Here is a 60,948-nt window from a genome sequence, read left to right as displayed (position 1 = left end):
GATCTGCTGCATCCTGGACCCACATAGGTCACCTCTTGGCCTGCCCAGTGCCAATGGCTGCCTTGAGGACCACACAGCTCATGCACAGAAACTGTGCTCACTGTGTCCCCAGGCGTCCTGCTCTGGGCTCTGGCCAAGTCCTGTTTCCCCTGATCGCACGGTCTCCAAACTGCCTGTGGTAGAAGAGGGATCCCAACTCAGGACTGACTTCTCCACTCTTCTAGGCCCCCTTTGAATTCGAGGACCCTTGGTCCATCCCAGGAAGCCGGTCTGTGCTTCCGTGGATCCATGTGGCTCTGGCCTTCTCAGCGCAGACGGGACCCAGTGTTGGCCCCGTGTGCGGAACTACAAGCCACACAACGCCCACCCCTGCCCCCCAGCTGCTGGAGCTGCAGGCCATACCAGGGGCCCACGCCCTGGGCGGATGCACAGGGCAGCCATTGTCTGCGCAGTGCCTGGCACCCTCTCGTTTGCATAGCCATGTGAAGAATGTGAGGAAGCAGGCTGGGGACGAGTCCCTGCAGAAGCACCCCCCCCCCCCCCCCCGCCCCGCCCCGCTGCTGCGGGGGAAGAAGCCTATGGGGGAGGCTGGGGCGTCAGCAGCCAGACCCTGCTTTCCCCCAGTGCGGTCCAGGAAAGGCAGGTGGGCCGCTGGGGACAGAGGGGGCAGCCTGGGGCTGGCAGGAGTCAGAGCAGGATTGTGACATTCCCCTTGCACCCACGCCCGCTGGAGCCCAGGGGGCCAAACTGAACGTGAGGGGATTGCTAATGAGCTAGAGGAGAGTTAAATATTCCCCCGCTCCAGAGGGCTGAGCTGGGATGGGAGAGAGAAGAGGGAGGCCACTAGGAGGGGCAGCCTGAACCCCAGGAATGTGCAGAGGCCACAGCTCCTGGCTCCCCATCAGGCTGTTCTGGAGCGGGGTGGGGGGTGGGGTGGGGGTGGAGGGGGGGCAGGGCCCGCTGCCTCCAGCCCCAGCAGGAGCTGCTAAGCCAGCCAGCAAAAGGATTAGTGGGGTTGAACATTCTGCCTTCCCTCAGGCTGATGCCAGATGGTCAGCACTATCTCCCACCTCCCTGGCCGGGACCCTTGCTGGCTGGCCACCAGGTCTGACCCAGCCTTGATGGGGTCCCTCTTCTGCCCCACTCAGATCTCAAACAGACCCCATAAGTGCATATTCCCTGGCCTGGCCTCCCCTGCTTTTGATACCTATGGTCCCCCAAAACCTGGGATCCCACCTCCCTAACATCCAGCCCTGTCTTTCCACCTCTGGCCTCAGAGTCCTCTCCAAAAAGTTCTCCCTGATGTCTAACTCTAGTCTTACCTGCTGCAAAGTAGAATTCCATTTCTGTCCTACAGTCAGAGGACTGAAAACCCCAAGGGTCAGGTCAGCCATGCAATAGCAAAATCCATCATCTTGGGGCTGGTGCTTGGGCAGGAACTAGAACTTGCATGGTTCCTAAAGGGGGTTCCCAAGCAGGAAGGCCCTGAGGGCAAGCAGGGTCACCCCTCCCAGCCCCTCCGCTCTCTATCCCTGGGAGGTGGGGCAAGGGCACCCACCTGGGCCATGGCCCCGCCCCCCGCCCTCAGGGGGCTGGCAGGAGCTCAGCTGGGGACCCTGTCCTGGCTTCGGCAGCTGCTGTGGGCGGGCCCCTGGCCTTTCCAGCCCCTGGGCCTCCCCCTGCATTCTAGAGCCCAGAGCCGCTGCCTTTGGCTCCGCTGCTCCTGCTGGACTAACACCTCTCCTTCTCAGCCTCTGGCCACTCGCTGCTCCCCCACCCTCCACCCAGCAGCTCCTTTCACCTGGCCATGACCTCAGCCCCCTCAGGGACCCTGGCCCAGCCCTGAGCCCTGGAACCTCCAGCCCCCTCCCCTGGGCCATGGCCAACTCAGGCCTCCAGCTCCTGGGCTACTTCCTGGCCCTGGGTGGCTGGGTGGGCATCATTGCCAGCACAGCCCTCCCGCAGTGGAAGCAGTCCTCCTACGCGGGTGACGCCATCATCACGGCCGTGGGCCTCTACGAAGGGCTCTGGATGTCCTGCGCCTCCCAGAGCACCGGGCAGGTGCAGTGCAAGCTCTATGACTCCCTGCTCGCCCTGGAAGGTAGGCCTCCCTCCAGCTGGGTTGGGAAGGTGGGATGCTGGGGAAGGGGAGGTCCAGAGCAAGCTCGCCCACAGGCTGCCGCCTGCTCCATTCTCCACCCCCTGCCCCCATGTGCTTTTGAAAACCCGGGCCAGCCTGGTGCTCCGTGGAGGGCAGGTACTCCAGGCTCCAGCCACCATGGGCCCAGATCCCAGCTCTGCCACTGTCACCTTCAAGGAGTCGCCAAGCCTCTCTGTGTTCTAATGTCCTCATCTGTAGAGGGGAGCACTAAGATGTCACAGGACTGTGGAGGGTTAGACGAGATAAATGAGTGCCCGAGTGCCTGGCACTCAGGCTCCCCTCTACCTCCCCCCATGCTCTGTCTGCAGACACACTGTGACACACACCTTCATACCAGGCCTGCCATCTGAACAAGCATGCTCCATTTGGGTGTGCCAACACACACGCACACACACGCGCGCCTATGCCCACAGGTTCTTGGGTACAAAGGTCCCTCTCCTTCTGGGGTGTGCATTTGAACTTGACAAGCTGGCTTGCAAACAGGCCCCACTGCAGCTCTAGCTCCGGCTCTGGGCTGACCCACCCACCCTCTGCCCAGGGCGGCGCAGGCCTGAGCCGGGCAGTTATCACAAGACACCCATCCAGGCGGGTCACCTGGTCTCCTTCAGGGACCTAGCTCCCCCGAGTGGCCCACGGCCCAGGACTGAACTGCGCACGGGTGTCCAGCTGCCGTGGGTGACTCAGAGGGCAGAGGGGAAGGTGACCAGGAGCCAGAATGGCTGATGGGGGAAATGTCCCTTTCCAAGAGCCAGCTTGGGGCTGAGATGGGCCTTAGACGCCCTCACTCCCTCCTGCTGAATCTGCAAGGCCCCGTTGCTTGGGAGGCCAGGCCCCAAAGGGAATCTCACCGCCAGGGAGCAGCAGAGGAGAGAAGTCCTCCAAGTACCCTGGCACGGCACACAACACCTGAAGGAACCTGCAGTGGGAGTGAGCGACGGGGAGGCAGGGGTGGGGGGTGTAGAGGGGAAGCTCAGCCGCACAGCCTGTCCGCAGGGGCCCCTCACACCTGCCGCAGGTGCTCCTGGGAGGCGCTTCTGGCCCCTGCCCCAGCCCCTTCCCTGCCAGGCTGCTCCTACCCGCCCACTTCTCCCGGTGCCTGCTCAGTCCCCCTGCTCTGCCCAGGTCACATCCAGTCAGCGCGGGCCCTGATGGTGGTGGCCGTGCTTCTGGGCTTTGTGGCCATGGTCCTCAGTGTGGTCGGCATGAAGTGCACTCGGGTTGGAGACAGCAACCCCATCGCCAAGGGCCGCATCGCCATCTCTGGGGGTGTCCTCTTCCTTCTGGCAGGTCAGTGTCCCTGGCTCCCTGTCCGCCATCTCAGTCATGGCAGGTGGCCCCGCTCTGGGGGGCCGGCCGGGGGCCAGAGCAGAGCTGAGCGCTCCCTCCTCCATCCTTAGGCCTCTGCACTTTGACAGCCGTCTCGTGGTATGCCACCCTAGTGACCCAGGAATTCTTCAACCCCAGCACACCTGTCAATGCCAGGTGAGTGCCGGGGTGTGGCCTGGACCAGGAAAGGAGCTGGGCCTCTCTGCTGCCTTTGTTTAGCAGGACACATGGGTGGGAAAAATGGGGGCAGGGGGAGCCATGGGTGCTGTCGGTGAGAAGGTCTCTGGAGTGGGGGGCTAGGCAGGGTGTGGCTGAATCCTCTCAGGGGGTGAGAGTCTTGTGGGAAACACCGCAGGAGCTCAGCAACCTGGATCTGCGTTGAAATCCCAGCTCTGTGCATGCTGGTTGTGTGAAGGGCGAGTCCCTGTCCAACAGAGCTGGGTCCCAAGGGCTCGGGGAGATGTTGCAGGGAGGACTCAGCACAAGGCCAGGCCCCGGAGAGCACTCAGTGAACCCCTTGCTGTGACTCCTACCCAAGGCGGCAGGTGTCCTGGGCTGGGAGATGGCGATTGGACAAGTGGTCAGGGCAGATGTGGGGGGCCGTACAGCCAGAGGAAGATTTGCTTCCCCATCCTGGGTGGAAGGCAGCCAACAATCCAGGCTCTGGCACGCAGCACGGTGGGGCGAGGATATGACCAGGAAGGGGCAAAAGGTCTGGAGCAGGGCTTGGGGCCCCAAGGCTAGCAGTGCAGAGTAGGCTCCGGGACATTTAGGAGCTAGAATGGCCAGGACTAGGAAGGCCAAGGGCAGGAGGGCAGAATAGGGGGCTCAGTGAAGAGCCTGGACCCACCAGGCTCCACCCCCACCTCTCAGCCGTGCCAGAGCAGAGACTGGGATGGTCTCAACCCCAGACATCCCAACAGACCTGGGGCCCTGGGCCTGAGGGAGAATGAGAAAAGATACCCAAGCTACTGCAATCAGGAGGGCTGCCTGGAGAAGGCAGAAGTGTGGCAGGGGAAGAAAAGGAGACCACAGGCATGGTGATCACTCCCTGAGGTGGGCAGCTATAGCCACAAAGATCTCTAACCAAGAGGCAGTTCAACTCAGAAACAGACTCCGCGCGGGCACCCCTCCCTACCCCTCCAGCACTCCCCAAGGCACCTGGTATGCAGGCCCCGTGCTGGGTCCTGGGGAAGTGGAAATCTGGTGCTGTCTGCCCTCCAGGCACTCCCAAGGGAGCCAGGCTGAAGCCAGGAGCTGAAGGCCACCCAGGAGGCGTCAGCAGGAGGCACAGCAGGAGGGGTCAGGGAGAGCCCCTGGGAGGAGGGGGCCATTGAAGTGGGCCCTGAAGTCAGAGGAGCATAGGAGGCGCAGAAAGGGGGACTTTCCAGGAGGGGGCACCTCCAGCAAAGGCATGGAGACAGGGAGCCAGGGGCGGGGCGGGGGGGTGGTGGTGCCCAAAGCCGAGTGGGAGTAGGGGCTGCGCCCGCTTGCCGCAGCACAAGGAAGGGAGCCCTGAGTGCCAGGGGAAGGGCCCGGTGTGCCCCGGGAAGACAGCGGGTAGCCTGGGCTGGGCATTCTGTGGGCTGGAGGGGCACCGAGAGCAAGATGGCAGGGATTGCCCTGCTCCTTCCCACGGGATTCGGCAGCCCTCCTGGACCACCACCTCTGGCTGGGGGGCAGTGGGGTAGGGGTAGGGGGGGAGGGAGGGGCCCAAATCTGCACCGAGCAGACCCACACTGGGCCTGGGTCCCCGTGGGTGGTGGTGGTGTGTTGGCTGGAGGTCGGGAGGAGCAATGGGCATGCCCCAGAACTTCTCCGGAGAGACTGAGGAGGCTTGGGAGGCCCCCAGTCTCAGCACCCCCTACCCTACACGACCCCTGCCCCCACGTGGGGATCGTTGCGGTGGGGAAGGCTTGCAGCCACCCCTGATGCCCCTCCCTACCCCTTGCAGGTACGAGTTTGGCTCAGCCCTGTTCGTGGGCTGGGCGTCCGCCGGCCTGGCCATGCTGGGGGGCTCCTTCCTGTGCTGCACGTGCCCAGAGCCTGAGAGGTCCAGCAGCAGCCCGCAGCCTTACCGGCCTGGCCCCTCGGCTGCAGCCCGAGAGTACGTCTGAGCCCCGTCCCCGCCGGCACCTGCAGCACCCCAGGCAGAGCCAGTAGGGGCACAGCCCTGCGAGGACTCTGAGCAGCTTGTCCCCACACAAGCACCCACCCTGCGCTCTGAGACTAGACCCAGACACTCAGAGGGAGGCCGGAGGCAGGCTGAGCCTGCAGGTGCACACGTGTGTCCCGGTCCGGGCATGGACTCATCTGCACATCCCATGGGCACCAGCCCGTTTCCTGTCCAGGCACCGTCGCCTTCCCCCGGCAAATTATTTACTCCCTGCAGGGCAACACAGGTGTCTGCTCTGTGCTGGGCCCTGGGGACACAGCCACAAAGATGGCCGTTGGTGCCCCATGCCCTGGGATGGCCAGAGCCTTTCCCCTCTGCAGGCCGACAGGCTCCTCACAGCAAGCCCAGGCAGGGGCCAGTGTGCAGGGAAGAACATGCCCTCACACACCAGGAAACAGGTTTGGGGGGACCGAGAGGTTTGGCCTCACTGTTCCTGAGTTCAGGTCTCAGGCTTTTCGTGGACACCACCCCGCACAGCTAGGCCAGCCTGCCCCCGCCAGGAACGGGCCCCAAGAAGGGCCACTGTGGGCACCCGGGGCCGACTGCGCTGGTCAGTCCCTGCGTCCGGGCCTGTACCCCGCAGCCCCCGCCCCACCCCACTGCTCACCCCACTAACCAGCTCTCCTCTCTTTTGACTTTCAGACCAGTTGTTAAGTTGTCCGCCTCCGCCAAGGGCCCCCTGGGTGTGTAATGTCCGGGTCCCCAACCTGACTCTGTCCCCCTGCCACACCTAGACCGTGTGTTCGGTATTTTGGGGGAAGAGAAGTGAACATCAGCCCCGAGTGTGGTGTCATTTGATGTGTCCCTGGTATGACTACAGTGGGTCCTGTCTCGGAGAGGTCAGAGCTGGTCCCTGGGGTCTTCAGGCGTCAAGATGGGGAGACAGACCTGCACGGTGAGTCACACCCACATCCAGGGCCAATCGAGGTTCCAGAAACTTCCCTAGCCTGACTCTTACCTCAGAGCTGGGGTGAGGGGACCCTGGAGGAGCTCACTACATGGAGAAGGACCTTAGGACATTCCAGCCACGAAGACTGTCCCGTACAAGGTTGCAAGCCCCCTAATGCTGCCCCTTCTTCCACACCCACCCTTCCTCCTCTCCAGTCTGCCAAGCTCCCCCTTCCTCCCTGCCCTGGATCTAGAGTAGAGAGGGGTGGCCTCAGGCTGTGGCCAGAGCCCCGCCCTAGGCAGAAGACTGCGGTCCAAACTGGAGGGGCTTTCTGTCTTGAAGTACAGATACCACCTTAGTCTAGAAGAAGAAGACATTCTCAGAGAGACGGAAGGAAAATTAACCTAGATCAGCACCTCTCCTCATGCTCGGGCCTCGCCCACCCCATGGGTCTCTGACCCCTGACTGCCCTGTGCCTCTCATCTGGAAGGAACCTACTGTAACTGTCCCCGCCTTCCTCAGGCCCTCCTCAGCCGGCTCTGGCTGGCTGGCTGGCTTCCTCCAACACCTGTCTTGGGACCCCAGCTCTCACCAGCTCACTGAATCCCAAGGAGGCAGCTGGGCCTTCCCCGCCCCCCAGCATGGCTGGAGGGAGGTGCAGTCAGATGAGATGACTGTCCCACAAGCTCCCTGGGAGGTCGGGGATGGGAGGAGGGGAGCGAGCTGTGGAGCAGCTGTGGGATTATGGGCGCGGGGCCCTGGCCTGGCAGCTGCTGCGCAGCCACGGGGCACCTCAGGGGTGGCCTTGTCCTGTGGCCAGGCCAGCCGCTGGCTCCGGGGGTGGGACCGCGCATGGGTTTCCCGGAGCCCTGCCCCTCGAGCTCTGAGTGAGGACAACAGAGGAGTCTCTGTGGGGGCCAGAAGCTGTGATGCAGCGGCTCTTGCCCCTAGGTGAGCTTTCAGATCACCCGGGGAGCTGGGGCCCAGGCTCCACATCCCGACGGAACGGGCCTGGGGCCGACCCCGCCCCAGCTCAGGCCCTTCCTGAAGGACTGCGGTGTGTGGGCACCTCTGTGAAGCCTGCGGCTGGGGGCTGTCCGGCCGCATTTCTTGCCACTCTGCAGGGGTCTGGGAGGGAGGAAGGTAACTTCCTGAAGAGGTGAGCCTCGGAAAGAGCAGGGGAGGCCCATCTTCCTCTGCCATTCCTGAGAGCAGTCCGCTCCATGAGGTTCCCACTTTCTCCCAGTACATAGCCACCTTTTTGCCAAAACAATTTTGAGGTTGACTTCTGTCACATACAGCCAGAAGGGCCCCACCAAATTTGCAACCCGGAAATTGAGAGTCTGGGTGAGGGCTCCTGTCACAGGCACCAGCTGAGCAGGCTGGTGGGGTGGGGAATGTGGGGCCCAGAGCCTGGACTTGTGCCGGTCCCCCAGGACCTCCCTCCTGTCCCCAGCTGGGGATTTGGCCAACCTTGCAATCTGTCCACAAAGCAGTTGGCCAGGACAACGTGTGTTCTCTGGACGTTCAGGGTCCACCAGAGGCTTGGGACTTGGGAACAATTTGGGATAGAATGTGCTGGCTGTCCCCCATGGGTTTCGGGGACAGACTGACTGCAAGAGAGACGAGCTCTGTGCCAGTGGGTGGGTCCGGCACAGTGGGTCCAGATGGCTGCAGGAACAAGCTTCCCTCTGGTCCTTCATGGAGGGATGCCCTTTCTGCCTCTAACCAGGGCCCGGAGAGGGGCAGAGTGAGATCACCGCATACAGCCCCACACACTAACAGCATAGCGGGAGGCTGGCCGTGGGAAGATGTCCAGGAGAAAATTAGAGGAGTTCAAGGCTGGAAGAGTTTGGGAAGCCTGACCCCCCAGGCCTCTCTTGAAACAACCTACATCAAATACCTACATCAAGGTCACCTGGGCTGCCAACGTGAGGTGGGGCCAACTTTCCGGGCCTCCTGACGGTAGCTGCCGTTTACTGTCCCAGCCTCAGGGCTAGAGGACTGGGCAGAGACCCAGGAAAGGGGTCAAAGGGCACAATCCTCAAGCTTTTGCTGATGTTTATTAACAAAGTTCTCCCAAGAATGAAACTGGCCGGCCATAAAACACAGTTTGGGAAGGAAAATACCTGCGTTCTCAGCCAGTGAGGAAAAGCATAGCGTAGAAGTAGCTGTGCATACAGAAGGAGCTCTGCAACAGGAGGTTTTCCTCAGAGGACGTGAGCTTGGGGCTGGGGAGGCAGGGACCGGGGACCCATCCAGTGCCTGCCTCTGGGAATATGGATGCACTGAGTAGTACATGGTGTCCAGGAGTTACGTTTTTGTGTTGTATGTATTGTTAATTCTGTGTGATAATGATGCTGTGGTTTGCTTGGGGTTTTTGTTTTTTTAAAATCCCTATTAGAGGAGCACACTGAAATGATAGAAAGCTGGATTTGCTTTAAAATGCTCTAAGAGGGGTGCCTGGGTGGCTCAGTGGGTTAAGCCTCTGCCTTCGGGGGCACCCAGGTGGCTCAGTTGGTTAAGCGTCTGCCTTCGGCTCGGGTCATGATTCCAGGGTCCTGGGATCGAGCCCCACATCAGGGTCCCTGCTCAAGAGAGAGTCTGCTTCTCTCTCTCCCCCTCTCCCTGCCGCTCTGCTTACTTGTGCTCTCTCTCTAGCTCTCTGTCAAATAAACAAATAAAAAAAAATATTAAAAAAAAAAAGAAAAAGGAAAAAGCCTCTGCCTTCGGCTCAGGTCATGATCTCAGGGTCCTGGGATCAAGCCCCACATCGGGCTCTCTGCTCAGCGGGGAGCCTGCTTCCCCCCTCCCCCCTTGTCTGCCTCTCTGCCTACTTGTGATCTCTCTGTCAGATAAGTAAATACAATCTTTAAAAATAAATAAAATGTTCTAAGAACGAAATGGTCAGGGACAGGGGAAGTTTGGTAAATGCCAGCGATATGTAGGGGTTCCCTCTGTTCTCTGAGTTTGTGTATAGGTTTGCCAATGGAAAAAAAAAAGTTAAAAATGCCTGTAAGTTTTGCTGGTCGTGCCATGTAACCACCCCTCACTGACCACTGAATGGGACAGAGGGGATGAGCAATCTAGAGAGTCCTGCTACCTGGAAACTTGGTAGAAACATAGCCTGTCAGCCTCCCCCACCACACCAGGTAACACAGGCTCGACATTTTAAGGAGCTCTCCGGGTGACTGGTGTACACACGAGTTTGGGAAACGCTGATCTAGGCTCGGGCAGGAAGAGCTGTGTGGTGCATTGTTTTCCTCCATCATTTGAATACCGGACGCAAGGAGGGCAGTTCAATGTATGATTTCATCTAGAGTTCGCAAGATTACAGGAAGCCATGGCTACACGGGATCCGGGCGAAACTGGAAATGAAGAAAGATAATGCCCAAAGTAGTGCTTCCTGACTCTCTCTCCTACTGGGCACAGAAAAATAATATTTGGCTCAATTTATGAGTACATTACAGGCATTTTCTTGACAACGCTCTTGTTCAAAACAACTAAAAATGTCGGGGAGAGGGTGAGGAATTCTTTACAGGCATCAAAGGAAAAGGCTGATACAACGCTCTGAAATCACCAAGTTAACACCCAAGAAGCACTCCCTTTTGTCTACTAAGACCACGTGGTGACCAGAAAACTGAGTGGCCCGTGGCTGCCCAGGTCAAAGCTGAGTTACATATAAGGGGATTGAACAAATAAGTAAAATATTGAAGATAAAGTTTCCACTGCCAGAGGATAGATTTATAAAGATGAAATGGGGAAGATTCAAATAAATCCTGGGATGTTGGATTGGAATTGGACATATGTGAATGAACACCTGGCTTTAAATATATTTAGATGAATATTGAAACAGATCTAGTTGTGTATGTGTATACATAGGTGTGTGATATACACACATCCATACATCTAGGAGTTCTGCCTCTTAGAAAAGCCTAGAAGCAATGATAACCCAGTGGCGAGACCCTACCTTGATTTCTGAATACCCTCTCCATTAACAGGTACCAGGGCTCCATGGAGAAATGGCTGATCTGAAGGCTGGAAAGGGAAATAATAAGCCAGGAGCATCTTGATGTTCCAGAAAATAAGAAAGTGGTCAAGGAATAATGGAGACACAGCTAAAGATTAAAGAGATTCCCACTTACTTTACTGGGACAATTTGATATCAAAATAAATAATGATAGCCATGGATTCTAACTCAATGAATAAAATAAGAATCTGTTAGTATATACTGATACAAATAATTAAATAAATGGGGGAGAAAAAAAGCTCTACAGTAAATGGCAACTAATATAATTTATTAGCTAGTAAGTATAAAATATTTAACTTGACCGTAGTGAAACACCACAGACATATCTTAAGTGACCAGAGTTAACACCACCAGCAATGGGGCAAGTCAAAATTGTGTGTCCCTTGACATAATACACTGAAAGGAACACAGCATCATTTCTGTGACATTCCTGCTAAACGTGTACAAACTGAACGACTTATGATGAGACAAAAAAGTCCAAATGGAGGTTATTCTAAAAGTAACTGCCTGCACTCTTCAAAACTGTCCATGTTATGAAAGGCAAGAAAAGACTGACAAGACTGAAGAGATATTAGAGCTAAATGGCATGAGTGATCCTGGATTGGATCCTGGACCTGTAAAAGACATTCTTGCGACATCTGGTGACAACTCAATAGTCTGTGGTTTCTATGGGTAGTACCATTTCAAAGTTAATTCCCTGAATTTGATAGTTTCCTTGTAGTCTTGTAGGACAGTGTCCTTGTATTTTATTTTATAAGATTTTATTTATTTATTTGAGAGAGAGAGAGAGCATGAGAGGAGCGAGGTCAGTGGGAGAAGCAGATTCCCTGCTGAGCAGGGAGCCCGATGTGGGCTCGATCCCAGGACTCCAGGATCACGACCTGAGCCGAAGGCAGTCGCTTAACCAACTGAGCCTCCCAGGCGCCCCTCCTTGTATTTTAGAAATACACACTGAAGTGCTAAGAGGGTAATGAGGCATCAGAAATAAATATGCATAGATAAACACATGAAGAGTTACAAAAAATATCTACAGTGCATTAATCGGGCAACCTAAGTGACGGGCATACTGGAGTTCTTTGAACCTTGCTTGTACATGTTCTCTGAAGTTTGAAGTTATTTCAAGATAGAGGGTTTTTGTTTTTGTTTTGTTTTTTTTGTTTTTTGTTTTTTTAACAAGTCTAAGTGAAAGCTGGAACACTGAGACACTGATTTTCTCAGAAGGCACTTGAAACTCCAGACAAACGTAGATGTAGACGCCTCCTAAGATGGTGGTGGAGAAGAAAGCTTTGGACACACCTCTGGTGAACACAAGCAGAAATCTTTATTTCACCATCATATTTAAAAGATGTTTTTGCTAGGTATAGAACTCTGGATTGACTCTCCTCATTTGAGAACTTTATAGATGTTATCCTAGTATCTTTTGGCTTATATAATAATATCTAAACGAAAAGCCTGCTTAACTCTTTTTCTTGTTGTTGTTTTTCCTTTGTTTTCTCTCAGTTGTTTTCCAAATTTTCTCCATCTTTGGTTTTCAGAAGTTTTACTATGAAGTGCCTGGGTATGGGTTTGTTTGTTGTTTTTTCTTCCCCCTTTCTTTCCTTCTGTTCTCCTTGGGGGGTGTTCTGGGGTTCCTGGCTCTGTGGTTTGCTATCTTGTATTGATTCTGGAAAAATCTCAAGCTGTTATTTTTTCAAATGCTTCTTCTGCCATATTTTCTCTCTTCCTCTGCTACTTCAATTACATGCCTGATATTGTGGCACAGCTATTAAACATTATTGTTTTATTTTTTCCATATTTTTCTGTTTCAGCTGGATTAATTTCTACTGACCTGTCATCAAGCTCATGAATTCTTTCCTCTGCCGTGTCCTTTGATAAGCACATCAAAGCATCTCATTTCTGATAGTGGGTTGCTGCTACCTTGTGCTCAGTCTAGACCTGGAATCCCGGGAGTCTGGGGGTACCTCAGCATTCAACAGTCCCTGTATGCCTGCACCAGAGAGGGACTCCCCCTCCAAACTCTTGCCCTTTCCCCAGCAGCAACTTGCCATTGTTTAGGATTCAAGGCTCATGTTGGTGGTAGGAGAGTTGTTCTCCTTTCTCCTGTGCCAGCCTTAGCTGTAGACAGGTCCTGTGCCCCTGAGCCTCCGGGGTAGGGCTTTGTCCTCCCCACATAGCATCTGACCTCGGCATGTAATTAATGGTGGGTCTTGGGTGGCGGTGAATTTCCTGCCTTCCCGCCAGACAGCAAGCTTCTGTTTTGTATCAGTGCAAGCTCCTGGTTCTGAAAGAGTTTGCAACTTTCCACTAAGGGCAGGTAGCTTTTGCTTCGACTCACCTCAGAAGTACCCAACCTTTGTTTGGGACTTACTTCTTTTCTTTTCGTTGCTTTTGCATCTCCTAGTATTCCAATACAATCGTTTTCTTTTGCTCCTTAGTGCAAGTCTGCTGCTTGCTTGTCAATGCTCTCCATTTTTGTCTCAGAATTTCTTTTTTTACCTTCATATCTTACTGTGTAAAGGAATCCTGGGTCAGCAGTTATTTTCTTTGAGATCACTGAAGATATCATTCCACAGTTTTAAGGTGACAATTTTAAGATTTTATTTATTTGAGAGGGACACCAAGAGAGGGAGCAGAAACAGGGGGAGTGGGAGAGGGAAAAGCAGACTCCCCACTGAGCAAGGAGCACGACACAGGACTCAATTCCAGGACCCCGGGATCATGACCTGAGCCAAAGGCAGACACTAATGAGTGAGATACTCAGGTGCCCCGTGACCACTTTTCCTGCTGTGAAATCAAATGTCAGCTTTAATGTCATTCCTTTCAAAGTAATCCTTTCCCCCCAACTCCTCTCTTTTCTTCTAAAAATTGTGGTACCGTTATTGATGTGTTTAGATGTGAATTTTTTATGTAAGTTTTTCAGCTTCTTGACTTTTTCTTTTGGTGTCTCGTTCCCTCTAATAGGTTCTGGGTTAAGTCTCAGACATTCTCTCTTCAATCCTCTTTTCCCTTTCTTCTGTGACTCCAATTATAGTCGGCTTGATTTTCTTACAATAGTCTCAGCTTTTCTTTTGTTTTCCAATTTTTAAATTCTTGGTACTTCATAATAAGTAGTTTCCTTCCACTACCTCCCAGTTAACTAATTTTATCTTCAGTTGTGTTTAATCAGCTTCCAAATACACCCATTGATTTCTTTGAGGTATTCTATTTTTCTGTTCTCAGATTCCCACCTGGTTGATTTAAAAAAATCTGCTGAGTCCATTATAGTTCCTGGTTCCCTTCTCTATTAGTTTGCTAGGACTGCCACAACAAACTACCACAGACTGGGTTGCTGAAACAACAGAAATTTACTTCCTCAAATCCCTAAAGGTACAAGTCCAAGATCTAGGTGTCAGCAGAGTTAGTTTCATTCTGAGGCTTCTCTTCTGAGCTTGTAGGAGGCTGTCTTCTTGTGGTGTGGTCCCTCAGCTGTGTGTCTGTCCATGTCCTAATTTCCTCTTTTTATAAGGACACCAGTTATATTGGAATAAGACCTCCCACAGTGACCTCATGTCATCTTAATCACCTCTTTAAATACCCTATGTACAAATAGTCACATTCTGAGGGAGTGGAGGTTGGACTTCAAAATATGAATTCGGGGGGAGAGTGACACAATTCAGCTCGTAACACCTAGAATTTTCAAGTTTCCCCTTGCATAAACGTAACTGCAAACATAATTGCTTCACATTCTGTGTGTGTCTGTGTCTGTTATCTTTGTTATCTGGGGTTTCTGTGGGTCCTTTTTGTCTGTTTCAACCTTGTTCATCATGGTTCCTTGTCTCCTTGTAAACCTAGTTATCTCTGAATATGTGTCTGATATGGCTTCTGTAAAATACGTGTAGTAATCATGTAAGGCCAAGGATTATTTGCTTTAGCCTGTGCCTGGGGGCCCTAGCTATTCTGGATCACCTTTATCCAAGTTCAGGACTTGAGGTTTCTGGCTCCCCATGTGACTCCAAGTCAGGCTGCAATCTGTGTGAGGGTTGGGTTAGTTAGTTACCACGGCACAACCATTCTGGGTGCCAACTCCAAGCCTAACAGAGTTTACAAGTGCACCCACAATTGCTGGGGCTGGACTTTACAAGTTTTTCCCTCCAGCCCTGTACAACTGCTTCTTCCAGGTTGACAAACACTTTGACATCAGCACTCAGCACATCGTATCAGAGGCAAGTACTTACTCACCTCTTCCAGATTTGCAAACATATCCAGGGAAGAAGTAACCCTTGAGCATCAGACTCAATTTTCTACATTATTCTCCTCTTCCTGGACCCAGCCTGGGACCCCTCAGTGTTTTGTTAATTTTAGAAAGATCCTAGAAAATATTTTGTCATATGTTCTTAGCTGTTTTCAGTAGAAGAGTTGGACCAATATTACCCCCACGTGGAAATCAAGAGTCATCTTTCCAAAGGCTATCATATAATTTGAGAGAACGTTTAAACCTTCTGATTTAAAGTAGAACATTTTTATTTCTTCTTCTGTATAAGTGACTGCTCATGATCAATCCAAATTAACGAAAGAATTATTAGATGTTATTTACCAGAATTGGTATAAAATTATATCACCTCATTTTTTAAAATTTCAACATTTTCAAATATTTATCTTTTTTATTTGAGTAATCTCTGCACCCAATGTGGGGCTCAGACTCACAACCCCAAGATCAAGAGTCACATGATCTTGCCAGACAGGAGCTAAGCCAGACAGGAGCCAGACAGGAGCCCCTGAAAGTTTTTCATTAATTAATTTTTGAAAAAGATTTTTTTTATTTATTTGAGAGAAAGCACCAGCATGGGAAGCAGCAGAGGAAGAGGGAGAAGCAGGCTCTCCGTTGGGCAGGGAACCCAACTTGGGGCTCCATCCCAGGACCCTGAGATTACAACCCAATCTGAAGGCAGATGTTTAACTGGCTGAGCCACCCAGGTGCCCTGAAGTTTTTAATTTAAATATGCTTTCCAAAAATTATCTAATGAGCACATGAACATTGTTATTTGACGTTTTTACAAAAATGGAAAAGACAATATACAAATGACAAAGCCTCATAAAATGGCCTTTAAATATCAGTTGTTTCCACTAGTTTTTCTTCTATGGACAGGCCATCTAACTTCTCCTTCTATAAAACTGACAATCACTGCAATACCCTAAAATGTTTTATTTTCAATGTTCTCTTTCTTTCTTACATCTTTATTCGACATCCTTCCCATCATTTTTTCCCCAACTTTTAAAAAAGATTTTATTTATTTGATAGAGAGAGAGAGAGAGAGAGAGATCACAAGTAGGCAGAGAGAGAGGGGGAAGCAGGCTCCCGGCCAAGCAGAGAGCCTGATGCGGAGCTCGATCCCAGGACCCTGAAATCATGACCTGAGCTGAAGGCAGAGGCCTAACCCACTGAGCCACCCAGGCACCCCCTCCAATTTTTTTTCCCAATTTTTTTAAAAAAAGATTTTATTTATTTATTTGTCAGAGAGAGTGAGCACAAGCAGACAGAGTGGCAGGCAGAGGCAGAGGGAGAAGCAGGCACCCTGCTGAGCAAGGAGCCCGATGTGGGACTCTATCCCAGGACACCGGGATCATGACCTGAGCTGAAGGCAGCCGCTCAACCAACTGAGTCACCCAGGCGTTCCCCCAGTTTTTTTTAATGTGGTAAAATACATATAAAATTTACCACCTTAACCACTTTAAAGCACACAGTTCCATGACATTAAGTACATTAATATTGCTATGCAACCGTTCAGTACCATTCATCTCCAGAATTCTCTCCTTACAAAACTGAAACTCTATATCCATTAAATGTTAACTCCCCACTTCTGCCAGTCTATTCTCTGTGCCTGGTTAGACTAATCTCAGTACCTCACATTAGTAGAATCACACAGAATTTATTTTTGTGATATAGGAGGTTGGGAGATCTGGCCACCAGGAAGGGCTGCTATTTTGAACAGAGGTCAGGGAAGGCCTTTCTAGTTAAAGACCTGAAAGAACTGAAAGAGAAAGCCATTTGGTTAACAGGGGAAATTGTCTTCCTATCAAAAGGCAGCTTATGAGGTTGGAGTAAACCAGGGGTAGAGCAGAGCAAATGGGAGACAGATGGGGGTACCCAGTGGAGCTTCCCATAGGATGCTGGCTTCTGCCCCAGTGAGACTGGAAGCCTCTGGAGGCTTCTGCTCAAGCGACCCTAGTCCTTATATTGAAAACTGACAGCAGAGAGGTGGAGGATACAAAGGAAGGTAGCAGGGAGTTCATCTGGAAGACTGATAATCCAGATGAGATGCGGAGGCCTAGACCCATGTTCGGGGAGATGCTGAGACGTGGTCAGGTTCTGGATGTTTCAAAGGCAGAATCAACAGGATTGGCAGACTCATTGGATGTGGAGTGTGAGGAAGAAAAGATAAAGTCAGGATGGACACTGAGGGTTTTGGCAGGGACCTAGAAGGCTGGGCCGGCTCTTACTGGGATGGAACGCTGTGAGGGCATCAGGCCTTCAACTGCTTCTGCGGCAGCCTGGGGCCCACCCCTCCGTTTCCACAGCTGCTCTCCCTAGCCTCCTTGCCAAGCCCAGTGGACACTTTCCCACCTTCACCTTCTTGGACCTCTTGGTTCTGATGCCAAACGAATCATTTGTTATTTTGTGCTCTAGGATTCTGTGATGTCCTCCCTTTATGACTTCTCACATCTCTTTCTGGCCATCACTTTTACATCCTTGGTCTTGTTCCCAAAGTTTGGGCCTCTACCCTCAGGCATCACAGATGCTCCTTGAGTGATGGGATTTCATCCATGACCACAGCTTTCAAAAGCCACCTGAGTGTCAAGCATTCTCCTCAGCCTACAGCTCACTCTTTAGTTCTAAATCTGCTTCCCAGACTCCCCTCAAACACCATATATTTAGTACCAAAAAGGCCCCTCCCCTTTGTGCATCCTCTACCCCAGCAGATGGCACCATCGGCATTGGTGTTCTGCAGTCATTCTGGACTTTCTCCTCCTCCTCATCCCCACACTCAGCTAGTCACCTAGATCTGTCAACTCCCTTCCTGAAAACTTCTCCAATTTGACCTTTCCCACTGCCAGATCTAGGATACAGGTTTCATACAGGTTTAACTTGGTCTCTGCAACAATGTCCACACTGATCACTTTTCTGGTCAAACTTTATTTTTCCCCTCTAGGGTATTATTTCTAAAATGAAAATCATTCTACTTAAAGATAATCCAGGCCCCCTATCAGCTCCTTGGCCCGGAGGAATGAAAACGCAGGAGGGCCGCAGAGCTCACTGCCCTAGGAGAGGTGCTAAACCATCACTCTAGATGTGACTGTGGTGTGAGAGAACAGTCCCCTCACTTGTATTATTTGTAGCCTTTACAAACCGGTGGCCGGGTTGAAGGTCCATGAACAGGGCCCCCTCTACCACTCACCACTCAGCACCAGAAAAGGGAGTGGCAGAGCTCCTCATCTGACTGCTCTTTCCAGAGCCACAAGTCAACCTAGCCCTTCCACTGACAGAAGCTCAGTGCTAAGCCTGTCCCGTGTGACACTTCCTGGTTGGACTGCCTCAGCCGGATGTTCAAGCTCCCCCCACCCCGCGCAGCAGTTAAGCTCCCTCCAACTCCGAATCTGACCCATGTTTGCTTCCTCCCTGAACCTTCCACTGTGCCATCTGGATCTGTCCCCAGCATCCTCTGGGGCGACTTCTTCGAACATTTGCATTGACTTTCTTGCTCCGACTCTTAAGCAGACTTACCCCCAGGACAGACTGCCCTGGGAGCCCTTTTAGGGCCTTTTTTCCTTCCCCTAAACCTGAAGCAGCAGGGTTCCTGGTGGCAGGCTAAGGTTCCTCTAGGTCATGCCACTGCCACCCCTAAACCATTGTCTTCCTTTGTAGGCCCTCAAAAGCTCAGCCTTCTTTGAAGCCCATGCTTTTAGACCAAATCCATTAACCAGCAGCATTTCTTTTTCTTTTTACTAACATATAACGTATTACTAGCCCCAGGGGTACAGGTCTGCGAATCATCAGGCGTACACACTTCACAGCAGTCACCATAGCACACACCCTCCCCAATGTCCACAACCCACCACCCTCTCCCTACCCCACCCCTGCAGCCCTCGGTTTGTTTTGTGAGACTACGAGTCTCTTATGGCTTGTCTCCCTGATCCCATCGTTTCATTTTTTCCTTCCCTACGCTCCAAACCCCCCACTTTGCCTCTAAAATTCCTCGTATCAGAGATCGTTGTCTTTCTCTGACTTATTTATCTCAGCATGATACCCTCTAGTTCCATCCACACCGTTGCAAATGGCAAGATTTCACTTCTTTTGATGGCTGCATAGTATTCCATTCTGTGTGTGTGTGTATAGATACACACACACTTCTTCTTTATCCATTCATCTGTTGATGGACATTTACATTCTTTCCATAGTTTGGCTATTGTGAACACTGCTGCTATAAACATTCAGGTGCATATGCCCCTTCAGATCACTACATTTGTATCTTTAGATGGGTAAGTACCCAGTAGTGCAATTGCTGGGTCATAAGGTAGCTCTATTTGCAACTTTTTTAGGGAACTCCGTGCTGTTTTCTAGAGTGGGGGCACCAGCTTGCATTCCCACCAACAGTGTAGGAGGGCTCCCTTTTCTCCGCATCCTCGCCAACATCTGTCATTTCCTGACTTGTTAATTTTAGCCATTCTGACTGGTGTGAGGTGGTATCTCATTGTGGTTTTGATTTTTATTTCCCTGATGCCGAGTGATGTGGAGCCCTTTTTCATGTGTCTGTTGGCCATCTGGAAGTCTTCTTTGCAGAAATGTCTGTTCATGTCCTCTGCCCATTTCTTGATTGGATTATTTGTTCTTTGGGTGTTGAGTTTGCTAAGTTCTTTACAGATTTTGGATACTAGCCCTTTATCTGATGTCATTTGCAAATTATCTTCTCCCATTCTGTCATCTCTTGGTTTTGTTGACTGTTTCCTTTACCAGCAGCATTTCTCTAAGATTTTTAACTCCAGAATCACCAGCACCAACTTCTCATGCCCACTACTTTACTTTTACCATCACTTGCAGCAATTTCAAAACCCACAGAAATCCACTGAACAGCACTGGTTGATTTTTGACATTTTCACTTCTAGTAACGTTTTCTTCCTCCTCCCATCTTGACTCATATGACCATCACCAGTCATTCATTACCAGTCACTGCACATCTCAAGGTTGAGCATGTCTTCCTCTTACATAAATACTTCTACTCCAAGTCAATGTGGAACATACCAACTCCACTCAGCAGACAATGTTATGTTCTTACTAGTTATGGCTAATCAGGATCCATCCCTAGGTAGGGATGGGGGGAATGGATGCTGGGAACATTACTGTCAACTGTAATTTTGCGCCCACTTCTAATACGTTTGCACTTTTCCTCTTTTGTTGAATTCAGCTGCCAAATGCTCTACTTCCTGGCAATTCTATTTCCCTGGAACATTTTTTTCCCATTCTCCAAGATAACTATTTTACATTTTCTTCTTTTGGAGTCTTAAGTAATCTCTATACTCAACGTGGGGCTCAAACTCACAACCTGAGATCGAGTCGCACACTCCACCAACTGGGCCAGGTGGACGCTCCGACATTTTTCTTTCATCAAACTTCTAACATCTTTTCTCCCTTTTCTAAGACCCATCAAAAACCAGACAAAAAACAAAACCCAAAACTTTTCAAATTTTTATTGAACTTAATTTGAAGACAAATTGACAAGCCTCAATATCCATTAACATGGAAACCTCCATTTTCTTTGAATACCTTTCAAGAGTTTTGCTTCTGCCCAGATTTTGAAAATGGCATATATTTTAAGATTTTTATCATTAAATGGGGCACCTGGGTGGCTCAGTAGGTTAAGTGTGTGCTCTCAGGGTCCTGAGATTAAGCCCCATGTTAGGCTCTGTGGGAAGTCTGCTTGTCCCTCTCCCTCCCCCCTGCTCATGCTCTCTCTCAAATAAAGCTTAAAAAAAAAAAAAACAACTTTATTGAGTAATCTCTACACCTAGCCTGGGGCTCAAAGTCACAGCCCTGAGATCAAGAGTTTCAGGTATGGTTCTAAATATATTTCCTTGATACTACCATGAAGCAAAACTTTACTAGCTATTATATACAAATAAGTTTTAGCCATTTACTAACACATTCTCCATCCTTAAACTGACAGCAAGTTTTTTGTTACCAGTATCATCTATGCTGCCTGCCACGGTTTCCTTTCCAATCTTCACGTTTCCATCTCCATGTACTACCTAGGCCCTTAAGTACAATGCTTTTAACAGAAACCATGACAAGCATCGTCACCTTGTTCCTCATTTTGCTTAAAACAGAGCATACCACAGGCCTGACATAGGATACCTCATTTCTTACCACTCTTCCTACACTTACTCTGCTGCAGCCACATATTCTTACAAAGGGATGAGATATTTTTAATTGTTAAGGCTGGAGCATCGGGCTCAAAGCTAAGAGTCAAACACTAAGGCAGTTATCAGATGAGGAAACCATTGCTGCTGCTTTGGCAAAACAATGCATCCACTCTCCCCTATAGCCAAGTGCTAACTTCTCCCAGGTCTCATGCTTGCACCATGTGACTGCCAGGCCAGGTTCTCCCCTGCACCCTGGCTGTAGAAAGAATGCATTCTCTGGGTTGGCTAAGACACTTCGGCTATCTACTCCTTATACATGGTGAAGACATCCATTAACTGCTGGCCAACACGAGATACATGAAAAAGTACATAGGTAGTTTTGTTTGCAACACTGGCATCAAGACTGTATCACGAGAAACTTTCTTCCTTGCTGTGGTTTTCAAAATCACATTTTAACATTACAGGTCCCTCCTGCCTGTCTGAAAGCACTCCATTCCTATGGAACCCTCTGTAAGCTAAATAGTGTAAATGAAGAATCAATTACCACTAACTTATATGGAAAAACTTGTGTTCTCAGAAACAAATTATCTTAGATTTTTCTAATACTTTGGGATATATTTTGCTAATGGATGTAAAAATAGAATGCTTGCTTCAGCAGCACATGTACTAAAATTGGAATAAGAGAATATTAGCGGGGCCCCTGCCCAAGGATGACATACAAATTCATGAGATGTTCTCTATTTTTTACTTACTGAAAGGATTAAAAAATGCTGATTTGAAGGGGGTACATGCACCCTAGTGTTTATACAAGCACTATCAACAAATTATGCAAAGATCCCAAATGTCCAGGTGCACCTGGGTGGCTCAGTGGGTTAAGCCTGTCTTTGCCTCAGGTCATGATCTCAGGGTCCTGGGATCGAGACCTGCAATGGGCTCTCTGCTCAGTAGGGAGCCTGCTCCCCCCCAAAACCCAGCCTACTTGTGATCTCTGTCAAATAAATAAAATCTTAAAAAAGAAAAAAGCCCAAATGTCCAGATGAATGGATAAAGATGTGGTATGTGTATATATACACACATATATAAAATGGAGTATTACTTGGCCATTAAAAAGGAATGAAACCTTGCCATTTGCAACGTGGATGTAACTAGTGTACTACACTAAGTAAAAGACATCAGAGAAAAGACAAATACATGATTTCCTGCAAAACAGATGAATGTAGGGGAAGGGAAAGAATAGATAAAAACAGAGGGAGGCAAACCACCATGAAGAGATTCTTAAATATAGAGAATGGAGGATTGCTGGAGGGGGGTGGACTAAATGGGTGACGGGCATTAAGGAGGGGAACTTGTCAGGTGCCTAGATAGCTCAGTGGGTTAAAAGCCTCTGTCTTCGGCTCAGGTCCCAGGACTCTGGGATCAAACCCCACATCAGGCTCTCTGCTCGGTGGGGAGCCTGCTTCTCTCTGCCTACTTGTGATCTCTGTCAAATTAAAAAAAAAAGAGGGGAACTTGTTGGGATGAACACAGGGTATTTTATGTAATCAAATCACTGAATTCTACTCCTGAAACCAATACCATACTATATGTTAACTTGAATTTAAAGAGCACAGATGCTGGGGTGCCTGGGTGGCTCAGTGGTTTAAAACCTCTGCCTTCGGCTCAGGTCATAGTCCTGGGATCGAGTCCACATCGGGCTCTCAGCGGGGAGCCTGCTTCCTCCTCTCTCTCTGCCTGCCTGCTTGTGATCGCTGTCAAATAAATACATTTAAAAAATAAAGAGCACAGATGCTTACACAGTTCCAAACTATGGCAACTCGATGAATGCGATTTCTCAGGGAAGGAGCTTGGTGGCCCCACTCCTGCCACTCAGTATGCACTGCCCTCTGTATACAGTTCACTGCAGCCAATCCAACAAATGCTATTTTCTTTTTTTTTTTTTTTTAAAGATTTTATTTATTTATTTATTTGACAGAGAGAGATCACGAGTAGGCAGAGAGGCAGGCGGAGAGAGAGGAGGAAGCAGGCTCCCGGCTGAGCAGAGAGCCTGATGCGGGGCTCGATCCCAGAACCCTGGGATCATGACCTGAGCCGAAGGCAGAGGCTTTAATCCACTGAGCCACCCAGGCGCCCCACAAATGCTATTTTCATAAAAGTAGAAATTCTTGTCTGATTTCTTGGTCAGCAAAAGCAATAATGTAAGTCTTTCCTTAAAAGAAAAGTGCTAAGGTATAATGCAGAATTTTGAAAAGTGGTAAATACCTGTATTGGATATTTAACCAATATTGTTTTGGTTTTTTTTTTGAAGATTTTATTTATCCATTTGACAGAGATCACAAGTAGGCAGAGAAGCAGGCAGAGAGAGGAGGAAGCAGGCTCCCTGCTGAGCAGAGAGCCCGATGTGGGGCTTGATCCCAGGACCCTGGGATCATGACCTGAGCCGAAGGTAGAGGCTTTAACCCACTGAGCCACCCAGGCGCCCCTAACCAATATTGTTTTTGTCATTTCCATGATACATACATATCCTGGGGATGCAATTATAAAAAGTATACTTTATATACCATCAACAGTATTCAAATCTGTTCCATTGTACTCTTGTCAGCACAGAGCATCTTCAAAATAGGCCAAAAAAAAAAAAAAAAAGGCTCCAAGTTTAGGAGGAGTTTGAAAGACACTAGTCTACTTAAACATTTTGTTCCCACCTTATTCACCAGTCTCCTAGAATTAAAGGTACCAGGGCAATACAGCCTTGGTTGTGAAATGTGAGCAAGTTCTGGAAAGGGGCACCACCGCCTGGACTTACACAGAACTGCAGGACCCCCGGAAGTGCCACTCTAAATCCCCAGCACCTTTTCTCTCTGGGCCCAAAAAACTGGTCAGGATGGTCCCAAATGAACATCCAGCGAGACACTGTGCAAGAATAACCAGAAGAGGTTTAGGTTAGAAGGGAGTTGGGAGCACAGAATTATTTTCACCAACCTCCGTAACGGTTTAGTTAGTCTTCCTACAGGTATTGCATTTGTTTTTACCGTCTCGGATCAGCCACACACAGGAGTGAGCCTGTTTACAGAGGACAGCCAGGCTCTGCCGCAGGCTGAATTAACTCTTCCGTAAGGAAGGAAATAAGTGATTTGCAGAATCCAGTTGGAGCACGTATGTGCTCTCTCCCCTTTGCCACTGTCCCTCAGCAAAAACAACTTACAAAAAAGAAAATGGCCAAATCATCCTAGTAAATGTTTTCTGATGTTTAGTACGAGCCAACAGGTATGTCACTTGAAGAATTACACATTTTAAGGAAATTTCCGACTAATCCGGTGAGTACCATCTATTTGCAGCTAGGTTTAAGCTAAGGGTCCTATGGCCAACTAAGGACTTAAACTAAAATTAAGACAAGACAAAAATATACACAAAGACAATTATTTAAGACCTTTATTAACGGGTGCTTGCCGTTTGTTGACTTTTTTGAAAAAATCAAGTTGTAAACTTTTATTACAAATTAAAAATGAGGTTCTTAAAAATCTCAACTTGACCAGATATGAAACAATTTAAAAACCTTTAAAGGTGTATTGAGAAAAACCAGGCTTTTTTTTTTTTTTCTTAAAAAACACGTTTGTCATTACCAAAAAGAGACGTCTTTAGGTAAAAATAATAAAAACCCCATGCTGCATAGATAATGCAGATAGTTCTATTTATCTGGTCAATGGGCAAAAAGCAAGCACTTAAGGTCTTCAGCTCCAATCTTTTGTTCATTTCTTATTGCTGGAATTTCATCTTCATTTCTTCGTGTTGGATGACTAAACTGTAAAAAAAAAAAAAAATTAAATTTAAGATTATCTTGCACAATTGACTACAATGTTCTTTTAGTATATACCAAATTGCTCCAGATTACATTAGCTAAGTAGGGAAGGCATTAACAAATCTATTTCTTTATCCCAAGACACTGATCCAACAGGAGTGAACAATGCTCTGTGATAAGAACGGCTACTGTCAGTTCTGGATGACCTTTTGCCACCCACAATATAATAGAAGGGAAAAAAACAAAAGTATCACTGGCTAGAAATGACAATTCCAGAGCCAAACAGAGACAATTACAGGCTTCTCAGTAACAAGTAAAAAACTGAACGCAAAGGAATCCCTTAACTTTAGACCGGATATAATGTTAAAACCTGCCACTTTCCCCAAAGAGACTATACTGCTCATCACCACGCAGGTTATTCTAGTAAGCTATCCCACCTCTTTTTAAAAATAAACACAGCATAATCATCATACTTCTTAGGGTAGTTATATACCAAGACGTAACTCTGCTTACTACTGAAATCACAGATTCCATTCAGAACAGTTGATAAAGGCTCTAATACTCAAGATTTAGATAGGCCAAGTATGGCCCTGATACTTGCCATTACCCAAACTGGATACTTAGGTAATTTGAAAAGACTATGGCTGAAAAGACATCCTAAAGAACATTGGCTCATCTTACCTGATGAACCGGGATTTTTCTCTTGCATGAATGGACACCACTCATGACTGCTCAGAGGCCAGAAGGCCACCTATGCCTACTTACCCGGATGATGGTAGAGATGGTAAGCCGGCATTTACTCAGCCCCGCCCTGCTCAGCCTCGGGAGCGGACGAATTCTCAGCTGGTGGATCGGCTGCTTTTGTCTCTTTGCCATCTTGTGGTTTAGGGTTTTCTGGGCGTCTGCGTCGGTAATTGAAGTTGCGCCGGTACCGACGTTGAGGTGGCTGCTGACCCTGGGTCTCATCTCCTTGATTTTCCTTATCTTCCTCGTTGCCATCCTCTCTAGGTTGTCTTTGGCGAGGAGGACCCCTGGAATGAACATTGTGCAAAGTTGCAATGATAAAACCTTCATTCTTTAACCCACCCACCAGTGTTCTCAACTAAACATCACATCTGGCCTGTTTATCAAAAAACCAAAAAGCACAAACTTGGTTCCCATTTTACAAACTGGATGGGATGTCTGTGCAAGGATTTGAAGTGTGAATTAGAGGATGTGTATTTAAAACAGGTTTTAATGGACTAGCAAACTTACTCACAGTATATAACCTATTACAAAATTCATCATGAAATGACTGGAAGTGGCATAACACCAGACACTTTGATGTCATTTTAAATGGGCTCCATGATAGCCAGGTTTGGAACCAAGTGCTACTAATCCTTTACAGATAGATGAGCACTTGCTAAAAAAAGCAGGATTATCGAAAAGAAAAGATGCTCTATATAAATCAAAACACACAGCAACCATTAGTCATTAAGGAAATGCAATTCAAAACAAAGAGGCCACTTCACACCCTCCCAAGATGGCCACAATCAAAGATCAGAAAAGCACCAGCGCCAGTGAGGATGTGGAGAAATTGGAGGCCTCATATACGTTGCTGGTGGGAATATAATCACAGTACAGCAGCTTTTGGAAAACAGCCTGGCAATTCCTCAAAATGTTAAGAGTCACTCACTATGTGACCCAGCAATTCCACTCACAGGTCTATATACCCACAAGGTATCCATTTCGTGATTACCAGCAACAAAAATGTATAAGCATTCCCAAGTGCCCATTAGCTGACTAATGAAGATCTTCAACAAAACAGCACATCCATGTGGTGGACCCTGACTTATCCATGAAAATGTAGACTGGTAGCAGCCAGGGGCTTGGAGTACAGGGAAATGAGAGACTGTTAATGGACACAAGGGTATTTTTCTGGCTGGGGGTGGGGGGAAAGGAGTAAAAAAAATCCGTAATTAGAAAAAGTGTGGTGGGACGCCTGGGTGGCTCAGTTGGTTAAGCAGCTGCCTTCAGCTCAGGTCATGATCCCAGCGTCCTGGGATCGAGTCCCACATCGGGCTCCTTGCTCGGCAGGGAGCCTGCTTCCTCTGCCTGCCATTCTGTCTGCCTGTGCTCGCTCTCTCCCTCTCTCTCTGACAAATAAATAAAATCTTTAATAAAAAAAAAAAAAGAAAAAAAGAAAAAGTGTGGTAATGGTTGCATAACTGTGTGAATATTAAAATCCAGAGTTGTACACTTAGAAAAAAAAGTTCAAATTTACATTCTAACAATATTATATTTAACAGCCTGAAATTAAAGATAACAGGACCAAAAAAAGTATCATATCAAGATTTCTAACACCAAGGAAAAGATTAGAATTGCTTTTGCTGGTGACTATAAATGTCAGAAAGCGGTTTTCTTGGCCTTTCCTCCATCCATAATCACAACACCCCAGAAACATCAAGATTGTAGCGTGTGTTTTATACCTGCTGGTCATCATGGGCTCCAACTAATTCCCCTTCCCTTTTTCCCGAGACCCTTTTCCCTAGTTTTGGAACCACATAGCCAGTCTTTGGCAAAACTCTTCCAGCTCTCCCCTGAAGCCTTCACATGCAGCTGCTCTATCCAATCACTGTGGCTTCTAAATCAATTTTCCCCATTTCTTTCCAAAACTCTGAGCTTTTCAAATCTTATGTTAGGCTATGTTCCATTTACTCTGCTTTTCCTGTTGTAGTTATCCTGACAACCCCAAATAACCTGGGCATTTAAACTCTTTACCTCCCAACCAGTTGTTTCCTATCTGGGTTCTCCCAATTTTAAGGACTCCACTCTCCAAACACTCCTTTTCCTGTTCTCCTTCTTGTTCTCCCATTATTTATTTCCATTAGGATTTAATTCCTTCTTGTTCTCCCATTATTTATTTCCATTAGGATTTATAATCCAGCATTCCTATCACTTACTCTATCTCCCATTCTTCCTTAATATTTTTCTCCCTTCCTACCCAAGTATAAAGCCCACCATTAATTATGACCAATTAGGATCTACATCTGGATCAACAAACGCTGGACTAATTCAACTCTGCTCAATCTGAGCCCGCTGCTCAAAAATGGCCGCAAAATACAAGCATGCTGGGTGGACCCTGTAACCATTACTCTATTATTTGATTTCCCCTCGTTCCTCTTCTAGAGATAACTTCACATTCTTTGTCCAAAATTCCCCATACCTCTTACCTCTCCGTCTCTGACTCCACTAGCACTCCAGTGCCCACTTGCTTTGGCTCCTTACACACAAAACACCGTCTTAGCAAAGGGTCCACCACTCACTTATGGACGAAATCCTATCCTATCTACAGGCAATTCTAAGCAGCTGCTTTCTACAAACCATCTTTTGCTGCCATTTTCCAGCCTATGAATATGCCCAATTTCTCAAACAAAAGTACTTTCTTAACACCACTCCTCCCTTATACTTTGTAATCAGCACTATCAACTTGTCTATCCATTCAAATGAGACTAGTATGTCTAATTTAAAAGGCAAACAACAAAACTGAAGCACTCAACAACAAAAACTCACAGGCTATCTTTTAAAGACATCAATGAAGTTAGACAAAAAATTTAAGCAGCTTTATAGTGTAACAAAAAGGTAAACTTTCTGCCGTTGGTACCCATGGATGTATAGACTTGCCATGCGAGCCCACTTCAGACCAATTCTAAAAACAATGAACACTGTAAAAAATGATATTGTTATATTATTTGCAATGTTTTAACAAGGTATCTCTGTCTAGGTTTAAAAGTAGTTTGAATAATAGTTCAGTTCAGGATCAACAAAGCTTATCAGTCAGCATCAAAAATAATCTTCCCCACTCAATAGGGAAAACCCATTGATCTCCAACATCCAGCACATGGCTAACACAATCTCCTGGTAGAGATTTTAATGAAGCAGAGCTAGAACTCCAGGCCATTTTCATGAAATAAAAACTCAGGACACAACCCACATCTCTAGAAATAAGAAAAGAATAAATTATGGACACTAGCTACTGTAAATCTCTCAATGCACATATACTGATGTGTAGTGCAACCTCAGCTGGGTTCCTAGTTCCAGTGCTCCACCTTCCTTAAAGTATTTTAAACCTGGGTATGGGTCTGTGTGTGTGTGTCCCTGTCTGGAAACCTCTTAGAGTCACAATGTATACAATCTATTTGTATTATAATAATTTTATAGGAAGGAATTTCTTTAAACTTATTTGGGTATGTACAGTTAAAGCTGTTATATAAGTGATCAGTTAAGAATTATTCCTGTATTGCCTTAAGTATCCAACCCGTTAGTTTTAAGGATCACATGTGGAGACTCAATGCTTTAATGAAAAGACCCTTAAAAGAAACAGCTGTTAACACCATTCTATCCACCCACTGGGACAGACTGGGTACACTGATTGCCTCAAATATATCATGTGTTTATACACTAAACACATCTGGCTCATGGAACTCTTCTCCAGTTACTATGTACTTTATTGGAGTGATTTCATTTTGCAACTTAAGGGTGACAAAAAACCTAAACTGAGAAGTGATTAATGGAAAAGTATGCCATCTCAGAGGTAACACTATAGAGTCTTCATTCATGATTAAGGTGCAGTTCACATACTCCTAAGGCTTTAAAGGCAATGCTTACCTTTACCTTTCTCCCTCCCAATGAAGGAGGTCTTAAACATACAACACAGGTTGAACTATTCTCTTACCTGTTCAAGGACAGAAAAACTGAAATTCCATAACCTCATTTCAGGGGGGGGGGAACCCACAACTAAATATAAAGTAGACCTCATCTACACAAGCTGTTTTTAACCAGTGCCAGCAAAGAACACATTCTCAAAGATAACTGACTTCGGGTTCACCTCTTTGGCATCTGACAAAAGAAAATGTTAAGTGTTAACAAATAAGATGACTCCAAAAGGCTGCAGGAGAAGCTGGATGCCGCTGAGTCCCAACATATGCTTGAGAAATTTAATACAAACCGTACCTGCGGAATCGTGGTCTATAACCCCGATACATATTCTGTCTCACTGGTCTACCTTGTTCTCCTGCACCCTGGTTGTCAGCACCCTGAAAAGACAATCAAGCTGACTGAAACAGTAACAGAGTAAAAACCCAATCAGACAAATCCAAAGTCTGCATACAGGAGTTTAAAATAAATAAATCAACCATCTAGTATCTATAATTATAAATTAATCTTCTAGAAATAAAAAAAAATGCTTCCCATTAAGATTAATTACTCCAACATAGGGGAGACACCCAGAAAATGCTTAAAATGCATTCTTATTTAAAGTTATCACATGCTGTTTCTTTACTTTTTGGTGAAAACTGAACACTTACTTCCATCACTTCTCCCTGCACAGGAGGGTTGGAATACTGTGGTCGACGCCCATAGGGTCTCCGCATGTAGTAAGGTGGGAACCGTCGCCTGCGGTAGGGCCGGCGCTGTTGGGCCTGGCCTTCGGGAGCACTTTCCGATCCCTCGTTCTTTTCCCCACTCTCACTATTCTGGTAATTTTGCTGGTAATTGCGTGGAGGACCCCTGCGACGTGGATAGCGTCTATAATGGTTACGGTCTGCTGCATATTTACTGCCTTGCACTGGAACTCCACCAGGGCCTGTCACATTTGCTGCCTCCGCACCCTACAAAAGCCATCATATATTGACAGTGACAACAGAATTAAGTACACTTACCAAAATTTACAGAAAACAAATAAAAAAGGGTCTATGTGGCCAGGGGTGCATAGAAATGATTAAACATCAGCTCCTCACTGTTCTGAAGAGATTGCCCTCTAACTGCAGCCAGCACATTAGGCTTGATGCACCTGTGTTCATGTGGTCACCTGACCCAGCCATCCACATTAGAGCCACCATCCTAACGGATGAGATCTCCAAAATATTTCCATACTGAAGTCAAACCTTTACACAAAAAGCATCCTCACCTTTTCTCCTTCAACAACATCAAACTCCACAGTCTCTCCATCTCCTACACTGCGAAGGTACTTCCTGGGGTTATTCTTCTTTATGGCAGTCTAGTAATATCACATTCCAAAAATAGATTAACAGGGGAGAATAATGTGCTTTTTCATTCAAAATGTACCAGAGTCAATATTATTTTAGCTTGGATATACACTTAAAATTAGCTTTAAATAAGACCAAACCGTCAATAAATTTAGGAAAACAGGGACCAATGCTACCCCCAACCTCAACCAAAATGCTCTAATCTTACAAGGCCCCGGCATTTTACCACTATTTCCAAACTAAAACAAGTAATTTAACACTCAAGACACAACAATATGTATTTTTTAAAAAATGCCTTTTGCAAAAGCATCATATGTAGCTTTATACAAAATGAGGATATCCATCTATCCCCCAAAGACTGCACTTAATAGAAGCTAGCCCCACACAGGGCCAGTTTAGATGACAGGCGAGTTTATAGTTTTGCATGCTTCAAAGTTGACCAAACCAACTTTGTCCCTGTGTTAACCATATCAAACTCAATTACAAATGTCAACCAAAATCCCTTCCAACTGGTCTGTGATAATACTTCAATGGAAATGCAATTCACATGTATTGACCATGCGCCACTCTTTACATTATCTGACCACATGGGATAGTCAGTTATTACCCCCTCAACATACAATAAATCTCACATTGTTACTTGTTCTCTAGACTGCTACAACTAAGTAAAAAGGGAAGAATAACCCCTCACATTTGAGTTTAATACAGTAAAGTTCCTTCATGCATTACCTAATCAATCTCATTTTGACAAATGTGAGGTATTATTACTCCTTTTTTTTTTTTTTTAACAAATAAACAGGCTTTTAAAGGTTAGGTGACTTGCCCAAGGTCACACAGCTTAAGTGGCACAGTATGGGCTTTTCTAAATCCAGGTCTTGGGACTCCAAATCCCATGTTCGTTCTACTACATCACAGCGGTATCCATTACAGGGTCACTCATGCATTTCCATTCCATAGGAGGCAGGACAACCAACAAAGCTGAAGCCAATTAAGCTAAGTTGCCCAGAACTGCAGTCTCCTTGATACACTAAGACCTGAGCATCCAAAGTCCCAAGAAACAACTAAATGTTGATCCACTTCCAAAATAAAGAGGAAAGCATATTGGTGACACCTGTGGGTCAGTACCAAGTGGGTGACATGCATTCAGCCAAATAATTGATCTCATCTGTCATCTAAACTGTCACGAAGTTTTCATACCTTCCATATATAGCCAACTCTCAATTACCTGCAGTCATAGGGGATAGCAGAAGTATAGATAATTACAATTTCAAAGCTTACTTTGGTCAGCATCTCCAGAACACCCCCGATCTCCCCAAACCCTTTTGTGCTGCTGACAAGTAACAAGAATGACCAGCCTTGCTGTCTCTTGTTCCTAAATGTGCATATTCCTTTGAATATGCAGAAGGAACACAAAGGAGTTGGCATTCAATTTTATAAAACATTTGTTTTAAAAATAACATTGAGCAGTCCTATATATATATATATTTTTAAAGTTCATTTAAAAAAAAAAGTAATCTCTACACCCAATATGGGGCTTAAATCCATGACCCCGAGATCAGGGGTCTCACACTCTTCCTACTGAGCCAGCCAGGTGCCCATGTTTACAATTAAAACGTTTCCAAAATTACATATTTGACCCTGAGATTTTCGATAAGGTTTTGGACATACTAGAAATTGATCTGGCTCCCTGGATTGCCACTGAATGCTGTACCTCAGAAAGCAACAAAGCACCAACTTCAGAGAGCCCTTCCTAAGAAAAACATGCTGCCAATCCAAGCTCACACCTGCCTTAGTAACAGTGTGCGTGTGAAAACTATCTTTTGTTGGTGTCTGGATAGAAAGTAAAAAAAGTGGTTAAAAAGTTCTTAAGACTGATTTTCAATATAAAGTAACAATACTTCAACAGTCTTGGTGAAAAAAACTGCAGTGCACACAACTACACATACACAGCTGTGTTCTTCCTATCCGGTGTACGCCTGTGAGGAGCCCATGAGATACTTAAGTTTGAGATACTAGTGTTTACTTGGCAGTGGCTTACTTTAATAAAAGTAATGCTTAATGATCACTCTCCAAAATTTTTCTTAAATGTACTTGTGAAAGTTCAGCATATGGTACCTAATCCCATTAGTTTTTTCTCTTAAAACACTGAAGCCAATGTAAATAATTTTTAATGCATAATTACCAACTTTGTCACAATTTTCCAAGCCAACCAAAATTCTCAAAGATAACTGCCATCCAAAGTGCTTTAGAATAAACAAAAGGATCTAGGCTAACTTTGTTGGTGTTATAGTGTTCGCTCCAAATTGATAGGTTTTGCAATTTAGTCCTATTTTCCCCATGATCATTGTGATTTGTCCTTATGATAGAGGTTAAAACGTGACAGTGTTTGAAAACAACCCCACCAAAGTTCCTGTGTATTTATAGCAAAATTAGTTCAAGTTTAGATTAATGGAGAGATTTTTTTCTTCCTTTGAAACTGGGTTTCAAAAATTTAGTCTGAGTTGAGCACATTTCCTCATTTAAAAAAGCTACAGCTATTAACAAAATACCCATCTGAAACACCTATTTTAATTAAGGAAACCACCAATATAATGTTTCAACGTATACATTTAAGCATGCTCCCACTCTTCCTGTGGGAGCTAAATTGTTTGGTGGTTGGATATAATAACACCTTTTTGCAAGGAACAATAGTTGAGAGAACATCCAACCACCCCTTTCTTTCTTCTCACAACCCTTCAAACTAGGACTGTAAACATTCACACGAGCACTCACCTGGTGTACAAATACATCTTCCTTGGTGTCATTCCTGCAAGACAGAACCAAGTTGAACAAGTCATAAATGAAATACATTTCTTGTTGCCAAAGGTTAAGAATAACCACGGTTCTTTGTGCATTCCCCCCTCTTTTCCCTACTGTTAGAGACTTTCTGGCTGCCAACCAGCCCCCAAGAAATTTAAAGCAGAAACATAATTTTTGTTTCTTTCCTTTTTTTTTTTTTTGAGACTAAGCAGTTGCCAACAGTTGTAACCTCACTATCTGCAGAAGGATTAAAAAAAGTCTAAGTGTGACCTACTAAGCCATTAAGGCTATTAAGAGGGTTTAAACGACTAGCAACTATCACTCCTTATTATCCTACCAAATATTAACAACTTTCTAGCATACACCACTCTTAATTCCATTCCTGTGGCAACAGCACTGTACTGGAGAACTAAGGTGGCAAGGACGAATGAGACAACTTACTACAAGCACACACAACCCCTTCACTTCATACCAGATACCATTTCACAGCAATCATTAAATATCTGGTCAAACTGCTAAAGAAATATGGTTGAAATTATCTGCTTTAGGACTTTAAAAGTAGTGTTAAAGGAGGGAACATTTGCCGTAAGTCTTGAAGAAGTTTACTGGAAAATGAGAAAGAAGTTCCAGAGGCAGACAGAAAAGAAGACAAGGATCTGGGTAAAGCAGCAACTAATAAATTCAATGAAAGCAGAGTTCAAACTGGCTGGAGCAAGAGGAATATGGCTGTGGGTTGGGGAGGGTGAAGAATAGGGGCTAAACAATATGTAGGTAGAGGAGGCACCAAAGGCCTTTGAGTAGACGAATATGGCATAGCATCATCAGATGTTAAAATTTAGTGGCTATTAGGCAAAATTTCATATACAAGAGGAGCCCAATTAGTTCTAAAGAATAGTCTAGAAACCCAGACCAGGACTGATGGAAGCCTAAATTACAGGGCTTATGTGTGAGAGAATGTATTTGAGGATCTCTTTCTTGTGGTAAAAATGGGGAAAACTATATGGATACATGGATTTTGGAAGTGAGGGGGAAATGGGAGAACGAGCTTATTTTAGCTGGGACACTAGGATTAAGATTATATAAGCAAAAACCACAGGAGAATCCATTTTTCAGACCTTTACTGACCTCCCAAACCCTCTTCATTTTGTCCAGTAGGTCAGAGAGAGAATGGGCTCAATAAGAGTTCTAATGTTTAATGACAAAAAGAACAAAGGTTGCAATGAACTAGACTGACTGGCTTACTGACTGTTGGCTCCTTGTTGAACTGTGGAGGAAGAAATGCACCAAAGAACCCACACAGCTTGGACTATCCTAACATGAGGACATTTCACTTATGGGAACAGAATTTTAAGCTATTCAAGGCAACTGATTAAAAACTGACCTTTACAAGCTAGTTAAATACTAGAAAACCTACAGAATAAATGGTTGCCACGATGCTTGTCAAATAGGTCTACAGGCATCCCACCAAGTTCCACAGGCATCACTATTAAGTTCTCATCTCCAACACTGGGACTGAATTCCAAACCCTGGGGCCCTAAGGAAAAGTGCAACAAAGGTCTGGTGAGTAGGAAAGGTAGGCTAAGTCTAGAACAGGAACTCTCAACAGGGGCAGCGTTGACCACCATAGGCCATTTAATTGTTCCAAAGACAGGCACGATTTGCCATAATTGGGGTGAAGGATATCAGGCTTGCTGGAGGCCTAGGTAAAGAATTATTTGGTATCCTAGTGGACTTTCATGTAAGTACATTTATTATAACTTGAGTTTTGAATCTAGTATTTTACAGTTTTAACATACATTAAATTTACTAAAAATGCAACTTCCATGGAGAGAAATTTTCATTTAATGATAATGCCACTTTTTATCTGGGTAGCCAACACATAATTTCTTTTAACAGCTGGTCTCTGTGGTAGCACTATTCATGTATTCTGATACAGTTGCAAATAGCTATGTACACATAGAATACGCTATACAATAAAAAGACGGGTGCCTGGGTGGCTCAGTCAGATGTGTGTCTGCCTTCAGCTAAGGTCATGATCCCGGGGTCCTGGGATGGAGTCCCACATCAGGCTCCCCCATCAGTGGAAAGCCTACTTCTCCCTTTCCGTCTGCCTGCCACTTTCCCCTGCTTCTGCTCTGTCAAGTAAATAAAACCTTAAACAAAAAATGCAAGTAGTTATCTACAGATTTTACTTCAAGGTGGTAATAAAAGGAATTAGAAAAGCCTCTGCCTTCGGCTCAGGTCAAGACCTCAGGGTCCTGGGATCAAGCCCCACATCGGGCTCTCTGCTCAGTGGGGAGCCTGCTTCCTCCTCTCTCTCTCTCTCTCTCTCTGCCTACTTGTGATCTCTGTCAAATAAATAAATAAAGTCTTTAAAAGAAAGGCAGGCATTTGTATCTTTTGTGGTATATGCTGAAAACCAAGAGACCTCCTTCTAACTTTACCTTAGTTTACTGAGGGTGGAAAATTATGGACAGGGCAGACTAGTACAGTAATAAGCTAGCTCACTAGGGGTGTCTGGGTGGCACAGTCGGTTATGTGTCCAATTCCCAGTTCTGGCTTAGGTTGTGATCTCAGGGTCATGAGATGCAGCCCCGTGTTGGGCTCTGTGCTTAGCAAGAAGTCTGCTTAAGATTCTCTCTCCCTTCTCCCTGTCCCCCTCCCCTCCAAAAACAAATAAATCTTAAAAAGCAACTAGCTAACTAGGCACTGTGCTAAGCACCAGTAATAAAAGTTAACACATGGCCTATCTTCAAGTACTTCAACCTAGAAGGCCACCACCTTTGATCCAACGCAGCAGCTGAATTACCCAATACTGTTTTCCATATATCATAGTATGTTAAGTCCTACTGATCAGAGAGGAGGAAAAGGAAAGAAGAGCAGGCAGTGTATATACAGACCAGTGTGGTTCAGCATTCCTTACTATAAACACTGGAGCCAAGGTCAGAATCCTGGCTATCCGATTTGGGGCAAGTCGCCTTATTTGGACAATGGGGTAAAATAACACTTACCTAAAAACCATACTATAACCAAACCCAAGCCCATCCGTACTGCTGCCACTTGAGACATTATTTTACTGGCAGCCCAGTGCCTAGTACTCCTGTCCGAAAAAAATAAAATGCAAGCTCGATACAGGTTTGCCCTGTTATCTGGAAGCTCACTTGATGCCACTTCACCTTCATGAGGCCTCACAGGAACGCTGTACACTTTGGGATAGCACGCAGCAATCTGCATCTATGTTTATTCTCTAGTAGCCACAATACAAAAAGTAAAAGCAGGTAAAATTAGTTTTACCATTTAAACATGTATAAAAATCAATATAAAAAACTGAAGTACTTTACATTTCTTTTTTCATACTAGGCCTTCATAATCTGCTCTATATTTTACACTTCTGAAAAGTAGGTTCACAAATGCAAGCTGTTCCTAAGAAAGTGGTTCAAAACAAACACTAAATTGGGTATCAGTTTAAAATTCAAGTTAAAAAAAAAATCTCAGATGCAAGAACCACATTTTCCTACAAGTCTAATGGTTACTGTACTGGACAGCACAGGCTGACAATATCTCAACAGTGTCACTCCATACAGCACAGTCCTCCTGCACTCAGGTGTACACTTTTTGCTGGATTCTATTACTCCTCTTCTTGCTGTTAAGTGCATTATTTGCACTGAAAAATTTTTCATAAACACTCTTCTTCTGAGGTTTTCTCACCTGACTAGTAATATTTTCCTTATTCAGCAAATGAGGCCACAGTATGGACTTCAAGGAAAAAAGAATCACAGATAGCGAGAGGCTGAAGAAAAAAAGGGGTTACCATTTTAAGTTTGGAAAATGCTAAAGAAAAAAGAAATTCTGCTGGGATTTACAAATAGAAGTCTCTTAAAAGTTCCCAATATAGCACAATGAAGGTAAAAACATGCAGCCAGCACTAAACTGCTACACTACTAAATTTATACAGATTAAAAAGTGTCTCAAAATGTCCTAGAATTTTAGGAACTCTTTTGCCAAACCACAGCATTGTGTTAAATGAAACCTAACATATAAGCTCATCTATCCATAACTAAATACTTTTATCCTATTATCTTGTTGCAGAATACCACACCAAGCCCTTTCAACAGCTTAAATTGCCCAAATGCACAAATTATTAACTCTAAGTCATAAAAACCTCTAGGACTTAGCATCCATATATGCTCTGTAACCCAAAGCATCCGGACACCAATTTCCAACTTCTGCAGATGGCCATAAGATAATAAACCCTACTTCTCTCTTTTTACTTGTTTTCTATTAAACACTTCTGATGGGCCAGCAGGCCCACTATTTTCCCACTATTTTGTATCATTTTGCCTCAGTTAGCTGGATTGTAGATGTTTCCAAGGGCCAAGACTGAAGGGTGGAAAATCCAGCAATAACAGCCCCAATACTTGGTAAACAGAAGTAAGCTCATTCTCTACTCTAGATTTCAAGATGAAAAGCTTTTATCTATCAGTGACTTGGTGAATAAGGATGACTTCTGGCCAGCTTAAAATCAGTAGTTAACACAACCAGCATGCAAATCAATCCTGAAGTGCCTTATATAGAAGTCACCTTCTGAAAAGCCTCAGCTGAGATCAAAACAAACACACCCCCTACCCAAAATGACAATCAGTAACAGTGCTTTTTCAAGACTGCCAATGATACACCATGATTTGGGTACTACACTTAGGTATCATTTTTTTTTCTTATGCTTCCACCCACCCATCCTTCCTTAACAGTATCCACCAAGTCTTCCCTGGTGCCACAGCATGTAGTCAATTATGTTACAGATTATCCACGCCTTCTATGATATAGATATACCCTTACCATTTGTCATCAAATTCAGTCTGATTTTAACAGTCCAGGAGACTTGGTAATCACTCTCCCACAGGTCTACAAATTTTTAGAACTAAGAACCAGGGAGTAAATATTTTAGGCCATGTCAGTCATATAGTCTTATTTAAACAACCCTTAAGGACTCACAGGTAATATAAGGGTCAAAAGCTCTCTCCTTTAATTCCTCAACTGCATCCTAGTATTAACTATATTAAGGAAATCCTTTTTAATTGTAAAGCCAATCCGCACTTAACTGTTACAGCACTACCTAACTGCACGTAATAGGCAGTGCAAAAAAGCAAATTTTTTCAAATCTGGAAAACTAAGTCAGCACATAGAGGAGCTCCAGTGACTGCTAGGTATCATTTAGGTATAGTCTTTTGATGGCTAAGAACAGCCAACCTAAAAAATAATCTTTAACTGTGGACACCAACCAAACTGAAGAGAACCAGGGCCGATTTTCAGGAACAGTGTTAATAGCTGCTAGTGAACAAACTCCAAAGGCAGAAAATGAGAGTTCAAATTCTAGCCCTACCACTTTCCATGCTTCACAAGGTAAGTTACTCAACTTCTCTGTGCCTCAGAATACTGACTCCTCAAATATTTTGAGGATTAAATAGCTAAGTTCATGTAAAGCATTTATAGTAATGCCTGGTGTAAGTGCTTGAAAAACATTAGCCACTTTTCTGTGTATCACCACTGTGTGAAGGAAGTCACCTTCATCAGTTGTATATACAGGGAATCCCCAAAAGAGAGACTAAACCTGACAGCCATGACTAAGTATTTTTCCCGAAGATAGCTAAACCCTTCCTTGGCTTAGTTTATTATACCTCTTGCTAGAATAATAAACTCAAATGTACAGAGGCCAGGCAGGAAGGGAAGTCAACACAGGAGAAAACCAAACCTGACATACTGTGGTAAAGAGAATGTACATCCCATTTAAAGGTGTCAATACTACTCATGGCCAGCTGATTTTATTTACATGGGACTTCAGGTCCCAAAGCTAAAACTCAGATCTTAAAAAGATAGTAATCTGATTATTTTGGAGATTATCTCCCCAATTTTAAGTATCACCAACTCATTCCAATTCTTTCCCAGAGACTGTGTTATCCAAACAAAACATCTGAAGGTAGATTCAGCTAGTTGGTCACCATTTATGTCCTCTTACCTATCGGATTCTCTTTGTTCCGAATTCCTTGCCCATCCCAAAACTCTAGAATGATTGATTAAGCATTTTTAAGTACTCTGGAGAACAGAGAAGTATTCCTATTGTGGTCACTATGAAAGACGCACTGCCCAGTGAAAAACTTTTAAAATTGTTACTGATTCATGCCAACTTTTCACAAATTTCATGAGCATGGATTAATCCTCAACAACAGGAAGCAAAAGACAAAATTGGGTTTCCAGATTTAAAAAGCAGAGAACCAAACCCTGAAACCACTGACCCCTGTAACATCTGTCTAATGACATCTTCAAGTTTTGAGTGAAGCTTTTCATAATAAAATGAAATGGGGACAGGAGGTTAATAAACCCCTCTAATCACGTAATCCAACCACTGTTTCCAAGACACAGCATACTTAAGGACTAACCATAAATTTCTCAGAATTCTTAGATTCTGTAACCTAAAAAGAAAAAAAAAGCAGCCAAAATGTTTGAGGTTCTAAAGCTCTACACTTTTATTTAGCACCTTTTACCCAAGAAAACATCCAGGAGAAAACACTGTAAAAAATAATTTTGATAAGGATACAACATTACTTTCACAGGTAGTCATTTACATCAAAATATTTGCAATGAAAACACATTTCTTTAAAATCAAAGTTTACATAAAATTTATCTTCTATTTTCATTACAAAACTCTTAAGAACCACAATGTAATTCATAGAACGCCAAGGTTAAAATTACAGTCACAGCAATCATCTCAAACACTACACCCTCTCCTTCCTACAGAAGCAGCATGTGTCTGCTTCCTCCCAAAACCCCACCAAGAGCCAAGTCCCTACATACCTAACCAACATGGAAACTGGTACCAGACTATAGTTTTTTAAGACCTATATTTTCCCTTAATCAAGGCAAGCCTCTCCTGGACTTAATTGCTGTCACATTTTACAGTGACTCTAAAGTCTTAGAATCACTAACCAGTTTAGAAACACAAAGCACATTTAAACTAGTTAACTTGACAAAATAGCTGAGGTTAGGACAGTCCAAACAAAGGATGATCAAAAGTCTATCTACATTTAATGTGCCCTGGAGGACCACCAACAGGATTGATTCCAAGTTGGAAAGGAGATATTCAAGGAGTGGCATCTCATAAAATAATTTAGAGTATATGTAAGTCAATTCTTTTATATTGGATTATCAACTGTTCACTTCAAAAATCATAACCTCTGTTATGCAGGAAAACATAAGGCACATGGTACAACATCTAAAGCACACACAAACTACAATCTAACCACGGAAAAGGCTGCAAATTACAGTCCCTTCTAATGTGTACACAAGCATTACATTAGGTAAAGGGTTAATGGCAGTTTTTCAAGTATGGCCCACCAAACATAATCACCTGGAATTCTTGTTAAAAATGTACTCCAGACCCAATGAATCCAGGTTGGAAAGAAAGAACTGAGGAATTTGTATTTTTTAACAACCTTCAGGGAACAATAAGCCCACTTTAATTTGGAAACTATTGGTTTAAGGGTTAGGAAAGTAAGAAGAGTCAGAGTAAGAGGGGAAATACAAACTGAAATCCTAACACTGAGAGATCAACTAAGTAGCAGTCAAATATAAGCAGCCATGCATTCCCTTCCTTCATCTCTAGTAACCCATTACTAAAAAACTGATGACAAATGTAGCCTTGGCCTGTCACAAAAGCAGTGTTAAGAGTAGAAATTCCCAAAGATTTTGGAAGAAACAGAACTGTCTCCTCACAACTGCAACCGTGGAAAACAGGCCATCAAACGCTTAAAATCTCTTCTGCTTTGAACATTTCGACAATACTTTAGGGTTGAGTAATGAAAGGTTTTTCACCAGCCAATTAGGTCTATCTTTAAGCTTGATCTTGCCCACTTGGGTTTCTTGCAGAAGCGTCCATTTCACACGCATGCAGTATTATTTCTTACTCTTAGGTCTTCTTTTAAAACATCTGGTTGTTTAATGCCTTCTAGAGTTAAGAATGTAATAAAATGCTGAAATGACACTATCCTACCCGTAAGGCTAATATGCTGTGAGCACACACGATGCTCTACACCCATATGCAACTGCACTAGTAGCCTTGCTTGGCAGCCATCTTGAAAATGATGCCTGGCTCACAAGGGAGACCATGAAGAGTACAGTATGTGAAACTGCACATTACCATCACTATTGCTACAAACGATTCTAAAGATTAATCCTAAAGATGGAGCCCAAAAAGTACGAGAAATAAAAACTGAGAAAGAGGCTATTTTTTCCAGATGCCACTACAGGAACATACAGAAACTACTGTAGTCCTAATGTGAAATTTATCCAAAGCATTCAAGACAACATATACTGAAAACATTAAACAAAGACCATATAAACTTAACAGTCAAGATGACAAATCTTGCACTGTCAAATCTTGTTACCTCCAAAGGTTAACGCATTAGAAATGACCTATATATACTAATCAGTGGTCACATCACGTTCACTACCAATTTCATAAAGTTATAAAAGGGCTGACAAGAATAAAAATCGTTAAGAGAATTAGACTAGACCTCAGTTTCCTCAATTTGCTCTGTTAAGAGTTGGCTCACTCACTGCACTTGCCTTTCAAATTGCTCCTCACCTAAGAAGCCTCTGAAACGGATTTTAAATTAGTATTTAGCTGCAAAACAAAGACCTTGTCTAAATTCCTAATCTCTTCAATCTTCGAGGAAAACAGACTCACTTCCAAGAAGTAAAAAGCTACACATGTTTACACCCTTCCTCGTCCACACATAGCCTACCCACCGAGCAGAGCATGCAAAAGGTAGGACGGAGACTACGGTGGCGGTCATCTCACCTGTTGATGAAACCATATCCGTTTCTTACATTGAACCATTTTACTGTTCCCAAAACCTTCGTTGCTGGAGGGAAAGAAAACACAAAAACACAAAAACCCCACGATTACCAGATGTCCTTTCTTAGACCCGCCACGCTTGGGCACCCAGCCCCGCACGCGCTCCGCCGAGGCCCGCGACCACCTGACAGCCTTTTTCTTCCGAGGCCGCGCGCGGGCCCCACAGCACACGTGGGTGGGCTCGGAGCCGCGGAGGCCCGCGGGCAGGCCTGGGGCACGGAGCCGGCGGGCGGGCGCGGCTGCGGGGCGGGGAGCACGTGAGGGAAGGGGAAGCGCCCGGCCCACTCGGGCCTGCGTAGGCGGCGCGCCGCGCCCTCAGGGTACACGCGGAAGGGAGCGGGCTGAGGACGGAACAACGGCGTGCGGGCCCGAGCGCACGCGGCCGCCGCGGAGGGGAGGGACCCCGCCGCACACGCGGTCGGCGGCGCGCGGCCGCCCGGAGGGAGGGGCGCGCGACCGCGCGGGGTCCGCAGGGGGCGCGGGAGGCGACGCGCGCGCGCGCCAGCCGGGCACGCGGACCGGGGCGGGCCGGCGTCCGCGAGGGCGCGAGTGGCGGTGGGGAGGCTGGGGGAGGGGCGGCCGCGCGCCGCCGAGTCGGTCCCCGCCGGCCGCGCGCCCGCCGGCTCGCCACGCTTCGGGTAACGGTTCCGCCGCCAGACTTCCCTACGGCCCCACCCCCGTCCCCGTCCAGCCCTCACCGATGACCTTCTTGTCCCCGCCGGCAGGCGCCGCCGATGTGAGGCCGCCCGGGCCGCCGCTCCCTGCGCCGCTGCCCGTGGTGCCGGGCTTGGTGTCGGCAGCGCTGAGGGCGGGGGCGGCGGGGGGGGCGGCGGGCGGCTGCTGGGTCTCGGCCTCGCTGCTCATGGTTGCGGTGATGGTGACTGGGGCCGGCTGCGGCAGCTGCGGCTCCTCCCGGGGTGTGATGGTAACTAGGCCGGCGGCGGCGGTGGGGCTGCTCAGGGCTCTCTGGGGTCCGCTCTCCGCTCCCGCTACCGATCGAACTAGCGAGAATGGCGGGACGGGCGGGATAAGCCCTGCGATCGACCCGCCCCAAGCATCGTTCACTGGCCAGCACTGCTGTCAATCTCACCACCTGACCCCAACTCCTGGACTCTATTGGCTAATACTTTATCACTCCTCCACTCTCATTGGCTCTTGGGCGGCTAATTCGGCCGACCTACAACCGTTCCTGCCTCCGCCGCCGCCATAGAGACCGGAACTAGAATTAGAGTAGAGTCACCACGAGAACCATAGAGTACCCGAGAGGACGGGCAGAGTGAACGTGACTTTCACGAGGCTGCAACGCGGGCGGGAGGGCCCCCAGTCCAGGGCTAGATCCTGGCCGAAGGAAGGGGATCGTCAGCCGCCTGACCGGATTACCTGGTCTGACCCGGGGTCTTGGAAGGGCACCGGACGACACCTAGCCTCGTGTCGAGGGAAGGCCTTCCTCTCTCCCTCTGCTTTAAATGTGGTCCTTGTGACCTCAGACCATCACTGCAGATACAACAGTATTTTCTACAATGGCTATGTACTCTCCGCACAGCGAGGGTGTCTAGAACTGACTTAAACGTATGCATTTAAAGAGCGTCCGTTTTGGCGGAGCAGTCACCTTGGAGGGACCACGCCGTCACACCGCCCCTGATCAGCATATTTAGGGGAGGGTGGTGGTGTACTCCACGGGGACCTGCTTTCTGAACCTTCTTACCAGGCATAGAACTGTCTTGTTAAGTATCCACGTCTTTCTCTACTGGCCACAAATCAGATTTAATTTCAGTTCACGTTTATTGAGCAAGCTGGGCATTTTCCTTGCGCTTTATCCGTACAACAGCCATGTGAAATAGGGGTTACAATCCTCATCTCACAAACGATTTATAATTGAGGCTGCCACCTGATGTACCCGAAGTCCTCCACTTTCATTCGTTCTTCATTAAGTGTCTGCTATCGACTGGGATGCATTAGTTCGCGACTCAGTTTCTGCCTTAAACTCAGTCTAGGGATGAAGGCAGAAATTTAAATACCCCAAACTCCAAACACTCCAGCTTTGCAAAAGCACAAAGCATTTGGGGAGTGGAGGTGGGAAGAAGGTGGAGTGCTGCTGACTCCAGGCACTAGGAGGTTTATGCAAAAGCCTAAAGGCAGGAAGACAGAGGGCTAATGGAAGTAAAGTAGTTAAGACTAGAATGAAGACCTCCGGTTATAGAGGTAGGCAGGTTCATATTAGGAACATTTTATTTGAAATTATCCTAAGGGCAACAGTGAGAAGGGTTAATTTTAGAACTGGAAGTAGGGAGTGGCAAGATTTTTTTTTTTTTTAATAATGGCTAGAGTGGAGAAGGGGTTGTAGAGGGACAAAATGGAAGTTGGGAGACAGTAGGCCAGTGCAGTATCATCTAGGCTGTCCATTCCACCTCCTAAAGGCTCCCCTGAATCAGTCCTAAAAATCTCTAAATACCAAGCCAAGGTCTCTCATTCCTACTGCCATGACACTGGTATAGGCAATCATCTATTCCTTACAGCAGGAGTAGGCAAACTTTTTGTCTAAGGGCCAGATAGCAAATGTTTTAAGCTTTGCAGGCCAGATGATTGTGTCTCAACTGCTCAACCTCAGAGACTGAAGGCAGCCAGACAATCAATAAACAAGTGCACCCATGTTCCAAACAAACTTTATTTGTGGACACTAAAATTAGAATTTCATATTTTTACATATCACAAAATATTCTTTTGTTTCAACTGTTTAAACATTTAAAAAAAAAATTCTATTCCTAGCTTATGAGCCACTGAAAAACAGGGTGTGTGATCTGACCTGCCAACCATATTTTGCTGACCCTTCACTTTAGAGCACTGCTGTGGCCTCCTAGCCACTCTCTATCTCTTTCTTTAATGTTCTCCACCACAACATCCAGAGTGTTCTTCTGAAAACGTCTCTCTGATCATGACAGTCTTAATACTAAAACCCTTAGGTTTGTCCAAATTCCTTATTGTGGTTTATAGGACCGTGTAGGACTTCTCCAAACTTAACCTCTGACACTTGTTTCACATTCCTCGTTCAACCTTCCAGGTGATCTTTTAGCCATTGCTTCCTTTGAGCTATCACATACTATTATTCCCTCTACATATAACTCTTCCGTTCTCCCTTCTTCTCTTTTTCCTGCTTAACACTTCATCCTTTGGGTCTTGCCTCAGATGTTACTGTGTTAGGACACCCTCCTATCCTAACACACTGTGTTGCATTACTTAAATCTTCCTCTCCTCAGACTGAGTTCCTGAAGCATCTGGACTGGTACCCGACACATGGTACGTTAATAATTCTGTTTTGTGAATAACATGGTATAGAGAATGGACAGGAGAAGGTACTGGCACCAGAGAGGTGGTCTGGGCAACTGTGCCAGTAACACCCAGTGAAAAAGCCTTGCAGCAATAATTCGTATGGACAGAATAAGCAGATTCTAGAACTGCTATTCATGTGTTCCAGCTCCAGTTAACTTTTGACTGTTGAAAAGAAAATGTTTCCTCAAAAGGCAGGTCTGCCAATACTGGGGACATTTAAAAGTGTGCCCTATGGGTTTGAGGCCTTTTTCCCAAGGTGGAGTTACAAAGACATGTAGAACAATGGGAGCAGCACCTCTGTGAGTAAATGAGCTATCTTCCCTATGGAACTGCTTTGAAGGGATGGCTTCCCAAACAGAAATAACAATTCTGTAACATTTGTCTTTAAAATGTTACTTAAGAGGCCCCTGAGTGGCTCAGTGGGTTAAGCCTCTGCCTTCCGGCTCAGGTCATGATCGCCGGATCCTGTGATCTAGCCCCACTCTCTGCTCAGCAGGGAGCTTGCCTCCACCTACCCGCCCCCCCACCCTCCGCCTCTCTGCCTACTTGTGAGCTGTCAAATAAAATAAATAAAAATCTTTAAAATGTTACTTAAAAGTATCATTACTTACTTATCCGATTATTTCATTAAGCTCTCTCTTCATGCTCACTGAGCATAAAGATGAGTTATTTAAGAAACTAGTTTCCTTGTAGCCGCCTCCACACTGCTGCAGAGATGGCACGGAAGCACTAGAGGATAAGTAGCTCCTGTCAAAATTTAACCCTTGTGCCAAGGTGGCAGCTCTCCACTCCAGTTTCGCTAGCCCCTGCTACCCTGCCCAGTGTGGTGAACACAGTTTAGACAACTCCAGTGCTACCCTTAAGTGATCTGAAAGGCAAGGTTCATTCCATGAATCTCCTTTGCAAACTAATGTTCACCTTATCGTCCATCTCTAACAGACTCTGGCCCAAGAGCAGAGTTCCTTTTCCTAGAAAGCCCCCGATCTGTCAATACTTACCTCAAATATTACCTCTTCCTTTCATACTACTCTTCCCCCCACCCCAGCATACCATTCATTGTACATACCATTCATGCAACAATTATTTCTTGAACACGTACTAGGTACTAGGTACTTACCTTTTCTAGGTGCTGGGGGACATAGCAACAAAGCAAAACAGAAAACAAAACAACACAACCGAATTTCCTGCCATCGTAAGCGCTCACATTCTAATACCATGCTGAACTGAAATGCACCCATATCCCATCACAAGCCCAATCCTACTCATTTAGCAGCTCCTGTCCCCAGGACAGAGACTGGCCGAGAATGCAGGTGCCAAGTGTAACTGAATTCAACTGAATGGCCCATCATAAGAACGTCAGTCCAGGATCTGAGCTGCTCGTCCTCCCTCCTCTCTCTCTATAGTTCCACCTTGTCTAGTTAAAGATCTCCCCTCCACTAGGTCAGTTTTTTCTTCACTTTGTCCCTCCACCCTGTTTACTTAGCTAGAGAGAGTTGCAGATATCTATATTGTAGAGCCCTTGTATATTTCACCAGCTCCCTGTACCCCAAAACACTGAAATGGCACTTTTTAAAAAAAGATTTTATTTATTTATTTGACACAGAGAGAGAGATCACAAGTAGGCAGAGAGCCCAACGCGGGGCTCGATCCCAGGACCCTGAGATCATGACCTGGGCCGAAGGCAGAGGCTTAACCCACTGAGCCACAAAGGCGCCCCTCGAAATGGCACTTTTAACCAGGTTCTCTTCTGTCACAGAATTCAGCTCTGTGCTACCTCTGCCACTGCCTGGAGTTATAAGTCATCCCTGCCCAGGAGCCAAGAGAAAAAAAGTAGGAATGGCATAGAAATGGCCTCATGAAAGGAACACCATGGAACTCTCTTTACCTCTTGAACATAATAATCAGTGGGATCTTTCAATATTGAGCTATGTCCTTTCAAGATAAGCATTTTCCAAGGCATGTTACTGTTTACCAGTAACCGTCATATCCATTTGCTTATTTGACCTTTTCAACAATGCTATGAAGTAGATAGGTATTATTATTCCTACTTTACAGATGAGAAGACTGAGGCTCTGAAAGGGGACGAGAACTTCTCAAAACCTCTACTGTTTAAAAAACGACCCCAGATTGAAACCTAGATTTTTGAGTAAATTATTCTCACTTCATTGTGATTGAGACACATTCTACCAAATGGCCTCTGATCCAAAAATATCCCAAGTTAGTGACCCTTTCCTCAAAGGCTCTAGAACCAATCACATTGAACCTACTGGGGACATCCTTGGAATAAATTGTGCTTATAGCCCTGGGGCTTTGCCTTCTTTGCCCAGTCAGCTGGAGCCCAAGAGGGGACTACTACAATTGCTTGCAAGCCTGAGGCATCACCTAACCACGGTGATGATTTGGCTCTGGTCCATGCTAGCCTCTGGTGAGACCCAGTCCTTCTGGCTGAAGCTAAGGCGTGAGGAGACAGGCTATCATTACAACCATTTAAAAACAACACATATACCAAAACAAAACAAAACTTTATTTACAATTGAAAAACAGAAAATCTTGGGTTCTGAATCTGTGACACTTCCAAGGTCTCTTGATCAAAAAGGGCCGCAGCAGGCAGGGAAGCAAACACAGGGGCCAATCCAGATTATCTTACTCTAGAGCATCACCCAGAGCAAGGAAGGCCCACAATGGCAGAGAGGTGAAGGTCTGTTAGGGATGGAAGACATAAGCAGCTCAGAGGCACTGGAAGGGGACATTCCATGAGAGACAATACTCTTAGCTCTTCTCTACACTCCTAACCTGCTTTTCCCAAAAGAGCAGAACTGGTCTCACTCTTGCCCTCCATCAGCCTTTGGTTCCCCAGCATAAAGTTGAGAAGTATACTACACAAGAACAAAAAGAAAGAAACTAACATTTATGGCCGCACATATCATCTCATTTATTTACCATTCACAAATTCTCTGCGGTATGTATTACCTGTAATCAAGCAAAAGAGGAAACCAGGGTCCCAAGGGGTTTAATGGCTTGATAAGGCCTCCTGGTCTACTTGGCTCCAAAGTCTGTGTGCTTTTTGCCAGACTTCGATGGCTCTCTGTGGAGCTCTAGAACAAAGAGCAATCCTTCCTCCTTAAGGTTTTGGTTCCAGTTATAGAGAAAGTGAAGTCCACACCCTCTGTTTATGGCCTTGGTAGTTAGTGTTACTTAATGAACGAAGTGAGTACACTCAGAAACTACTCTGTCTCCCCCCCCCCACATGGCCACGCCCCTTTCCCTCCCGGGGACAGAGTCCTGGTGTCATACTGCAGGCTCAGGCTTAGAAGTTTAATCCTGGACCCCCAAGCAGAATATAAAGAACTGCATAAATGCATTTTATAAGTTCCATGGTGCCCCAGGACCCAAGCTCTCTCCTAGACCAGGCACTGTGTTAGTCAGCATGGTCCCGGCCTCAAGGTGTTCTGTTCAAGTTAGTGACCCTTTCCTCAAAGGCTCTAGAAACAACCACACTGAACCTACTGGGGACATCCTTGGAATAAATGGAGAAAACCAGGCCAACACATCTGTGATATGCTATGTTAACTGCTGTATACAGAAATGAACCAAGTACTGGGGGAGCACCCAGCAAGGCACTGCTGACTGTCCCAGACCTAGACCTCGGAGGAGATGGAGGGACCAGGGAGCAATTCAGACTGATGTTAGCCACGTGCTCTGGGAGCAGCTGGGTGCAACCAGGATCAGTTAAACTATGTAGATACAGTACGTATTTCTATCATGAGATACACGCTCAACATGGAAAATTCAAGCACATACGGGACAACAGAAATGGGGGGACAAAAACCTCTTACTATCTCTATACTATACAAGTAACCATTACTAACAGTTGGCTGTACTTCACTATGGTAACTTCTGAAATAGTTATTCAAATGTACTAAATATTGACTTTGTCACTTAACGTACCCTAAAAATCTGCTGATACATACAGATCTACCTTTTTTTTTTTTTTTTTTTTTTTTTTTAAGGCTATGTGGTATTTCACCAACTGGCGTACATCAACGTGTATGAGACCTGATTAGACCCCGGGTGCTCTGCCTTTGTACTGGATGGGACTGGAATGAAACCATTCTCCCCTCCCCTCCCTTTTTAGCTGGCAGGGCTTCTCTCTTTCAGGGCAGGGCACAACAGTGTCACACAGCCAGCAGGCATGCAAATATTTGCCGCCAAGTCTCTGGCGCTCCCTACACCTGTATTTTCACGTGGAAACTTGTCTCTCGCCTGGCCTGCTGCGGTGGACACCTCACTGACCTCAGCTTCTCCTCCACGTTGCTGACAGAGTCTTCTCTGGAATAAGAAAATTCAATCACAGTGTTTTCCTGCTCAAAATCCTCCAGTGGCTCCTGCTGGCCTGGCTCTTTTTGGAGGGCCGGACTAGGCTCCCTTTTGACAATCTCTGGAGTCCGATGAACTCTCATCCCAGGGGAAAAAAATGTGCCTACTGCCCGAAGCCCACTCTCAGGATAACACATGAGTATCTCAGCCTGCACTGGTTCTCCCAGCTGGCCCTGGCCTCCTCCAGCCTTACCTCTTACCCTTTGCTAATATGGAATTAAGTGCAGTTTCCCTTACACTTCCTGCTGTGTTCTGCTTTTGCTCATGCTGTTCCCTCTGCCTGGAATGCCCTCCCATTTTAGCCACCTGAGAAGTTCTCTTCGTTCACATACTCAGCCACAGAATCCTCTCTTCTGTAGTCCCCTCAGACTGCTCCAGGCACTCCAGCTTTCCTCACTGTTCTGAAGCCTCCAGTCCAGGGCTTTACTGTGCTGCCATGGCCAGTCTCCCCAGAGACTGAGTTCCTTAAGGCAGGAACTGGGCTTTTTAAATTTGCAGCTGCCTATGCTGCACAGGACCCATCTTATTCTAACAGAGCATAGTTGTGGAAGGAATGAAGGATTGGTCCCTGTGCCATCAACATGTCCCATCATCTTCCTCTATAGGAATATATCGCGTCTACGGGTAATCCCAGAATGGGAGACAGTGCTTCCTAAAGCTCAGTCATTCCCACAGCATCTTCACCATGATTTTAGCCACCATCCACAGGCACAATTTTTAACCTAATCACCATATGACCTTTAATAATGCCTCACTATAAAATGATGTGTCGCACTAATTACGTATTTTTTCTAAGATGCAATGTTAAAGGATACTCATCACAGTACTGCCTACAGCAGTGTGAACCCTGTTTCTCTGGTAAGAAGCATCTGAGATGCTTGTTACAGACATAGCTATCCTGGATCCTACCTCATACTCACTCAAACTCTCCAGGGAAGGGATCAGGGAATTAGTTGCTTTAATAAATGCTCCCAAGTGATTGGCTTCTTTAGGGAAATTTGGGAAACACTGACAGAAGAAAGCAACCTACTGCTTGCTACAGGTACCAGGCTTGGGGATAACTGGAAGGGCAGCAATTCAGACTAGCTGGGCTGCCAGAGCTCACAGCCACTCCCTTTCTAAGAGACTCTGAAGCTTTCCAAACAGAAGCTCCACCAGCCCCCAAGTGGTTGTAAGTAGCAAAGAACCTGATCCAGATTACAGCAGGAGAATCCTGAGGGCCAAGGTTCATTTCTGGATACCTAACCAAATGCATCATAAAAAGCTTTCACAGGACCCACTGAGATAAAACCATGGTCTCTACATTGAGAGCTGTACAGAAAACTTCCTGTTCACTAAAACCAAAGTCAGGGCCTAAGGCAAAACCAGAAAAAGTTCTAGAAGTGCTTCCTGGGGAGGTAGAGCTGATCATGTCACTGAGCTGTCTTCTATCTCCTTCCCGTCTTCTTTTATTTCCAGTGCCTAGACAGAAGGCCTCCCGTGCGTGATTAGGTGATATCTTGATTTGAATGCAGCAGATTCCTGCGGGACCAGTGCCACCAAGAGAGGATCACCTTCTGGGTCTTTTCTGATCGGAATATGGTGGCCTTTCGATTAAAAAGCAGGCTCTGTTATTCCACTACAGCCTTGCATTAGCATCTGCTGAGTGCTGGTTAGAAATGCAAGATGTCTGGCCCCATCTGGACCCACTGAGCCAGAATCAGCATTTTAATAAGATCTCCTGGTGATTCATACGTGCATTAAAGTTCGAGAATACTGCCCAATAGGGTCTGAAAACAGCATTTATATTAGTTGTTAGCCATTATCCTGCCCTGAACAACCTGAGGGATCTGAAACACTCCCATAGGAATTAAAGATGCTTGTAACTTTACAGCTGGCAAGAAAAATTATGGGATGATACTCTGCTCCCCAGGGAATTAATCTCCACTTTTCCTTACTTTCTCCCAAATCACATTACTGAGAAACCCAAAGTGGGGACACTTTATGTCAGACTGCCACCTAGATTCCCTAACACCTTAAAACTTATGATAAAGATTTTTGGGTAAGTTAAATGAGATAATTCAAGTTCTTAACTCAATATTTGAGCATAAGAAGTATGCAATAAACAACTGCCATTATGATACTGCCTCTAAGTATTAGCTATGAAAGATTCAGTTCTGAGCAAGTCACGGGTAGGAGACTGAATTGGAAGTACCACACTTATATTTAATTAATATTAAATAAAAAATTCAGTCCTTCAGTCACGTCAGCTACATATTTCAGGTGCTCAACTGGCACATGTGGCTGGAGCTGCATGATGGACAACACAGATATCGAACATTTCCACCATCACAGGAAGGAATTTCTATTGGACAGTTCTGGTCTAAGAAGCCTCTGGAACGTCAAATGGCCCTTGTGGAATTTGTTCTGCTTGGGTTGCAGGCTGAGAAGAGAGGCTTCCACGGGGGCAAAGGTTTACTTTGCCCTTTGCTAATAAGAGATGAGGAAGGGATGGTTAGCCCCAATCAAAAAATTTCTTAAACACTGTTCTTTTTTAATCTCTGTCTTCTGGTAGTGACCAGTGGTCAATCCTTAGAAGGAAAAGGACCTAGTAGCTCAACTCAGGTTCAGCAAGGAGAAGGAGGGAAATGCTAGCCACTACTGAAGGAAGAGAACAGGCTGAGCCCTAGGGATCTCCTAGGCAGGAAAGAAAGCTCAGGGTGTCAACTGTGCCTCAGAAGGGACTATTTGGCTGGAGAAGAGAGAGGACCATGTGCAGCTTCTAGCACACACTTGTGCATGCCTGCCTCTGCATTTGCTCATACCAGTTCTCTGCCTAAAATGCCTGACATTCTCTCTCTCTATTAACTCATGTAATAAATTTTTGATGAATGCCTGTAAGTGCCAGATGCTATGAACACAGAGTAAGTCACAGATAGAGGTATATACAGTTATTAAAATGGTCTGGCATTTGACTAGATCTCCATTCAGAAAAAAAGGCAGAGAGGGGTGCCTGGGTGGCTCAGTCGTTAAGTGTCTGCCTTCAGCTCAGGTCATGATCCCAGGGTCCTGGGATTCAACCCTGCACATGGTTCTCTGCTTGGCAGGAAGCCTGCTTCTCCCTCTCCCACTCCCTCTGCTTGTGTTCCCTCTCTCACTGTATCTCTCTCTGTCCAACAAATTAATAAAATATTTTTTTAAAAAGAAAAGAAAAAAAGAAAAAAAAGGCAGAGAAAAGAAAAATAGATTCTATGTAATTTTAAAGTATATAAGTAAAACCATAGAAATATTAAAAAAATATAAAAGACGTTATGATCTGAGATACTAAGGACCTTCCTAAAACAAGATAAAACCACAAAAGCCGTAAGAGAAAAGACTGATAATTTTGACCTCATCAAAATTTAGAGTTTCTGTTTAACAAAGGATATCACCAAAGTTAAGATAAGCAACACAATGTCAGTTTTTGCTTAAAATGTGTTCTGGACAAAACAGTCACAACATTTAACTGTTCAAATCGTCAGAGAAGGATAAAATAAGTTATATGCTACAAACACAGCATACTGTCAGTTTGTTTTCATATGAAGTAGTTTTATGTGATGGAAGAGGAAGTCTTCAAGACATCTGCCAAATGGAAAACAAATGAACAAAATAGTATGATGACATTTAGGAAAAACAAAACCTCCCAAAATAAGATAGGCATAGGAAAGGCCCTGATGGTCATACATCAAACCGAAAGCAGTTACCTCCTGGGACAGAAGTGGGATTGGATGGGGAGGACAGGCAATGACAAGGACTTCGAACTGTTTTCTTGAGATTATATTATGTTATTTTTAAGATTAAAAACAACCAAATAAAATATGTGAACCTTTATTGAATTTTTCTTTTTTTAGAGCTATTAAAGTTACTATGTGGACAGCTGGGGAAGCTGGAACATGTATATTAAATAATATTACTGTGGTCTTGTAAGATGCTATTTTTAGGAGTTGTCTGCTGAAGTATTTAGGGGTAAAGTGTCAGGAAGTCTTCAACTTTCAAATGGGAAAGAAATAAAATGATGGAAGGAATGAAGGTAAAAAGGAGGGAAAGAAGGGGAGCAGGAGAGAGGAGAGGGAAGAAGGGAGAGAAAAAACTAATGTCAAAGTAAAATGGTAACACAAGAATATTAACCATTGGTAAACCTGGGCAAAAGGGAAATGGGTATTCAGTATACTTTTCTTCCAAGTTTTCTGCAGGTTTGAGAATAGGAAGGAAGGAAGGAAGGAAGGAAGGAAGGAAGGAAGGAAGGGAGAGAGAGAAAAGCAAGGCAAAAGGCACCACCACCCCACACCTAGCTGAAGTGATCAATTTCTCCCTCGAACTCTGATAACATTTAGCAACGTCAGTTATATTACTAGTGATCACCTCTGAGAATGTGTCTTATTCCCTTTAAGTTCCTGAAAGACAGAGACATTTTTCAACTCTTTGTCACCCAGCACAGAGCAGGCAGTGGCAAGTATGGGGAGGAAGTGAGCCGGTGCAGGCTGGGAAATGGGTTGCGTTCACTTATGAGTCTGGCAGATACAAAGTCAGGCCCTGGAAATGAGCATCACTTCCTTTTTTATTTTTTATTTTTTTAGATTTTACTTATTTATTTAAGAGAGAGAGCAAGCACAGAGGGAGAGTGAAAGGAAGAAGCAGACTCTCCACGGAGCAGGGAGCCCAACTCGGGGCTCAATCCCAGAACCCTGGGATCATGACCTGAGCCGAAGGCAGAAGCTTAACTGACCGAGCCCCCCAGGCACACCGAGCATCAGTTCCAATGAAAGAGGCACGACGGCTGTGTCTCCCAGACGCCCAGCCTGCTCCCAGCCTGGAGTTGCCCAGGGGTGGAGCCAGGTCCTGCCAGCAGGGGCACAGGAAAGAACTAGAGTCTGACAGTGCTGTGAGACTGCTCACTGGCTTTCAGGTTGATACTTTGTAGACCACAAAGTGGTAGAAAAGTTAAATGCCCTAATAAACCTTTCTCTTCTGATCCTTACAAGGAGCCTAAGAAAGCTATTGTCCCCATTTGACAGATAAGGAAACGGGCTCAGAAAAGGGAAGTGATTTCCCCAAGGTCACACAGACAGGAAATGGGGCTCAATCCCATGTTTTCAAGTCTGTAGTTCCTTCCACTAGACCATGCTGTCTTCACTGGCGACTCCTAACCAGGAGAAGAAAGGCACACGTACCTGATCAGTCTTGCTCTCGACTACATCTCCCCACACTGTGAGATCACCACAGGCAGCTTGGGCTTATTGTTGGGACCTGTGGGAACATTCTAGGAGAGAAAGCACAGTGGAGATTCATCGGCTCAGACACACACTCACCAAACACATAGTGATGCCTGCCAGCCCCTGTGCTAAGGACTGAGGACTCAGGGACTGAAATGTTAACAGTCCATGTCCTAGCTGAAGGGTAAAGATAATCCAGATCAAAGAGAAAATGTCCAACATTTAAAAAATATCAAACCTATGATATGAAACAATGCAGTAAATTATAAGACAGAATTGACACAACAGAGCAGAGGAAGCAACCACTGCTTAAACAGGGGACACTTGAGCTGGGCCTTGGAGGATGAATGGGATCCTACCAGAAGGAAAAGTAGAAGAGCATTCCAGTAGAGGAAATAGCACGGGCAAACGCTCAGAGGCAGGAATGTATGGTAAATTCCCAGGAGAGCTAGTAGCCTGACAAGACTGGAATACGGACGCAGCAGTGGCAGAAGGGGTTGTGGAGACATAGCGGGGCCCAGGTCATGAAGGAACTTGGATTCACTGCTGAGTAAGATTTTATCAAGTAGGTGAAGGGGCCACCAGAAGCCAAACCTCAGTGAGCACCAGAGGGGCAAACTTCAGGCCAGAAAAATGTGTGTGTGGGGGGGGGCTTAGACTCCTCGTTCTTTCTAGGGAGCCCAAGTAACTGGAGGCAGTAAAGACAGGGCCTAACACTCTCATGTTACTAGACCAGAATGGGCAAGATGGAGGGAATCAAAACAGGACTCACCTCGATCTTTCGCATCACTAGAAGCCCATCAATGATTTTTCCTGTAGGAAGAGTATGCACTAGGCTTTATTATTCTCATTTGCATAGCACTTTCCAGCTTCCAATGTCCACTCTTAGCCAGCATCTCCCTGGAATCTCATACTACCATCAGAAAATTGAGATTTGATGGAAGTGAAATGATTTGCCCAAGGTCAGAGATAAGAAGGAGTAGCAGACTAGGTTTGGGCGATTGCAAAGCCCTACTGTACCGTGCTCCCTCTGTGTGGCATTCCTTAAGTGACACCATCCCGGTTTCCCTCCCAGACATACAGATCATCCCAGTGGTTACACACTGCATCAGATAGTCCCTCCATCCTTCCCTCTAGCATTCTAACCACAAGTTCTCCCCACCTCCCACCACTTCCACTTTCCCAGAGCAGTTACATCAGTCAAGCACTCTTGGGACTAGAGTCTGAGGACTGGCTCCTTTAGAAGTCCCACTCTGTGTGAACAGGGCCCGGACTCTGGGACAGGAAGAGGACTCACCAAACACTACGTGTTTCCCATCCAGCCAATCACATTTGGAGCAGGTGATGAAGAACTGACAGCCATTTGTACTGGGACCGCTGTTTGCCTGACAGAAACCAAGTACACCTTCAGTGAGTCTTCCTGGCCATGCTAGTCAGAGGGCAAGATTCCCAAAAGAGGGGCATCTGGGTGGCTCAGTCAGTTAAGCATCTGCCTTCAGCTCAGGTCATGATCCCAAGGTCCCAGGATGGAGCCCCACATCAGGCTCCCTGCTCAGTGGAGAGCCTGCTCCTCCCTCTCCCTCTATCTGTTGCTCCCCGTGCTTCTGCTCTCTTTCTCTATCTCTGACAAATAAATAAAATTGTAAAGAAAAAAAAAAAAAAAAGATTCCCCAAAGAGCCTGTAGCCGATTCCTTTCTTTCAGCAAACCTTACTAACTAACTACTATGAGCCAGGTCCTAAGCTAAGATCCAAAGATACAGAGAGAAACAGGATACATAATCACTAGCCTCAAGGAGCTAGAACCTTGAATAAATGTACAGTTCTCCTGCAGCCTGAATTTTTAATATGGGAACAACTGTTCGCAGGGACTGATCTGCTGTATTTAATCCGACACTGGTTATACCTGGATTACAGTTACGAGTTAGGTACAATGGAGAAAAAGCCTGTTGCCTGTGCCATAAGCTCTTTTGACTGAATAGCTTTGTACTGCACCATAACAATGGTAATAAAAGACTGTAAGGAGGTGTGAAAAGTTGCTATGCTAGTGCCATGCTAGAAAAAGATGCTATTTAATCAATGATGCTTGCTTTTTACACCCCAAAACCTATATTACTGAATTTTACAGGAAGAAGTTTTTTTTTTAAGATTTTATTTATTTATTTGACAGACAGAGATCACAAGTAGGCAGAGGCAGGCAGAGAGAGGAAGGGAAGCAGGCTCCCCGCTGAGCAGGGAGCCCGATGCGGGGCTCGGGGCTCGATCCCAGGACCCTGGGATCATGACCTGAGCCGAAAGCAGAGGCTTTAACCCACTGAGCCACCCAGGCGCGCCCCAGGAAGTTATTTTTTTTAAATTGAGAATCTGAAAGTCTCTAGCCCTATCCCATCTCTTCCCTTGAAATTGTTTCTACATCATTACATTTCACAATGCATTACAAAAGAATGGGCTATGATTATGATGCACAGAAAGGCACGGAGCAGATACCGATGAATGACAAAAAGATCATCAGCATGATAGCTAACCTCTACTGGCCAGTTGCTTGACAAACACCCTAGGAGGGTTAATTCCTTTTAATCCTCTCAACATCCCTTTGAGATAGGTATAAATGAGAACACTGAGGCCTAGAAAGGTGATGTGACCAAACCGAGGTCACACAATCACGAGGCCATCATCTGGCTCCAGAGCTTACTCTTGAAAGGAGTGAGCTGTACTGCCTCAAGAGAATGAGCAAACTGAGGGGCTGAGGGCAGAGAGTGCCCCTTGAGCCATAAAAATGTATATGACTGTTCTGCCTGCCTGCTTGCTAATCAGTGTCCCTGCACCAGCCGCAAGGGAGATTGAGTGATTGCTTGATTGACTGGTCAAAAGAAGGAAGCAAAGAATTGGGAGCCCCGGGATATCTGTGCCTCATTCCACAGCATGTGCCTCCTCTGACTGGCTTAGGCATTCCCTTGCTTTCGGGTAGGAGTTGTACATGCACAAAACCCACGAGTAGCCTCATCTTACGTGGGGCATTTCTAAGTATAACACAAAATCCCTGGTGAGGCAGTGAGCGCGTTCCCCTGGACAGTGCTATGAATGTATTTTGTGCACACGTTTATTCCTGCACAGCCCAACACAGAACCAACCGATTTAAGTCCATGTAGCATCCTATTACTGCTGTCAATCCGTCTCATAATTTCCAGTCCTGCCTCAGTCATGGTTATTGTATGAGACCTGTGCTTTTAATAGTACTCTCAGTTTCCCATGGTCGACTCCTTTTTTCCAAAACAAGGGAAGTATGCGATAAAACATCCACAGAGACAGACACTGTCGCAAGGCAGTGCTACTGAAAGGTGACTTGGACTTGCTGATGTACAAAAGCCTGAATTTAGCATATTAAAGCCAGTTTTGGGGTCTCAGCATAAAAAGTACAAAAGTACACTTCATAAGAAAGTCAAATCTCGCCTTACAAAGCAGTACAGCTAACTGCTTTCAAGAGTAAGCTTTGGGGCGCCTGGGTGGCTCAGCGGGTTAAGCCTCTGCCTTTGACTCAGGTCATGATCTCAGGATCCTGGGATCGAGCCCTGCAATGGGCTCTCTGCTCAGCAGGGAGCCTGCTCCCCCCACCTCTGCCGCCTGCCTCTCTGCCTACTTGTGATCTCTGTCTGTCAAATAAAATCTTTAAAAAAAAAAAAAAAAAGTAAGCTCTGAAGCCAGACGATGACCTCATGACCGTGAGGGGGAATCTTGATGGATGGAGCGCTAAAAGCACAACTGGCCACACTCTGAGCAACAGGGCTGGATGCTGAGCACATTTCCCCACTCAAACAGAGGTAAGAAAACACACATCAGAGTTCAACTCTGGCTCCCCAGACTGCTAGGAGCCCAGCTCAACAAAATCAAAGCCAACTGAAGAAGGAGGTGTGTGTGGCAGACGTGAGTCCTGGGACAAGCAAGAGAAGTAAAGATTTGCTTCCATCCTAAGAGATAACAATGGGCCTCAAGAGGGGCCCATAACCTGGGGAATACGAATGTAACCCAAAACCTTGGCTGGATCTTACTTACCATGGAAAGCAGGCCTGGAGCTGAGTGTCTGAGTTTAAAATTTTCATCTGCAAATGGCCCCCGGTAAATACTGGCAACTCCGGTACCATCTCCCTGAGCAGAAAAAAAAGGAAGTGTTAACAAGTTTTGAGTGTTGCCCCTCCTTCCCCATCCTGGAACCCAGAGGAGGGATGCTGCCGCACCACAGCCAACTTTTTAAGGTGCACTCTTATGCTTGAAGGTCACTTTGCCAGTCACACCTCTCTGACCCTATCTTATAATCAAAGCCAGCACCATCCTAGGCAACCTGCAGCCCACGCACTGGCCAGGGCAACGCACAGGTTCGGTAAAATAGGTGACAGCTGGGCCTTTAGAAAGCTCAGTTAAGACACAGGCAGAGTAGGGAATGACAGTACAATGATCACATACATAATCCTTGCCACTCCCAAAGACTCTCATGCCCGTTGGCATATAGAATTATCCAATTAACTGACCACTATCCCCGCTCCAAGCTATGCAAGTGGATAGGCTCTTGGAAGCCTCGTCTGTGCAGATACCACCCTCTTGACCAAAGCTGATTGGTCCAAGAGAGGATGCCCAACTAATGGAGTTCCTTCTTTGGAAATTGTGAAGGAGGACTGATGCTCTCTTTGAGGTTGAAGTTATCATGTGAGCCTGGAAGCTGCCAGTGACCATCGTCTGGTCTGAGAAGAGAAAGAGAAGGCAACACACTTGTATAGAGAGCACTAGAGAAACAGAAAGAAAGGACTGCCTTGGTTCTATGTGGCCTACTAGTTCCTAGTTCGTTTCTTCCTTTGGGTTTCATGAAACGCCTTATCATAAATCCCCAATTTCTGCTTAAACTAGCTTTATTAGCATTATCTCTTCACTCTTCCAGTAACCACATGTAATAAGCACTATTATTGTCCTCGTTTTCCAGGTGAGCCCACTGAAGTCAGGGTGATAAAGCAACTTGGCTACAGCCATATTTGTAGTACCTTAAACAGAATACCTGAAAGGGTGCCAAAAGACCAATCTCTTCCAGCCAGTTAGTAAAGAGAAAGAATATTGGGTGCATGGCAGAAAGGGAAAGCACTGATGTAGGCCAGAATCAAGGGGCCCTTATTGGGACAAAGATTACCAAAGACAATTAACATAAGCCAGACAAGGAAAAAAACTGTCAAAATCAAACTTTTATTTGATTACAAATTAATAAAACCAAGCTCTGTGTAGAGGAAAGATCTGGATGTGAGTTCTGGATCAATCCTTTATGAGCTGGAAAAGTCACTTTGCACTGCTGAGCCTCCCTTCTCTCAGCTACCAAGTGAAGATGAAATCACCTGCTCTTTACACCGCTGCCAGGAAGACCCAATCAGAAAAGACCTTGCAATTGATACGGCACTATAGTAAATGTGAGCTATTATATCTTTCTTTTTTTTAAGATTTTATTTATTTATTTGACAGTGATCACAAGTAGGCAGAG

At 45.8% G+C, this 60,948-nt stretch overlaps 3 protein-coding genes and 1 pseudogene across 7 annotated transcripts in view; 2 read left to right on the top strand and 2 right to left on the bottom strand.

Annotated features, from left to right (window-relative positions):
- The first annotated feature begins 1,626 nt into the window (after positions 1 to 1,626).
- CLDN19 (claudin 19) lies at positions 1,627 to 6,438 on the top strand. Its single transcript, XM_032877482.1, has 5 exons — positions 1,627 to 2,101; positions 3,284 to 3,448; positions 3,559 to 3,643; positions 5,442 to 5,594; positions 6,306 to 6,438. Exons 1-5 carry the CDS (start codon positions 1,879 to 1,881, stop codon positions 6,352 to 6,354), a joined length of 675 nt encoding a protein of 224 aa, XP_032733373.1. The 5' UTR covers positions 1,627 to 1,878; the 3' UTR covers positions 6,355 to 6,438.
- A 15,182-nt stretch (positions 6,439 to 21,620) lies between these two features.
- Positions 21,621 to 21,719, top strand: LOC116879442 (annotated as a pseudogene).
- Positions 21,720 to 24,382: 2,663 nt separating this feature from the next.
- YBX1 (Y-box binding protein 1) lies at positions 24,383 to 43,510 on the bottom strand. Of its 2 annotated transcripts, XM_032877481.1 has the most exons (8): positions 43,202 to 43,510; positions 42,447 to 42,510; positions 33,566 to 33,599; positions 30,715 to 30,804; positions 30,113 to 30,415; positions 29,760 to 29,842; positions 25,533 to 25,798; positions 24,383 to 24,770 (listed from the first exon to the last, which is right to left on the bottom strand). In XM_032877481.1, exons 1-7 carry the CDS (start codon positions 43,365 to 43,367, stop codon positions 25,564 to 25,566), a joined length of 975 nt encoding a protein of 324 aa, XP_032733372.1. In that variant the 5' UTR covers positions 43,368 to 43,510; the 3' UTR covers positions 24,383 to 24,770; positions 25,533 to 25,563. The 2 variants fall into 2 exon arrangements, with proteins under 2 accessions (XP_032733372.1, XP_032733371.1); XM_032877480.1 differs by lacking the exon at positions 30,715 to 30,804 and having other exon boundaries at positions 43,202 to 43,480.
- Positions 43,511 to 48,366: 4,856 nt separating this feature from the next.
- Positions 48,367 to 60,948, bottom strand: part of PPIH (peptidylprolyl isomerase H) — a 15,660-nt gene continuing 3,078 nt past the window's right edge. Inside the window, exons 6-10 of one of the 4 annotated variants that reach the window (XM_032877475.1) lie at positions 59,487 to 59,579; positions 56,736 to 56,823; positions 56,211 to 56,251; positions 55,397 to 55,485; positions 48,367 to 48,530 (exon numbers count right to left, since the gene is read on the bottom strand). In XM_032877475.1, coding sequence (XP_032733366.1) covers positions 55,417 to 55,485; positions 56,211 to 56,251; positions 56,736 to 56,823; positions 59,487 to 59,579 — 291 coding nt within the window. In that variant the 3' untranslated portion in view covers positions 48,367 to 48,530; positions 55,397 to 55,416. The other 3 variants (XM_032877478.1, XM_032877476.1, XM_032877477.1) reach the window with 3 other exon arrangements.

The sequence above is a fragment of the Lontra canadensis genome, unplaced genomic scaffold (genome assembly GCF_010015895.1).
Source record: "Lontra canadensis isolate GAN:19392208 unplaced genomic scaffold, GSC_riverotter_1.0 scaffold60, whole genome shotgun sequence".
Classification (NCBI taxonomy): Eukaryota; Metazoa; Chordata; class Mammalia; order Carnivora; family Mustelidae; genus Lontra; species Lontra canadensis.
This window is presented reverse-complemented; position numbering and strand designations above follow the sequence as displayed.

Bases quoted from the DNA above. Each gene is read 5' to 3' on its own strand.
- CLDN19 (XM_032877482.1), top strand. From the start codon at position 1,879: ATGGCCAACTCAGGCCTCCAGCTCCTGGGCTACTTCCTGGCCCTGGGT. The intron at 2,102-3,283 runs GTAGGCCTCCCT...TGCTCTGCCCAG, and splicing joins CTCCCTGCTCGCCCTGGAAG to GTCACATCCAGTCAGCGCGG. The intron at 3,644-5,441 runs GTGAGTGCCGGG...TACCCCTTGCAG, and splicing joins AGCACACCTGTCAATGCCAG to GTACGAGTTTGGCTCAGCCC.
- YBX1 (XM_032877481.1), bottom strand. From the start codon at position 43,367: ATGAGCAGCGAGGCCGAGACCCAGCAGCCGCCCGCCGCCCCCCCCGCC. The intron at 33,600-42,446 runs GTGAGATGACCG...TCTGTCTTGCAG, and splicing joins GGATATGGTTTCATCAACAG to GAATGACACCAAGGAAGATG. The intron at 29,843-30,112 runs GTAAGTGTTCAG...TTGTCTTTTCAG, and splicing joins TGCAGGGAGAAGTGATGGAA to GGTGCTGACAACCAGGGTGC.